General features: G+C 36.0%; 1 protein-coding gene across 1 annotated transcript; it reads right to left on the bottom strand.

The window, feature by feature from the left end:
• Window positions 1-39,218: 39,218 nt before the first annotated feature.
• On the bottom strand, window positions 39,219-67,910 carry LOC124639655 (very-long-chain 3-oxoacyl-CoA reductase). Its single transcript, XM_047177097.1, has 7 exons — window positions 67,617-67,910; window positions 53,704-53,750; window positions 50,907-50,982; window positions 50,210-50,378; window positions 42,502-42,670; window positions 41,206-41,531; window positions 39,219-39,351 (listed from the first exon to the last, which is right to left on the bottom strand). Exons 1-7 carry the CDS (start codon window positions 67,765-67,767, stop codon window positions 39,330-39,332), a joined length of 960 nt encoding a protein of 319 aa, XP_047033053.1. The 5' UTR covers window positions 67,768-67,910; the 3' UTR covers window positions 39,219-39,329.
• Between the last annotated feature and the right edge of the window lie 4,179 nt (window positions 67,911-72,089).

Raw genomic sequence — 72,089 nt, 5'->3', positions numbered from 1 at the left:
CCTTCCTAAAACTTTATTGAATTTAATAGAATTAATTAATATTTTATATTTTACCATATAGGTATAAAATTATTATTATTTACAAATTTTTGTACACACACATAATAAAGAAAGATGACAGGAAAGAAAGAATTTACAATTAAATAATCTCTCGTACTCAATTTCCCAAAAACATTTTAAAAAAACGACAAATAAATGCCAGGGACATCTCCAAAAAATATAGAAGTAAGACCATATAACCGGGAAAGGTATTGCCATAAGCAAATATAAAACCGCTGTCCCTGCACTCAGAAATATTGAAACTCGCATACATGACATATACATACTTTTATTCAAATATTATTTGTATAAGATGCGTTTAGACTGAAACAAATAAAGAAATAGAGCTAGAATACGAGCATTCTTTCGTAGCAGTCACCATTTTATTTTTAACAATAAAAGTCTTTATTGTATCTCAAATTGTTACAAAATTATTAACACTAAGGCAACACCTTTAAAATAGAAAATAGGGAAATGGTTCATGTATTGGGTCCCATTTTAGCCTTATGTAATTATATCAATTTTGAGACAGTAAAACCCTAATTAAATTATTTAAATTTAATTAGGTATATATTCACGTATAATGTAACTAGGTACAGAGCATTATTTTTAGTTCTTTCTAAAATAATTTGATAGGTGGGAATAGATTGGGCATTCGTACATTCTTTTGGTAGGCTCAGTAGACTGAGGGAACTAGTATTATGTGTCTTCTGGTCCACATATTTAGAGAACTATTTCCCACACATGTATAAAATATGCTTACGTCCTTTCTCAGGCTCTAGACTATCTATACTTTTATTTACCTGTACGATTTCGTTGCAGATAGTCAGATAGAGCTACTTTTGCATTATTAGGTACAAGAATATAGGTAACTATGGCTTGAGCTCTAGCTCTGGGTAGAGGAAGTCAGATCGGCAGTCACTCCTTGTAAAGCACTGGTACTCAGCTGAATCCGGCTAGACTGGAAGCCTACCACAGCATAGTTGGGAAAAGGCTCGGGAGATGATGATGAGGTAGCTATGGCTCGTAGGTACAAATATTATATTTAGAAAATGTGTTTAAAAGCATTAATATTTATGCCAAACGCATGATGATATGATAGCAAAACGATTTGCACCACAGCAACTGACAAAATTGCACTAATTTGATTTACTGTTTAAACATAGACTAAGTTTATTGCAATAGAGGTTCAGATAGGCATAAAATTATAACCTGCAGTAGCTATTGCCATTAAAAAAAATGATAAAACAATATTTTTATTAAAAAAAACGTATCAAGGTTTTTCACTGAAGAAGGCCTGTGTCTGCGTAAATGTGTGTGCACTATAAAATGTCCTGTGCAGCTAGCTGATCTCTTTATATGAGAACAGCCGCCGTAGTTGATGATCGGCTAGGAGGACATGATTATAATTATCATTGCTTATTATTAAACAAAAAATACTTTATGAAAAGCTTGTCACTTTTAAATATCTTCACATATAATACATAGTAAGAGCAAAGTTGCTTTCTCTATCCGCTTAAATCTTTACAACTACGCAACAGATTTTGATGCGGTTTTTTTTAAATATAATAGATAATAATATGTAGAGTGATTGAAGAGGGAGATTTATATGAATTTCGTATCGTGCGAAGCCGGGGCAGGTCGCTAGTATTTAATAATAAATAAATCACTACAAGACACCATCACACTACCATTATCTTTACGATACACACACTGAACCTTCCAAAACACGGCCACAATTTGCTATCATGGCCGCTAAAATGTAGCTAAGTGTCCAAGCACACTACATCACTAATTGATAATAAACATGGAGAACAAAATGACTAGCGGAGATGTCATAACGCAAAATCTCCTAAGAAAGTAGCGCGACAAAATGCGAGTGTTCGGGGGACGACAAACGTTACTAGCTCCGCTCTTACTCGCCTTTTATTATTTTCAAATAAAATCACCAACCAATCGAGACCAATCTTTGACTGTTAGATTTTGTTTTGACAGAATCCCGAACGTCTTGTTCTTTGCTCGTTGCTTGATCTACAAGAAGGCGCCTGACCTACCTTCCTCATAGCATCTCCGCTATCGTTCCTTCCTCGGTTGAACTAAAACTTACATGGCAAGATAGTAACGACATTTTAGCGCTGCTAATGCACTTGGTGAGCAAATAGCTTGGACCTGTAATGGGATGTTCCGAGCCAAAAATAAAGGGGTATTGCTTTGTGCACTCTGCTTTGGCTGATGAATATTGTAAAGCGTTCCTTAGTTGATAATTGAAGTTGTGAAGGCTTTGGTTTAACCCTAGTCGTAGGTTTTTGAAATCTTGCTATATTTTCACTAGCTGTCTTATACGACATGATTTTTTTGTATGCCTTTATTATTCTGTATCCAAATATCTATCAATCAGTCCAGCCGTTTACCGTGAAACTGAAACAAGGATACAAAAACTTAAATACCGTTAAAAAGTAAGTATTTAGGTGGCAATGTCCAAAACTTCGTAACAGACAAACTAATTTGGTTTCGGAAACACCAAGTGCGCAATAAAATTTATAGGTTTTTATAGGTACCCACTATGTTTGTAAAGATATCACACAGTTTTTTTGTTAATTTATCCTCTCAACAATCTTTATACTTGATGATGATACATAATCTGTAATGAATAATTTTCAGTAAATCAAAATTTATTCCAAACATATCAACAAAATTAATAGACCTGTCAAAATGTACTCGATATTTAACGTTAAATTGATATTAAATATTAACAGTCAATTTATAACTTCATATTTAAAATATCAATTTACTTATTTATCGTATGAGTTAAAGACACTTTTGACAAGCAATTAAAATTGTATTTAAATGGATTTTACAACGAAACTGTTAATAATTACGGGAGAAAACTTTAATGAAGTTTTTCGGTTTGTATAAAGGACAATGGGCACTTTGTATGGGATTTGGTACCCGCTCCAACAGTAACATATGATATATCATTAGAAAGGTATTTACGCGAACAATAATAAAAACTATGGGGCTTGCCTCAATTAGCTGTCCGATCCGAGTGACGATAAAAATTGAATCGACATAGCAACAAGTATGTCATCCATATAGGCAAAATCATTAAGAGGCATATGTCGTCAGTGTAATAATTTTAAACTAAGTTAATATACATCTTACATTGTTTGAGATACACTCTATTATAATCTAAAGATTGTAATAGTCTATGGAGTCTTACTACGGAAACACAATCGCCATCTGATTTGACAAAAGTTCAAAACATTTCTATTCATCTTTTTTTAAGAAGAAATTCTACATTTTCTCAGCACCTCTTGAGGAGCAAGATTGAGTCGTAATATGTACTATGTAAACATCGTCTTCTGACTTTTCAACTTTAATTGATTGTAGATACTTAAAGACTTTCATCAAATACATAAGCTAGTTCTGCGTGAACTGCAAAGGTTTTGCACAGTCTTTATTTAAAGCAGTGGGCAGGCAAACATTCTAAGAAGGCCAAATTCCTGTTTTTTTATTACTTTACCAGTTTTTATTCAATACAGTTGGATTCAAGAACTACATCTACATTGATGATTTTTGAACATTATACATTCTATTAGTCGATGTCACGTGAAATGGACAAGGATTTGGGACTAGTCGTCATAGTAAACATTTTTTGCCTTGCCAAGACCTACGCAATGGTACTAAAATCAACACTGTTGGACAGGGTACCAAAACGCCCATCGTGATTTAAATTTGATAACTAGTTCACTTTAATTTTAAAATTATAATGAACTTTGATTTGGTTTCAATAGAATATTGGGGAAAAATATGATTAAACCTTTTGGGCAGTAAACATCTACTAAGGCGAACGTAGAATATCTATAGAAATAAACATCCCACCAAAAACATTAAATGTAAAAAAAGCCAATCCTCTACGCAATTCCTCCGCCGTAAAAAGTTTTGAGATCGCATAGAAGCCAAGTCCTGTTCTACTTTATTTGTAATAATAAATCAATATTTTGTGACTATATCAATAGTTTCGTTCACTTTACAATAATATTGACTTGGCCATGAGCACAAGTTAAAACTCGCGAGTCGCTCCTTGTAATAATGTGTAAATACCATTGAACTGATAAATTCTATATGGACATGATTTTACGATTGGACTGATTATGGACTGATATGACTTCTCTTCGAAATTGTCGAACTTTTTAATCGAATATCTTTTAGAATAAAAGAGATTTATTTCAGAGGTAGATGACGCTATCACATGAAATTATTTGATTTTTTTTAAGTAGGTACTACTTATATTAAGCTATGTAACGAAACCATAGCGCGATTTAGACCAGGACAACGCCATCTATCGAGCGAGCATGCAGTGTTTATCGCACTGCATTAATATGAAAGATTTTATCATTATTCATTTAAACCTAGCTTTTTTATTCATATGTTGTATATTTAATACATAATAACAATATACCACTACGTAACAATAAAACAAATAGTAACAATTTGTACATAAATAAATAACAAAGTTATCAATGCAGTCAAAATTCATACACAATGTTCTTGAAAAACCGCAAATATAAATTTGTTTCCTATTTTTTTATTAAGTTTTAAGGTTTTTATAATTTTCCCTTTATATGTAGCTAATAACCTATCTTGGTGCCAAATTTGAAGGTTCTAAGTTTGCCAGAAGTACCTTAGACTTTTGATGATCGGTCAGTGAGTGAGTCAGTGACAAAATGGTGTAACTTTGATCGCTCATAACGCGTAAACTATTTATTCAAATGTCTTGTAATTTTGAGACTGAGCTTGTTCTAATACTTACTCTTGGTCATCGAAAACCTAAACTCCTAGCTTTGTTCACATGGAAGATACAGGGAAACGCTTCGAGAAAAGATGGTACGGCCGTGCCCGCTTTGCTCGAGTCTTGGCTGGGGCACTGCCGTGCCCTCAGATAATCATCGGCACGAATCTTGAGCGCTGACCTTCACCTGCGCAGAAGTGATTTATTGGGCCCCTTTTGTGGTATGAAGTGAGGCGTGGGGGAGGGGTAAAGCGGTGATTGGTCCGCAGCGCACCGCGTCATAGCCGTCACTCGGGATTGGTTCTTTGCTAATAAATCACTTCTGCGCAGGTGAAGGTCAGCGCTCAAGATTCGTGCCGATGATTATACAAAAACTTGAATGAAATAATATTGCATACCTATTTATTTACCTGTTTGTTGTTTAGTTTGAAATGACACTTTTATATGTCCTAATTTATGCTATGTCAATGTAGTATGTACTGGTGTCTACTCAAAATTTGCATACCGATTGAGCGGTGAGATATGCATGTACTTTATGTAACTTTACCAAAACACCTGTACCTAATACCGTGTCATCCTCCGAGCCTTTTTTCCCAATCATGTTGGGGTGGGTTTCCAGTCTAACCGGATTCAGCTGAGTAACAGTGCTTTACAAGAAGCGATTGCCTATCTGACAATCCAACCCAGTTACCGTGTCTCTGCAAATAAAGATTCTTATTTTTCTTCTACTGTTTACAGCTAATATAATATTCCATTCACAAATGATAACTATCGGTGTAGGCAAAAACCATGACACTAAATTCACGTCCAATCTACGTCAAATGAACTAATCTATGAGCCATTACAGTTCATTGGCAATTTGTGCGTATAAATCAAATTTAGCTGAACTGCCTGCTTGATGCGGTGTAATGCATCGATAGAATTATCGATAATAATGCTGTATCATTGCTTGTACGTAGCTGTTTAGTGATGTTTAGGAATAGGGATGTAGTTGGTTTATCGATATTGAAGTTATCGGAGAGATTTTTGTATTTTCTTGCTGGTTGTACCTACCTATACTAAAACTATTATGGTAAATCTATAAAAATAAATAAAACTGCAGTTTGTACACTAATCTCATGCACTGTTGATTCGCTTTGAGAAACAAAAAAACAGAAAAACAGTGTTGTATAGCCTATCATGGAAGGCTTTACCTAATATTTTTTACAACATACAGATGAAACAACTGGCATAAGCTAGTATATGTCGACAGCAAAGTATTCCTGATTATATCACTTGCTTTTCTGATTACAAATGTAGACATTAATCCAAACTACAATTTCTCAATGCCTCAACAAACAACTTTGTTAATATCAAAAAACGCAACTCGCCATTCATCACGATATTTATTTAAAACTGCATATCTGCGGATAGTACGAAAATACTCAGTAACAACAGTAAAAACTTAGACCAGACAATCAACCGGAATCGCCATGACTAAAAATATTTTTGGCGAAAAAGTCTGCTAAACAACGCGAGGAGTATAAAGCAGCTGAAAAAAAAATAGTTTAACATACATTGCAAATTAAATAAAGAAGGGAATTGCGAAATATCAATTAGGTATGCATTATATAATGTACAATGGTGTGCGTTTGAAAGTACAAGATTGAGTATAGTTTGTACCTTGGTAGAAGGGAAAGGCACGCTCATGGTGTATCCTGTTGGTTACATCTTCTTCTTCTCCTTCCAAGCCTTTTCCCAACTATGTTAGGGACGGCTTCCAGTCTAACCGGATGCAGCTGCGTACCAGTGCTTTACAAGGAGTGACTGTCCTATCTGACCTCCTCAACCCAATTACCCGGGCAACACAATACCCCTTAGCAAGACTGGTTGTCAGACTTACTGGCTTCTGATGCCCGTAACGACTGCCAAAGATGTTCGATGACAGCAGCCAATGGCGTGTCCGGTTAGTTAAATGTACTAAGAATAAAAAGTACCATTATTTGTGAAACAAATGCACTGTGGGTCGTGATTTATCGCTGGAGCCAACTTTAATATTGTTTGTAACAATAAAAATTATACAGTGCACTATTTGATGGGAAGCCATTTTAAAATATTGCAACGGTTTATGAGGAGGGATTATGTTTTTGCTCAGTTTTGTTGTAGTGGAAAAATAAATTGAGGGCGAGAGAAAATTATTGTTTTTGTTATACTAGCCGTTTTCAGTTCACTTACATTTTTATGGGATGTATGTTTCTCTGAAAATGATAGGCTAGTAACGTCCTTTTGTCTACATAGTTCCAAAATTTCTTAATATGAAAATCAATGTAATCACCTACACAAATGTCAATGTTTTAACTTAGATATTAAAACACACATAGGAAGATCTAATATAATAATATAATGGTTTACAATTGTCTCAAAAATAGATGACCGGATTTTCCTTCAGATTTACTGGTTGAAGTTATGAATTGGTAGAATCGTATGATTCATGAAGCCAGGCAACGTCGCCAAAAATTAAAACGCCACCCATCCAAATACTGACTTAAACAAGTTCAACAGACAGCTTAACCCCACACACAGCTTGACCAACACTTTTCACAACTGCCCAATTTATTCCAAGACCCATATGCTTCATCTACAAGTTGCCATAGCACATTGTAAGCGATCAGTCTTGTCGCCATGGTACACCTTGCCAGACGACTAGCCGTTTACCAGACGCGACTATTAGTTGCCAGACAGACCATTTGTTTCCAGACAGTATGCCAGATATTTGTCAGTGACCACCAGACGTTGGGTGTAATATGGAAAGTGTTTTACAAATCTGTACATTGCTGCGGTGTTTTTTGGAAAAAGGAGGGAAAAACTGTGGAAAACAAAATGTCTATTTGAGCATTAACGTTCCTGCAGATACGGTAGGATGATTAATATTAACAATTAACTCTATTTAGCACCACTTTGAAAAAAAAAACCAATGTGATCGATTCTATTGCCTTTGATTAGTTTTTTATTTTTTGCATGAGAAGTTTCATTCTATTTAAATTGGTAAGTAGGTACCTATATAAACATAATTTCTATTAACATTTGTAAATAAAAAAAATTAACTTAAAGTAAAGCGTCAAAAATTTAGAAATTAATATTTAACACCCGTTCCTCTATCTCAGCGACATTTTCCAACGAAAAGAACAGAAAAATACTTTTAAAAGAAAGCTCTCGAATTTTCTAACTGTGAAAACAATAGTAAATAACTCTGGTGGCACCAACTTTAATAAACATAGGTTGGACAGGATCCGTCCTCGACGCCAATTGATTTATATCTGACGAGGCGAGGCACTGATCTTTGTGCCTCGTTCGACAGTATTGACAAATGTCTCGCGATGTTCTAGGGTTGCCTCAGAAAGATACGCTTGTACGTTTTTGTACGCACTCTGTTAATTTAACTGAAAATATTTTATAGCTAGGTACGAAAATAGCGAAGCCGTCACCTAATAGTTAATATTACCTATTTATAGCACACACTATATACAGTATTCGCACTTCACAGTATTGATTGGCCATCCTTAACCCTTTCTTGCAGTTAGTCATACCAAATACATGGTCATTTTTTAATCGTCCCACAAATGGGCACAAGCCTCCTCTCACACAGAGAAGGCTTGAGCGTTAATCATCACATCAGACCAAATTACATACTCCTGAAGGCAGTAGGTAAAAAACCTTATTGACAGCCATTTTAACTCGTCACAAATGTTTCATTAAGATTGCAAGCATAATTCACTTCGTAAGGTCATCTGCGGGATTGTTCGAAAAAGTTATCTTACCGCGGCCCTGGTGCATAAAAAACCTACGACGGAACACGACGGTTTTTAGTCAGTAAGAGTCTGACACTCCCTCACCGGGAGTGCTGTCACTGCTAACCCACAGCGGGATTTGATGATTTTTGACGTCGTTAAAAATGGGTCATTTTAAAATTGGTACACAAAAGTGCCAACCCTGCACCTAGTGCGTGTAAAAGCAGCACGCACAGTTGGCCATTGCTTATCTGTAGCGCGCCAACTTCATGTTTTATAGTCCTGCCTCGTTGGCATACACTGTACTGTACCTTTTTTAGAGTACCGTACCCAAAGGGTAAAAGGGGACCCTATTGTTTTCGCTCCTCTGTCCGTCCTTCTGACTGTCGCCAGGTTGTATCTCATGAACCGTGATAGTTAGGAGCTGAAATTTTCACAGATGATGTATTTTTGTTGCCGCTATAACAACAAATACTGAATAAAATAAATATTTTGAGGGGCTCCCATTCAACAAACGTGTTTTTTTGCTCATTTATGATCGATATCGATAACGGCAACAGGAAGATGCTTGAAATATTCACAGAATATGGAATGTATTATAATTATGGAACCTTTTTAAATATAAAAGTAAGGAACCCTTCGTGTGCGAGTCCGACTCGCACTTGACCGGTTTTTGTCACCAAGCCCGGTTGGTCACGGTACCTACGGCCCATTTCGTCACAACCCAGTCAATAAAGTCTCGCAGTTTTTGTTAAATTATGGTCGGTTTGCATTCAGGAAAAAAGAGGTGAGGGTTGGACGTTTTCTGATATGGTGGGAATGGGAGGCAATTGTTTTGGTACATCAGAATAGTAGCGTTTTTGGTTTGGTGATATTACATATTAGTAGAAAGATGTTCTAATATTATCTATTGTTCTTGTTCAATACTTTTAAATGGAAAAGTCAATAATCGGAATATTTTTCGACGCCCTTTTTAAAAAAAAAAAATATTTATTTAGTTCACATTGAAATAATGACCGGAGTATTTGAAGTTTTACCTATGTTAAACAATATCTTCCAAAAATTCATGTAGAATTGATAAAAAAACTTGACTGCAATTCTTATATTTTTAATCCCACTTCATCTAAGTGAATTTAACCCAGTCTCCATACTAAAACACTAAGTTTTTCTCACTGGAAGAGTTACAAAATACCACGTCCGTATCGGAACAGCTCGCTGACGTGATATAGGAGGCACCACATTACCTCTATCGGTAGGAATTTAAAACCGATTCTTAACGTTTTCTTTGTTAAAACTTACGTTTTTTTGGGGGGGAGAAAATTCATTTAATATTGTAAAAACCAGTAAGATCCGAGTCGTTTTGCAAAGACTTGTACTGTTGTTAATATTGAGAAAGAAAGGTAGAAATCATTATAGTTGCATGGGTCTGCTTTTAGTACTTTTATGTTTTTTTCATTCACATAAGTACTTACCTATCCACAATAAGTATTGACTGAGTGTTACCCCTCGCGACATTAATATCACAACTAAACTAATTTGAAACAATTCTGCATCATGAAATAAATGCATTAATTAACTTAGCTCCTATCTTCAAATTATTCTAAGACCTTAAGTTACAATCAGCCAGTAGAAAACCATTAGAACCAGTTAATTTATTCATAAAGTTTCATCAAAAAACAAAAACATACATTCATTAGAATTCATTTCTCAGCAACATCCATAATTAACGTACATAACTAACAAAACTAGAAAACAAAACATATCTGAAACAACAGCAATACAAAGTATCAGCAATTCTTTTAAAAGAATAGCGGAAATATTTCGCCAAGTTTCAGTACTTAGAAAATATAACCAGCCGGATAAGATATTATAATACTTTACCATCGACAAAATTGTAATAATATTTGAATGCTTTACTAGCAGGAGTGAAGAAATTGTAAAAATGAACCTTTGATCAGAGATTACCTAAACAATTTTGACTTTGACTCCACAAATTGTGACTTAAGCGCAGCTCAAAATTAAAGTCAATTGTTTTTTTTAATAGGCGTTTGACGGCTCTCATGAAATGTCACACTAGATGCATGGTTCAGTAAAGTTAGTCCCAAGATATAATCTGCCAGAAACTCCATGGACTCAACTGTACTAGACTCCATAACTCATTGTTGGTATGTACTATACATGAATGAATCAAGTTTATGCTTGTGTTTGATCTAGTTCATGTAAGTGATAATATGACCCAAAAATGCAATTTTAACCGACGTAAAAAAGGAGATTTTCAGTTTGACTTGAATGTATGTTGTGCGATTATCGCGCGATTGTCTGAAACGATTTTGATGCTTTTTTTATTATTCGTTTGCATGAGTGAGCTATCACTATTTGTAACCTTTCCTGGTCCCCAAACCGAGTGATTTTTACCCCCAGAGAATTATGCTCATACCTTCTCCGGTTGTTAACATGTTCTAAGCTTCACCGGTATAAATATTTATAGACGGTTATGAGTCGTTACGACTATAGTTTATTGGCCAGATAAGGGTGTGTGATTTTACCTGAATCGGGGAGTGAGAATACATTGCTTGGTTAGTGGATTTTTTTTTGGTAATATGTAGGTGCTTTTGTGAGTTATGTGAGCGTCGATTGTTTTTCTGGATTGTGATATTTTGAAGTTCGAATGGAATTTTGTTTTTAGATATTTAGGCCCGGTTCGTAAGCTACGGTAAAGTTAAAGTAAAAATTTGACCGATGTCAATTTTTACGTTCGTAACACTAACTGGTACTTCAACAACGCTTTTTGAATTTAAACCCTGTTCATTTTACTGTAACTAGAATTTAACCCTAACCTTGACGTAACTGAGCTTCGAACAACCGGGCCTTAAATACAAAATTAAGGACAAACGGATGCGTGACAGGAGACGTGGTTTATTTCAACTGTTTTTACATAAGTATTGATTCGTTATATTGTGTCACTTTACTGGTTGAGAAGATACCAGATTATTTAATGGAATCTCTTCAAAAATATGAAATTATAATATTTTCAGTCAGTATTTACAAAATTATGTAAGAAAAGAATAAAAAAAATATTTTCTACAAAAATAAAACAATTAAAAAAAAACGTTTCCATCGAGTATATATAATTCCTAATTACATACAGCAAAATGAGCTTCATTTACCAACCCTATCTTTATGATACCGGAAGTTCCAATCACCATTAACAAGAACGTATGGTAAAAAAAACAACGAGATTGTCAGAACTCTGAATGTACATGGTGTCCCACAGTATGACTTCGAGCATTAGATTATTTGGACCAGTATTTCCGAAAAATAAACATATTATCGTACCTTTATAAATATTGTACCCATCAAAATGTTACGAATTTACAGTTGAATATTTTATAGGAATATAAAAAAAAAACTTTGAAATAGAGCTTTTAGCAGATCGTCATAAAAAGCGCTGTTTTCGGTACCTATTTGTTTATTTTACTTTTGCACAGGGAAATAGTCAGGGAAAGTGCTAAGAACTACAAAATACAAAAACATAACTAAAATACTATAAAAAGATCTGTCAAAGCGACTTGCTGACACTTTAAGTTACCCAAGGGCTGGTTTTTATTTTGGTCAAAAGTTAAGCATTGCCATCCAACGTGGCAATGCGGCCAGCCTCCTGGGTACGCTCCCAGCGGGCAGCAATGAGGAGTTTTTCGATGCATTATGATCATTTTGTTTAGTTTTAGAAAGTAAATAATACTAAAATACTCTAGTACTTTTATATATGTAATTTTTAGTCCGCTGCAAAATGTCGTTCTATTTACCTCACACCCTGTATGAGGCTCGCCACATAAAGTGTCGCGGGATCAGAAATTACTATCCACGAGTTATGATCGTATAGCTACATATTCGGCTAACCCGGGGGTATTTTAGTAGTCTAACCTTTTGTTATAAGTAGTAGTAGGTTCTGTTAGTAGAAAAAATGGCTTTGGTATGGAAGCTGGTGATAGTTATCAAAGAAGACTTGGTTTTTGTGATTTTTTAACACATGGACCAAAATTTTTTGTGTAATAAAGAAAAGGGGATTTTTTAAATATTAGATTTTATTTAGACTTAGTGTGCTTAGTTTGAAATTAACTTCCGAGAATTTGTCTCGAAGGATGAAAAGATGAGTCAAATACAAAGTCACTGAAAATCGGGGAATCATTTTTTCATAATTCAAAAACTATAAGAAATCTACATATTTAATTTATCAACTCGATTGCAAAAGTTCATTAGCACACGAAAAAACATAAAATATTTAAACATTTACAAAACTGCCCCTTAAATTTCAACCAATCTTTAAAAAACAACTCGGATTTCCAACAAAAATATGCCACTACTTCAGTGGCTAAGATAGTGGGCTATTCTATATTATCCGAAGGTTCAATTATAAGAATTTACTGGCCCCCAGGGCCCCGGGGCTCCGTCTGACAACCGCTAGCAAGTCATAAATTTTGCATCCTCCGCGCTTAGCTACCTAGGAATATCTATTAAGTTTTCTTTGCTATAATGAAGTGGGAATTTGTGATTTTTACTATATTTTTTAACTGATGATATTAGTTAGATAGTATAGTATATTATTTCCTTTTTTGTAATTTTGAGGTAAAGCTGTGAAATATTTTTAAGAGAATAGAGAATTTCTCGTAAAAAAAATCGACGCTGATTTTGCGAGTGCGCAGTGATGATTTATGCAAAAAATTGTTTTTTTTTTGCAGTCACAACTTCAGGTAGATTTAAACTTAGATACCAGTGATTGAGTAAATGAGAAGGAAAACATTTTGAGGAAACCTAAACTTTGAAGATTGGAATTGCTAATCCGCGTTGAGACGCATGATTTACGTGCATTCCTTTTTTGTATGAGTAGAGCCATGAGGCTTAGCCATGTAGTGGAAAAATAGAAGGCTGTTTATCATATACATATATCTATGTATTATCATGTATGACTTTAATGCTTTCATAACGATAATTCCAGTTCATTTAAAGCTACCCTACAACCAAACCGAATATAAGCATTGTTGCTAAAAGACTGCAATAACTCAACTTATAGATGCCATTACTGCAATAGTTCGGAACGAGGGAATATTTGCTATAATACGAGAAAAAACTAAGTTAGTTCGCCCGACTTTGACTAATGACCACACATTCGGGAGGTCCAACGCATGTTGCGCCGATGCGACTGTGAAAACTGTAGAGAAGTATTTGTTATCTAAAAAAAATCGGCACTTTTACAAGTTAGGTAAAAACATTGGGTAGACCTTTAGAAAAACGAAGAAGATTACACCATTAAACCGATAATAATGCAGTTGTCACATATATAGAACGTGAACAAGAAGAAAAATAAAACTAGGTTTAGAATTACAAAAAAAATATGCAAGTATATTAATAAAAAAATACAAATTTAAGGTTCGGCCTAGGTCGTTGCGCACTTGTCTAGCCTTCCACACTTCCCTGGCGAGTTCCCGTCCTCCAGGCGTAGTCCCGGTCAGCTCGGCCACTCGACACAGGCTTTGTAGACGACAGATCCAATACACGGTTCAGTCAGTTAAACCGTGACGTACTTCCTAAGAACAAAGGCCACATCAGTAAGCTGCCGGTATAAGGTGTGCACGGGAAACGCTAGGTATGCATGGCAAATTAGGGCTTATAAAGGCGGAAAGATTTCTATGCGTGAAGCTAAATTAAAAAATGTACATGTTCGCTAGCAGAGGCGGTTACAATAATTACGCTAAAAAGAAAGAGACACAGAATAGAAATAAGCTACAATATTCAAACTTTGCTCTCCTTTTTCAAGACCACTTTTAGTAAGTTGTCTACCTTTATCCAAAATTGCAGCCATCTAACCATCATAGACAAATTGTTACTGGTTGAATTTTTTAAAAATTTTGTATTTACTTAGGTACCTCCTGTCAAAGTAAAATCACGCTGTGCATTCCTAAATATATCGATTTTACTTGGTATTAGGTACCTACTAATTATATCTGTACGCTTTACGAGCAGGGCATACTGAAACTCAACATTATATTTATACTGACACCTACTAACACCTTGTAATCTACCTATGTTCACAGAATAAAGAGCTTTGACTTTGAGTACTTTTTTCTTATTTTCTTGTACAACCTTTCAACATGGACTGGACCATAGAATTTCAAAACACTTTTCTCACACCATATCCTAAATTAAAAGACCTTTTCAACCCATCAACATATCCTTTACCGATAGATTTCCAAGACTATTCTCAACATCTCACAATAGCTACGTCTACGGTGGTTAAACGCATGTGTACAGCCCATTTGTCTTACTGGCCAGCAATGGACCTTGACGAGAAGCCATGCATCAATGTATCTATCTATACATTTGTAACGGAGGAAGGAATGATACCGGAGATGCGAAAAGAAAGGTAGGTCAAGCAACTTACGGTAGGCGCGATCAGTTTTGCGGAAGAATTTGGATTCCCGCGCCCACGTGCAAGGAGGATACAGGGGAGTTTTAGCGGGTAAGAGTCCGGCACACCCCTCCGCCTCTCCCCAGGAGGAGGAAGTCCATGAGGATTCCCCCCGACCCCCCAAAAAAAAGGCGCGATCCGTTACTAGAAGTAATGAAATTCAAAGTACTACTTTGTCAAAGTAAACCTAATCTGTTAAATATTGGCCTTGATTGTTTGGTGATTTTATTTTGAAAATAATGGGCAGATTCCATAGAAGTCGTGTAAGGGCGGAGCGTGTTAAGTTCCTAATCCCTCTCACGCCCGCATTTTGGCGCGCTACTTTCTTATAAGATTTTGCGCAATGACATCTCCGCTAGTGATTTTGTTCTCCATGGTAGGAATCTATACATTAGTTACTGTATGTATTTCAGCTGAGTCACGGTCTAGTGCTGAAGGATATCCTGTACCAAGTGCTTTGGTTGTAAGGGAGCTTTAAAATCCTTTACAATACTTACAAAGTGGTTGAGTTGGATTCTTCAGATCAATAAAATTAGGTAAGTAGCCAATGATCTTGCTTGTATATTACCTGCGAAATAAAGTCAGACAGAGAAGAATGGAAAAAGACATGCTAGCTCTATTCTAATCAAGAATGAAAGGTGATGATGACTTTTTGCAATTTGTATAGCTTACCAAACTGTACGAAGCTCTATTTTATAGTTTGCAATAAACGTTAAAAGTAACTCTATCCGTATGTCGATCTGCCTCGCTTTCATGCCAACTTACCTAGTACTGAATGGATTTAAACACTTATTTAATTTAGAGCCTGAGAAAGGACATAAATGCTACTTATAGTCCGGGTGCTGGAACTACGGAGAACACCAAGTTTTTAAATATTTTAATCAACCTGAGAATCTATGAAAAATCTACATCTCGGAGTAGTAATAACATCTTTTACCAGGGATGCATTCTAGCGCTTTCACACTTTCTTCAAAACTGCAAACAATTAACTGAGAAAATGGGTATCTATCGCTTTTGCTAACCGCGCAAGAAGCGAGCGGAAAATTTACCAGTGTGAAAGTATTGTAGTTACATTGTAAACTGAAAAAATACACAAAATAAATTAATTTTATTGCCCAACTAGCTGTTGCCCGCAACTTCGTCTGCGTGGGCAATATAGAATCGTCAAAATACTACTTATCCCGTAGGTGCATTCTTTCACGTGACAGTATAATTAGGATTAGCACTTAGCAGTCGCATAGATTCATTGATCAAGGTTGTGTTGTGGATGTGACCATTTATCTAAACAAAAGAAGTAAAGTTTGTGACGTTGTTCAGCCAATTTGGAAAATTATTACGTATGGTGCGTAAATAATTTTCACAGGAAACAGCTATAATCTATGTCTACATGCTTTGAGTCTGACAAAGCTGTCATTTGTACATTTTCTGCAGCTGCTGCGACTAATCAGAAGCCTGAAAGTCTGTCAGTCTTACCATAATATGGATATCGTCTTGTATAGTTGACTGGATTGTAGATAGGTAGTCGCTCCAAGCAAAATATTGGTACTCAAACAGATTCGGTGACTGGAAGCCAACACCAACATAGTTGGGGAATAGCTGGATGGATGATAAAATGAGTCATCATCATCAGCAGGCGCATAGGGTAGGATAGTTTTTTGAGCACGCGGCGCTCGAGTTGCGTTCTTACCTCTTCGCTTGCTATCCCCGCCGCCCGCTAAACGCCTTAGCAGTTAAACGTCAAGGAGAGCGGCGCGTGCGCGCCGCGAGCGCGCTGCAAATGCCGCAGGGCAGCAAAACGCGACGCTCATGCAACGCAACGTGGGGGAGGCCTAAGCCGGGACTCCACCGAAATGTTTGCATTAGTTCACGAATAGGCAAAATGTACGTATCTGTGAGAGTCCACTTCATGTGTTCGTACTTGAAACCTGTAGTTTTGCCAAGATTTTCAGAATGTACGCTCGCAATTTGTCATTTCTTGGTGGAGCCAGCAAATCAAAAGAAACATAAGTGTTGTATACTGTGCGTCACTGCCGCACACCGGGAAAATTTCGCTCTTGCGGAGGACGTTTATATACCATATTTTGTGTCACACATAAACAGGACGACAGTAAGTATCCACCGAAACACTTTCAAAGATCTGATGAACGAACAAATCGGACCTGACTTGGTCACCTGGGGCCAATCAGAGCTCTATGAAGTGATAATACGCTTTGGCTCCTACTGTTATTGTGGTTTCTGAAAATTTATTCACCTCATTCAACGATGAATGTAATTCTGATGGTACTATTAAGAACACTTGCTTAGCGCAGAAGCTGACGTTGGCAGGTCAACTCTTTTGACTTCTCGAATAGGATACCATTGGTTTTTGTGCAATGCACACCTGCAATGCATTCTGGATCAGGATAGGATATAGGTGGATAGGATTTGCAACAGAGAACAATTCTGTCTTTGTGATTAAATGACATCAAACGTAGTTTTATATAAAAGGTGTTTTTTAGGGTTTTTAGACTTGGCTCGGGTCTTACTGAGACTGTTCGTAATCGTGAACAGTGTATTTGCGATCAGAAGTTGAAAGTAAGCATGTCTCTGGTATGCGGCGCGTAATTTGTACGTTTTCAGACGCATAAAGCATTTTACGTGTGTATGGTATTAAATAGAGAGAGCTCCCATTTCTTATCTGCACTTTGTATCTGGGCTTGTTTTTAAAGCTACAGAATCCTACATTACCTTCCTCACGCTTAGCAGCGCTTGCGAGAGATAGATCCTCATTTCTTCTAGGATTAAGTTTACATATTTTGCATCAGAAAAATAATTAAGGTCTACTTAATACTACTCACTCAAAGTAATTTGTTTTAAGGCCACCACATTAGTGGAAGATAAGCTAAACTATGTTTATGAAAAAATCCTGATATGAACTCCATCTGTAACTTTAAATGATAATTAATTGTTCCACTAAAGTCATCATTTTTGACATAATGTTCAAAAAATAATTTAGATGGCACCATTTTAAATTTGGCTGAGAACTATTAATTTTCTTTTCATCAAGGTAATAATTATAGTTGGATTTTGATGTGGCACGGCAAACTGACAAACATTATTGAAAATAATGTCTATCGAAAAATTACACTACGTGTTAAAATATGGTGAATTACGGAAAATACACAACTCCATCTGTTGAAATAATAATCCTCTATAAAGAATGTATGGTAATATTGTAATTTACCACCTCGCTCCTTTGACCACAGATGGAGCTACTTTAACCTTGGCTAAACAAAATTTTCATTTTTTTTTTCTTCCGAAGTTACTTATAAAAGTGTGATTTTCTGTGTAAAGATTAATAATAGGCCGATCAACTAATATAAGTACAACATTCAAATGTAGAGTTTTGACAAATAGATTGCGTGTCGTTATATTTTACATCTTGAATTCACAAAATTAATCATATCTTTTGATAGAGTGAATCGATTTCGATGAAACAAAAACTAAGTAATACCCCAAGTTACGTAGAATTTTTGTATATAAGCATTGTCTGCATTTAATTCGTAGATTTTACGTGAATCCCGAACAAACAAACAGATAAACAGACAAACAGACAAACAGATAAACAGACAAACAGACAAAAATGACAAAAATGATGGAAATGGGTTCTGTTAGTTATCCTTTAACATGCTGGCTATTTTTTTTTGTCAATTTCTTCAATGTACAAAAATTACTTTTCTACAGATTTATTATATGTATAGATTAAATAAATGCACTTGCTGTAACCGGATTGCATACAAAAGCTTAATAGCAAGAAATTATGACTGTTGTATTAATTAAGTTTCAGTTGTTATGGTAATAAAATGCTGTAATTAAGATTCAGGTATTAAAGTATTTCAAACAGCCTTTGTTCTGTACCGTTTACATAATTAGTTCTGGGTATGTATCGTGTAAAAGTTGTTTGTAGTGGAAAAAATAATAAAATGTCATATGTATGTATGTAAAGCAGTCGTTACGGGTAGTCAGAAGCAAGTCAGTCTCACCGGGTAAGGATTGAGGAGGTCAGATAGGCAGTCGCTCCTTGTAAAACACTGCATCTGGTTAGACTGGAATCCGACCCCAACATATTGGAGAAAAGGCTAGGCAGATTATATGTAAAACCGTTTGTGGATTTTTCTCTATCTCTGAAATAATGAGGAGAAGACGATGGCTTATACCAGAAAATTGAAGACTTCAAGAGCAATAATAGTCTATTAAGTAATCGTATCTATGTTTTGTGAGTTAGGAGGAAGTTGGTTGATTTTTCACTGGAAAAGTTTTTAATAAAACAATTTTATTTTCTACAAAGTTAAATTGAGAGGTAAAGTAATAGAAATGTTATTCAATAAGACATTGCGACATTTATTTTTGTTCTAAAATAAATTAGAAATAGTTTTAGAAAAATAAATTGGAAATAGAAATAGAAAAATAAATTAGAAAGAAATTAAAGAATTTTCATTGAAACACTTTTCAGTGAAAATTCAGAACACAAACTGAAACCTCAACAAATATTTTGATCCAGCAACAAACAGCCATAGTTTTACAATATTTATTTGAGTTACAAAGCTGGAAATAACCAACCAATACAAATGATTCGAGAAACATCTCCCCGGCTGCTGTATCAGATTGCTCGCTCTGAAAATTTAATAAGATAGACTCAAAAAGCATACCCGTTCCGTAGTTGGAATATTTACTGTTATTTGTAATAGTGAATAGCTGTTCTTTTGGTAGCTGTTCCGATTGGTATTTAGATAGATATCCGAAAACTCTCTATTATATTTATAGTAAATAGGATTTCAGGTATTTGTTCAAGAAAATTCAGGCTGATACCTTGGTATATGAAAAACCAGTTTATCTTATCGAAAGAGCACAGAGTTGTGATCTATAGCCAAAACAAAAACTGTTAACGAAAAGTTCTATTTTAGCAAAAAAATTATTTTCCCTAATAACTTCTAAAAAAGGCTTTTAATATATTTTTTCATCACATAAAAATGTTCTTTTTGATAAAAGATCTGTCACATAAAAATATATTTTTGACGAAAGTTTTTTTTACCAATCACTGTTATTTTTATTTCCACGTTCCAGTTCCAAGAAATAGCTGTCTATTCCCATCCCTACGTTCTGAAAGCATTATCTATGATACGGATAGTACGCGGTTCTAGGATTTGCTTTGATTTCTATTTTCAAACGTATTGCGGTAATGTCTATGTAATATTCAGTTAGAATTTATATCGGAAACTGCGGTGGATTGAAAATATTGTGTTACATAGGTATATTCTGGGGGTTCTGTTTGTTTGTAAGGCTTTAATGGATAGGTCAACCAATTAGTGTCGAATTCGAAATGGTCATAATATGAATAATGTAAAGTTAGAGATTTGAATGGTTACAACAATTACTTCTTAGCTAAAAACATCATCGTCGTTTTAGAAAAAATACTCTAGTGTTAGATAGCCCATTTATAGACGAGGACTAACTAACTGCCTCGTTGGTCTAGCTGTCGCAAGTGTGGCTGCTGAGCACGAGGTCTCGGGTTCGATTCCCGAGTCGGGCCGAAATCGCTTTGTGGGTTTTAGAAGACTTTCACAAAGCAGCCCGGAGCCTGGAAGCTGGTGATTGATATACCCGTGCATCGGAGAGCACGTAAATGTCGGTCCTGCGCCTGATCTCTCGGTCTTCGGTCGTGTCGGATTGCCGTCCCATCGGGCTATGAGAGTTAAGGAATAGTGAGTGCACCTGTGTCTGCGCAAATGCTCGTGCACTATAATATGTCCTGCGTAGTTGGCTTATCTCCTTACATGAGAACAGCCGCCGTAGCCGATAATCGGCTAGGAGGACATCATTCATCATCATCAGACGAGGACTACCCTCAGCCCCACCACCAAAGAATGCCGGGACTGCGGTATCATTCGAAAGAGTTACCTCGGCCCTGGTACGTCTGGCTTCAAAAGGAACATGGAGGATGTTTGTCAGTAAGAGTCTGACACTCCCTCACGCTGCTAAACCAAGGCGGGAGGGGTTGATAATTTTTCATCAAAAAAGGACCACTTATATGCCATCAACACTGCTGGTGGAAGAAAAAAAAAACAAAACAATTAAACAACAATCGAAACACATTTAATTAGCGCAACAAAAGCATGGTCTATGATAAGTGCCCCAAACACAGTGACCAGTCAGACCAGTCAGACCCTTCAATACAAACATGGTTACCAAACACGACACTTAGAAAATGAAACTCAAATAGCTGTACCCTCATTTGCTGAGGGACACACGGGCTGTAAGTTTGGACAACGTCTGTCTAATATTATTATTTCACTTATATTATCATTTTAATAATTTAAAATGTAATTACTGGGTGTTTCCTACGGTTCCGACCGTATCTTATGGTAACAAATTCCCGTACCCAGATAAAATATCGCTTCCATCACCAAAGGATAGTTCAGCTCTCCAACAGTAGGCATAATAATAATTGTTTAATCGGTTCAGTGATTCCTCATCGATTCAGTGCCTTTAAGAAACAAACAAAAATGTTTCCTTTTTAAAAATATTAGCATAAGACAAGATGATGATATAATTGTCCTTCCTAAAGATTTTCGTCGAGCGTAATACCCTAGCATATTCCAGTAGTTTGGTTTTGCTTACCTTATGAAATTAAGTAGGGATGACGAACGTTGGGTGAAAGAGACATTTTTATTAAGTTGAAGGGTCTCAAAAAGTCATAGATTTAAAAAACTTATGACCTATATTATGCTTTGGCCTAGCAGTGGACTGCAAAATGGACAAAAAAAGAAACTAAATACTAAAACAATTTGTTAGTAGGTATATATTTCTATTACCCATCCTCAACCCCCGTATATCAACACCTTCCACGATATTTGGCCCGCGTATCCCAACAGAGCAAATTAACAATTGAAACTAGAAATTAATTACGCCTAGTGGGCTTATAACTGACCAACCCTTTGAAGCTGCCCTCAGACCTTGTTTGTTTAACCCTTTCAATGCCGATACTGGAAAGTTTCACAGTTTAATAAAAGGTGAAATGTTTTATTGATTTTACTAGCTTTTAGTTTTAAATGGATGTTTTACATAAGAGTTGGGCGTATTATACCTAGATTGTTTTAGAAGTATGTATTTAATAGTAAAAAGACTACTAACCTACTATCAAATTTAATTCAAATATTGACTTAAAAGCTGAAGAGTTTGTTTGTGAGTTCGTTTTCATGAACGCGCTATTAATTATCAGAAACTAAAAGCCCGAATTACTTTTTATACTTACTTATTACATCTTTCTATCAGACTAGTTTTTATCCCGTTGAGTGACGTAGTCACCACGGAAAGTTAGTGAAACTACCGACGATCAAAACGAGAGCATTCTTTCGCAGTATTTTAGCATACATTCCATCTTCAGAATGTATTGAACCAAAATTTCAATTCACGATATAAACCAACAGTCCATTTCAGCTTTGACAAACAAATCGCTATCCATTGCCACTATCACATTGAATATCAAACGACCGCCCGCTATTAAACCAGCAATGTATGTATATCATGGTTCTAAGCAAACACGATACGTTCACCTTAAATTATTGTATTCTAAATGTTTTTCTGATTCAAATGGTTGTATATTGAAAAATAAATGGTCAAGCCCATGTGGGGAATGTCTTGGGTTCAGTATGCTAGAACTCTCTTCCTAGCTTGATCTTCGTCCTGAGGAAAATACCTAGAAACCTAACAATAATGGCTCATGATATTATAAGCTGTTACTGTCGAGTTTTATCAAAATCCAATGAGTAGTTTTGCGTACAAGAGTTACGAACTTGTTTGTAAGATTGGAAAATAGAGCCTTTGTAGACCACCACAGTTATGGCACAAAACTTTTTAGGTCCCAAGACCGTGAGGGCTAGAATAAGTATCAAAATTCTTCCTCCGAGCCTTTTTCCCAAACTATGTTGGGGTCGGCTTCCAGTCTAACTGTACGGATGTAGCTGAGTACCAGTGCTTTACAAGGAGCGACTGCTCTGTCTGACCTCCTCAACTCAGTTACCCGGGCAACCCAAAACCCCTTGGTTAGACTGGTATCAGACTTACTTGCTTCTGACAACCCGTAACGACTGTCAAGGATATTCAATGACAGCCGGGACCTACAGTTTAACGTGCCATCCGAAACACAGTCATTGGTGTCTAAGATATACTTAGAAAGTACATACAAACTTAGAAAAGTTTCATTGGTACTTGCCTGACCTGGAATCGAACCCGCGCCCTCATACTCGAGAGGTTGGTTCTTTGCCCTCTAGGCCACCACGACTTTTAAGTATCAAAATTAGAAAAGTCAAATAAAAATGACATAATAAGTCAAAAAGTTTCAAAAGCCGTAAAACAATCAGATGCGAAATGATAGTTGAGAAGGAATAAAGGTGCTAGCAATTGCCCATAATCTCAGTATAAATGCTAGAACCGCTTCCATATGTTCTGAACAGAACTCTAAACAAAACGTACAGAATTAAATACAGCAAAGAGAAACGCTGACCAAATCAATACAAAAGCAATTGGTTAGCTCTTTTATCTTTTACTGGTTGTTGCAAGCGGTTCCACTCGCGTATGTAAGATACCTACTAAGTATTTGTTGCACCCGAATTAAGTAGCCCTAGTCCTTTCTTAGATTTTTGACTTCTTATTTGTATATCATTTAAATCGATTTAGTAGTTAAGTATGACGTGAAAACTCGATAGACAGAGAGGCAGGAATGAGGCTGGATGGTAGGTAATGTAGGTAAGTTTTCATAGTTTGTAATATGTGCTTTGATACTACTAAACCTACTTTTATTGGAAAGAGTAATTGTTCATTGAAGTGAGCATATTGAGAGTATACACTTGAACCACAATTTTTCAAACAATACAAAGATCAGAATCAACTCAGCGATTTTACAGTGCACCCCAAACTTTCAGGTTTTCAACCCTAAAACCTTACATAGGTTAGTGAATGAAGGTCCCATGGAGACTTCCTACTTCTATCGGAGGAGAGTTGTATCTAAAAACTATTAGGAACCTACATTACATACAACTGTACAATACAAAGGTAGGTAGGTTAGTAATATTGCAGTGTGCAACATATTACTTTACTCGCTCGTGTTTATTTCAAAAACCTTTTACAAAATATTCTATGACTTTCTACTTTAAAACGGAGGACGATTCTTAAAGCACTCGCTTTAGGATGTTAGTCGAAATATTTGCGAGTGACTTTCATTTTTATGTACCTACCTACTACCACTATCAATGATAAATTTTATTAGAGCATATTGACGGCTCTTTCACACGGCAGTCCAGTTTTTTGCAGGATACCGTTTTTTGCAGGATCCCGTTTGATCGCAAAAGATATTATATGCTAGTGTTCACATGAGCAAACCGCATGCAGGATCCTGCAAAATGCTGTTCCCGTCGATTTGTGCGATTCGGTTTTGTCACTTGAAACTTGATCGTTCGTCCAGTAAAAAGCGGGAATCCTGCAAAAACGGACGCTGTGTTCACACGTAGTTCAGTTTTGCAGGATACAGTAAAATGCCGGTCCCGCAAAACTGGACTGCCGTGTGAAAGGGCTGTTACATGACGTAAAAATAAACTTATTTATTTAGAGCCTCGACCAACATCTCAGGAGGCTCTTGTTGGGCGGCTGGATCAAGGGATTGATTCAGAAGGCAGTACTCCTTGATACGGCGCGTATTGTGAGGAGGTTTCTGTCTCTGGGACCCTAACCACCGGTACCTTGGACCCTGTGCCCGATATCGGTGGCCATCTATTTTTTATATTTTTAAATGTTTTTTGTAATCTAATATTTAAAAATATAAATAATATGTTGAAAGACAAATAAATGCACAAAAACTTATTTATACATATATACAACTAAAAACAATTATAAAATGGCATCAAAAAACTCCTCGTCGCTGCCCACCAGGAGTGTACCCAAGAGGCTGGCAGCATTGCCTACCTAATGAAGTAATTTTTTTCCAATATCGAGTAGGGGAAGTATTTTATGATAATTTGTGTCTTACAAATTAAAATGTATTTAAATGACGCTTTGTATGAATAAAATACTAACAATATTATATTATCATCATCATTCTGTTGAGTCAGCAAATACACGACACAAAACCATGTGTGGTTTAATGTAATTTAATTAAAAATATTTAAACGTTGTATTATCAAAAATACCTCTACTTTTCGAATTATTTATGATATTTTCAGTACACACAAAAATAAAATATAAACTCTGCTCTGTACAAAGAATATTTTACAAACAATGTGAAAACTTTAACAGATTTAATAAAACAACAATAAAATTCTTGTTATTTATTTGTTAAAAAATATTCGAAATATTTATTCGTGGTTTACCAGAACTGCACGTTTTTTAGCGTGTGGTTCCAGAATACTCCCCGAAAATGCTTTTATGTTAAATTGTAATGTGAATTTCAAAGCGTCTGCTTATTTTTAAATGGACAATGTGTAATAGAATAAAGTTCCTTTATGTTTTCACAAAGAACTGCATTTCTTTGTACTCAAACACATTAAATTAATTGTTAGAATATTTTGATTATGTTAACTAAAACGAGTGTAACCGTAATGTTATGAACATAAAATCAAAATTGAATTCAAAGGTCAAAATTTAGATTGAATTATGTTAAAACTCGTAATCGATCTCAGTGGCGTGCACTTGGAGAGGCCTATGTCCAGCAGTGGACTGCGATAGGCTGATGATGATGATGATGATGATGATGTTAAAACTTATGAAATCCATATAAATAAATATAATAGAGCTAAAGACTTTGTCAGCTTGACACACTATCTCAGAAAAACCTGTTCTAATTTGAAATAATTTATCAAATCAGACCAGGTTTCAGTATTAATAGTTAATTTTGTCCCTTGTTTTATTTGCTTGTTGTTTCTTGCGTCATTTTCTTTGTTTCATTCTATTCGATAGCCCGTGGGCAGACATAGGCTAGCCGCTATATCAAGATGCGTAAATAAGTTACCAACGAGTCTCAGGTGAAACCGTTTTAAACATAGGCATACCTACATGAAAAATATCGATCGATCACCCAAGCTACTAAATCAACAAAATAATTTTAATTACTCTGCAAACAATAACTCCCTGAAAATTCTCCCTTGCTGGTATGTTTGTAAAAATACTCACACATATAATATAAAATATAATATATTGCAGGTATGTACGTGAAAGTCTTCCGAGCTTCAACGTCATCAATCTTCACTACGCTAAAGGATTTAATTAAATTTGCCACTGACTCAGTTACGTGGGCATTGATTTAGTGTGCTAGATGTGGCTTGTGGTACAGAGTTTGTAAGGTGTTTTGGGGTGTATGAAATATGCTTTTAATTACTGGTCCACTAAAATATAAGTGTTGTTGTTGTTGTATTGTCACTGACTCACCAAGAATAAGAAGAAGACCTTTTAGTTAAAATACTCTCGTCGAAGGTCGAAGGAAGTCGCTGGATGCAGGTCGCTTCCAACAGGTATCTGTGGAGATCTAAGGGGGAGGCCTATGTTCAGCAGTGGACGTCCTATGGCTGAGAATGATGATGATGACTCTCGTTAAAGAAATGAAGAAAGAAAATGCATAGGCAGACACGAATTGCTGATTATTGTAAATTATTGTTTATGAAACTGCCGTGGGAACCTTTAGTAAAGTACTCTGCTTACCTAAAAATTGTATTGTCTACGATTTCCCTCACGAACACAAACCATAAAATAGCATTGTTTGAATTTTGTGTTCAAAAGACGTTTTAAATTGTGTATTTTATATTAAAGTGTACCTAACTGGGAAATTTTACTTATAATTTACCTGAATCACGACGTGTTATCATCACAACAAATAAAATGTACTTGCAGATATTTTTTGGTTTACATAAATCCAATTTGCAGTAACCTACGTTTTGGCAGTTATTGCCATGTCTCATCCAGTAAATCTTATTCCACACACAAAGGGCTTACGAAGTACCCACCTTAGTAACGCTATAATTAATTTTAAAATAAATTAAAGTAGATTAGATGCGAAGGTGACAGTCTGGTCCCAGTAAATTGTCTAAAACAATCCGAACTTAAGGCTTCGAATGATTTGCGGTGGGAATTTTAAGTCTGTAATATAACTAGTTTGGGATTTTTTAATAGTTCTTTTTAATCAGTTATATAAAGTTTACCTAATTTGTTGAACAAGCTTTAATTAGTATGGAAAATAAAGACCAAACTGTTTTAAAATGAGGGTGCTTTTTTCCAAAATTTTCTGTACATGGTTGCGATATTAAGCTCCAAACACTGATCAAAAACACGATTGGTAGGTTCTTAGGTAAGACAAAAAAAAAATCAATTTTTGCTCTCATCTTTTGAAAAATGTGGTACTTACTTATTACTCAGAAACCATTTTTTTGAAAGTAAAGAAAGGAACCTTCCTTCTATTTAGGCAAAACTCCGCCATAAAAATAATCTAAGTGTCTTTCCAAAATTACCTATATAAAAACACTTTTTCTTTTATCCGTAAGTAAAAGTTTTTAAAAGCTTAAGTAGCTTTCTCTTCAATTTCACACAAAATGATCTAAGGATCCCTGCAATACACCATCCCTTAACAAAACAAGAAAGGGTAGGTACCCACAGCAATTAAAATCCCCCGATAGCCTTGAACCACACACACGACACACACATCCCCTGCATAACGCGCTCATTAGTCACAAGTATAATGTACTTAGAGCAAACATACGAGGTATCTCTAAATATGAGCATACTAGGCTTTTACCGCGGAGGAACTTGTGTCGGGCTGTGCTGTGTTCTAAAGAGTTATCGCTGCCCTGGTGCGCGAAAGGTTCAGAACAAGAGTGGGTTTTAGCCAGCTTTGATATTATCCAAAGTAAAAATGGTTTTCTCAAGATTTCCCACCTTAAATCAAAGTTCATAGGTGCACCGTTTTCGAAAAATTTTGCTTTCTGAAACACGCTTGTCACATACGCAGCAGCTCATATTCTCTATTCCGTCTATTGTGAAGTTTCTAGCAGCTAATTTCGGAGACGCAATAATGTTTGACGAGATCATATCAAACCATGGGTTTTGGCTGTCATTACATGTAGTTAGAAGATATCATCTTGCCCAGCTTACGTCTAGGGTCCAAAATATTCCCCTACAATACCTATATATGTCATTTCTATCACAATACAACCATTTACACAAACAAACTTATGATTTTACTGAGTTAGTAGGGATCTGGCAGATATATTAATTACTCGAGGAAGGTAGAGAAACGTGCTCCGTATCATAATCTTGCAAAGACACGGTCTTGTTTCAAAAATATATTATTTAATTCTGAGTTTTAGAGAAGAGACAATACAAAATAAGGCAACCAGCCTCGTCAATAGAAATGAGAGGGTTCGATTCCAGGTTAGGCAAGTACCAATGTAACTTTTCTGTGTTATATGATACTAGCTTCCGCCAGCGGCTTCGCCCGCGTGGTGTGTTGATAAAAAGTAGCCTATGTGTTAATCCAGGGTATCACCTATCTACATACCAAATTTCAATCAAATCGGTCCAGCCGTTTTTGCGTGATTGAATAACAAACATACATCCATACATTCTCACAAACTTTCACATTTATAATATAAGTAGGATATCTTAGACTCTAATGGCTGTGTGTGAAGAAAAACATTTCGAGCAAACCTGAATATTGAAGGTTTGAAATTGCCTTGAGCAAGCGTGGTGATTAACGCTCATTCCTTCTATGTAGGAGAAAAGGCCTACACCCCGTAGTGGGACAATGAAAGGGCTAATGATGATAACATTAATTTAATTGGAAGTTTTATTATTTAAATGAACATGGATAAATACATACTACAAGGAGTTTTATTGGTTGGGTTCCAGATTGAATCATCATATTTTCTACGGTTTCATTCTTGAATTGATTGGCGATGTTTGTCCATTTTGTAACATTTCATGGTCGCCGGTGAAAGACTGTAAACAGAAGAATATAATTTGTCATTATTATGAATACAGACTTGCTTAGCCTATAGTATTCTGTAGGTAGGCTGTTATGTTCTCGTCCTTGGAACATACACAGAATCAGCAACCAACCTGCTTCTGTCTCATTATTTATTTACAATTATCTAAGATGATGAACAACAAATCGTTTTTAATATTCTGTCTGTTTGACGACCTCGATGGCGCAATGGTCGCCATGCCGGACTGCCGATCTTGAGGTCCCGGGTTCGATTCCCGGTTGGGTCGACAATTGTGTGATGAGCATGCTTGTTGGCCGTGGTCTGGGTGTTACAATATGTATTTATTTAAAAAAAAATGTATGTATGTAGCTATATGTAGTTTATCAGTTGTGTTAGGACCCATAACACAAGTTAATTAATAACTTACCATGGGGCTAACCGACCGTGTGTGAAAAAGGTGTCCCGACATTATATATGTTATATGCCTGGCTAAGGGAAGGCACATGAATTAATATGATTTGTTAAATCCAGGTAGGAATGTAAAGCGATTGAATCATTTAGGATGTGTTGTTTTTTTTTTTCATACACATATGTAGATTTTTATTTATATTTACGTAATGTAATAGTTGTGTTGTTCAGAATCTTTGCAAAAATTACAAATACAAGAGTAAAAATAATATCCAAATAACTTCTTTAGGTGAAAAACGCCTACTAATTTATACAATTGAAAGTTGCTTACCTGTATTTTTTCAAAAACTTCTAGTTGTCATCCCTGTCACCCAAAAATGTACGTGTCGTATTTCTAACGATTTCTCCTACAGTATTTTCAATATCTATTATAAGGCTAAATGGTTCGCTATCATTTTGTCCCAAAGCCAAAGTTAAAAAGGCACAAATTAAAAATATCACTTTTAAATTGAAATTCATTTTGTATGAATATAAAGACTTTTGAATAAATAAAAATAGTAACTGCCGAAACTATGTTTGGTAACTAGAGTGTTTTAAGTTAATGACTATGTTTTTTTATCATTTTAATTTATACTTTTTATGGTGTTATAGAATATTATCTACAGAATTTTAAATGCGTATTTATCCAACATAAATGCCTGCCTGCAACGCATATATAATTTCCAATGTCTTAGGTGGAGGTAAATGCTAAGCTATACGAAGCGATAGTAGTAAAGGTAGCCTACAAAATCTGCAATGCCTGCCTCAAGTTGACCAAGTTCTTCGGGCTGGAAGAATGCACTTATGTCATAAACTACTCGTTTAAAGATATTCTAATAAAATATCTCACTTATCAAGGAAGGCTATAGAATATATCTACAAGCTGTTGATTTGCATCCGTGCCATATTCAAGGAGGTAATTATGCTAATGATTCTCGACCCAAATCAATAAAAAAATTGGTACATCATTTTTTTTCTTTAATTTTTTTCGGAATTCCGTAAATGTCATCTAGCCTTATTTTTAAACTTGGCGCGTATGTTACTGGCCTTAAAACAATGCTGCACCCTCACACAAACGCAAACACAAAGCATATGCAACGATCGCTCATAAATTTCATTCATAAAATTGGATTACTTCTGAAATACCACGACATTACAATGACAAAAAAGCCATGCATATTAGTTATTTCCCATCTACTGTAATTCTAATCGATTATTTACGTATTGTATGTCCTCCTCCTGAAGTATGGCACAAATGCAAATCAACACCTTGTATAGAAGTTAAACGAGAAGCTGCGAAAGTAGTTTTATGATAAAATAATGCTAGTATCTTTTAGAACTATAAGTAGGTTTGAAGAAACTATAGTATTGATTAAGATATCGCATCCAAAACGCATGTAGGACTTTTTAATTAATATCCAAAAATTAAGTTCGAATAATTATTTTTACACCACTTTTATACACACTTTAAATAATAATTCTTTTCACTATTGAAATTACTTGTTCATTCAGCTGTTTCAGTATTTTTACTTCATATTGTTTTCAACATAAAAAATATAATCAAGCGCGGAATGATGACGCAATCAATGAAAAGTCATTCTCCTCCGAGCCTTATCCCAATCATGTTAGGGTCGGCTTCCAGTCTAACCGGATTCAGCTGCGTACCAGTGCTTTACAAGAAGCGACTGCCTATCTGACCTCCTCAACCCAGTTGCCCGGGCAACCCGATACCCCTTGGTTAGACTGGTGTCAAACTTTCTGGCTTCTGACTACCCGTAACGACTGCCAAGGATGTTCAATGACAGCCGGGACCTACAGTTTAACGTGCCATCCGAAACACAGCCAACGGTGTCTAAGATATACTTAGAAAGTACATACAAACTTAGAAAAGTTGCATTGGTACTTACCTGACCTGGAATCGAACCCGCGCCCTCATACTTGAGAGGTTGGTCCTTTACCCACTAGGCCACCACGACTTTTCAATCAATGAAAAGTGTTTAATTTTACCTAATCTTATCCCTGAGGTATTTCAAAATTAGGTCCCCGAACAAAAACGTCTTTGGTGTTACATTTTTTTTCGTTTCAAACGTGACCCACGTATCTAAAAAATACCCATTTCAGCTATCTAATTTACGCCTAGTTTAAAATAATTGATAGCAGTTCCGGCAAAATGTTGTATCTTTAATTTAAATTAGAAAAAGTTAATCTAAGCAAAAGCGACCTACGTTGAATTGTGTAGAATTATACAGGGATGGACTTTGAAATGTATTTTACGGCACTTGAATACCTACCTATTATGATATTCATATCATGTATGTAAAATGATACTGCCTGTTCCCCATGGTTGCACATGTATTCCGGGGTACTAACTCCAGCACTAGAATAAAAAATAGACTTTCTGAGTACCGATATATCTAATGTTGACTTGGCTAGAACTCCTTTTTAATACATTAAATTCACTACATTACATTAAAGTAACTAACAGTGATTTCATACTATTGGACTTTCAGCTCGACTTTAACGTGCATATCAAAGCCTAAAAATTTGTTGCGCTATTTTCATCATTTTTGTATTAAGAGTTTTTAAATGTAGGTATGCTATCACGGGTATATTATGTGCGACAACCCATACGAATGTATCATTATCACTTCGAAATACCGAGCAGAAAAACCACCAATGTCATAGCGCTCTTCATGACAAAAACCGTTAAGAAATTCTACAATCCATTTTTTCTGACTACCTAACTCCCTCCCTGTTCCCACACGGAGACAGGCGAGCAACATTTTGCATATTAATGTATGTAAATAATTGGTGAATTCAATCAGCCATATTGGAGGCCAGCTAGCCTGACAATGTGTTCAATTAGAATCAGCTGGCATTGTGTTCGAGTCTATTGTGTTTAGAAAGAAAGATAGGATAGTTTCTTTTGATAGAAATGGCTGATTTTCTGTATTTTAGATCTGGGTTTTGTTTTGGTTGTATTTTTGGATGGTACAATTATGGAGTATGAATGAATAGTAGGTTTTTAAAAAAAATCTTTCTTAATTTAGATATTAAGATATTAATTTCCACGTCCCGGGAGAAAGACTTCTAGCAGTTGGATAAAGAGTAGGCTATAGATGCCCTTTCTCAGGGCTTAGATTATCTGTATACCGTATTTCTTTTGAATCAATTAAGTAGTTTAGGCATGATAGAGCAACAGATAGACAGAGTAACTTTCGCATTTGCAATATTAGGGAGCTGTGAAGATGTTTCTAATAATTACCTACTGCAGAGAATTTGCCGGAGATGATTTGATGAACATTTATTTGTACATCAATAAATACACTTTCTGGTGTAGGTACCATTTATACCCTCATACTTTACCTGGTGCAGCTATATACCGTCATACCTACATATACAATGAAGTGTAGAACCAATATGTGTTAGAATCATAACGAGCTGTTTTGTATTTTCTCCAAAAAATCCACTACCTTTAACCGACCAACACAAAAGCAGTTCCCAACCCCCTTTTACACCTAGTTTACCTTTTCAACCGAAACAAAGGAAGGAAAAAACTGCAATTTCCTCGCATCCTTTCCAAGCGATTGTTAGTGATCAGACGAATGCATCTCGCTTGATTACTTGCTGTAGTCTTAGAACATTTAACTAACTGGAACGGGCATACGCACGAATCTTTTCACGAAGAAGGCTGCTACGGTAAAAAACAGTTATGCTCACATGCATTTTCGATCACATCATTATGCACATGACAAAATCGTCGTCGTCGTCGACAAAATCAGTCGTCGTCATCACAACCGAAAGATGTTCAATAATGGACAACAGCCTTCCCAAGTTGTATATGCCCACAGAACAAAATTACCAACACTCACCACGATCGCCATGCGTGTTGGTGAGCAAAGCGTGAGATATTTTAAGCTTGACTTGACGCAGACACGAAGGTCATTACCGGTGATCTCTTACCTATGGCAGAGGAAAGCACGACAATGGCGTCTCCTGTTGGTTTGATGCTCTAAGCTCAAAGTAGAGTAAGAATGGAAAACGCATGCATCTGGGACATCGTTGAATATAGTGAATATTAACATTTTGTTGTTTTTTCAAGAGGATGCTTTTTTGAGGTCGACTCTATAGGATTGTAGGCCTTTTGGACAGTGTTATTGAATTACATCGAAGGAACACTTTCATTCATAAAAGTATTATTTTGAAGAACGCACGTGGCGTCCCATGACGCCTTATAATTAGAATAGCAATATAGCATGCATTTGTTGCTATTGTAAAGGCGTTAGGCGCCTTAATGTTATACTATCTCTTGAATGAATCCTTGATTTCAAAATACCTGTGAACTTGCGGTAGGAAGCGGCACCATTTTCAGTAGTCAAATTACCTATTTGACCAATTGCAATTGGCAAGTGCATGGCTAATTTTGGTTTGGTTATCACTAAGTATAGTTAAATGGTGCAACTTAGATAGATCGGTACTTAACCCGAATTATTTCAATCAATAATTCCAAGATTATTCCATACAATTCTGTTCACCCGTATTCTATCTCTACATTGTATTAGGTACCTACCTATATGTATATGGCAGGAGGAACTACATAGATATGATGATTTCTAAAGGAATACGTGAACTGTGCGATAAATACATGCATCTGGGACGTGCATTACGCCTGAATGAGTCTAGTGAACGTGACTCCGGGATGTTTGTCGTTCAGAAATACCTACCTATTGGAAGGTATTCGATTTTCAGGTTTCAGGATTTTGAAGGATGATGGTTGATTTCTGAGTCTTAAGAAACAATTTATCAGATGCGTTTTTTTCTTTTTAATATACTCACTTGATTGATAGATTTTGCCCACATATCTTTGTTCCTTCTGAGTCCTTGTGCACCAGAGCCACGGTAACTGGATTCCACAGGATCAGAGGTTGCCTATCTCAATACATTCACAAGTTAATCCGTTTTAATTATCTACTGAACACGCCAAAACTGCTGAATTGAAAATGAAATTTGGCGTCGAGCCTGGTGAACCATCATCATCATCCTCCTGCCATTATCCCATTTTTTATGTTTAGGGTCGGCGCAGCATGTATTCTTCTTCCATACTCTTCTGTCTGCCGTCAACTCAAAGGTAACGTTCTTACTAGCCATCTCGACTTTCACACAATCCATCCATCGTTTCTTAGGACTTCCCCTTCTACTATATCCATCCATCACTAGCACATACACAGTATTATTTAGCAATTAGTATTAACCTTTGTATGCTATCTACCAACTATTGAAGCGAATACCGTTGTTGACTAGAGAACCGTCGACACGAGTTTCGAGATAAATTTCATCGTCATTCTAGTCCGGATGCATAAATTTTAGTAATTCCATGCATAGGTTCTGACATTGCATCAATAATGTAGTTGTCTATGATCTTAATAAAAGTTTTGAGTTAGAAACATAGCGTAAATTAAGACTTACCATTTACTTACTTTTTCGTTAAGAAAGCTGTTGATTTTGCAACGCCGGGGGGAAACCCCGTTGCCGCGGCAAGTTGTCGCGCAGCGGGCGGAGCTCCGGCGCGATCTCATGGTGGCCTGGAGGGAGCGACTGTCGCAACCCAGTGCAGGGCACGCCACCATCGTGGCGGTAAGTCCCCTCTTTGAGGAGTGGCTCGGGAGGAGTCACGGCGCCCTCACGTACCGCATGACGCAGGTCCTCACCGGACACGGTTGTTTCGGGAGGTACCGCATCGGTCGTGAGGAGGCGCCCGGGTGTCACCATTGTGCGGACAGCCCCGAGGACACGGTGGACCACACAGTCCAGGTGTGCCCCGCATGGGAGGGGCACCGCCGGGTCCTCGTCGAGGCTTTGGGCGGCGGCGACCTCTCGCGTCTGGCCCTGGTTCAGGCCATGGTCCGGGGCGAGAGGGAGTGGGATGCCGTAGCCTCCTTCTGCGAAGCGGTCATGCTCGAGAAGGAGGAGGCGGAACGCCAGAGAGTTCGCACCTCTCATCCCAGCCGCCGCGCTGGACCAGGTAGACACCATGGGCGCCGGGTGTCGCGAGATGACTCCCGGCCACCGTAGGCGTGGGTCTGTGGGCGGTGAGTTCGGGTGGCTCATCGTCCCTCTGTCTGCTTAGACGACAGACCCGTGTCGACAGCGCGCGTTGTTCCACGTGCTCCTCAAAGAGATGTCAGCAACCCCAGCGGGGCCCAGCAGGGCCAAGGCTTGCCGGGGCTGCGGGTTGTTCGAAAGAGATACCGCGGCCCTGGTACATAAAAGGCCTATGACGGAACACGACGGCTTTTAGTCAGTAAGAGTCTGACACTCCCTCACCGCTGCTAACCCACAGCGGGAGGGGTCATTTGATGATTTTTAACGTCGGAAAAAAAAAGAAAAAAAAAAGGCAATCTGTGAAAGATCCCTGCTTGAAATGTATTAGCAATGCACACCAAAGGCTTCGCTCGCGAGTAAAATAAGTCTATCACTGAAAATACATAACAAAATATTCAAATGATTAGACTCAGCAGTGTTACTTCACCATGATTTCATCTTTGAAGATCTATATACTTACACTTTTGCTCCCATGCGAGGAATTAATCCACCGCGACTGCCCAAGAATGGATATTAGGTAGCTGATAAAATTTGATTGTTCCAATGGCTATTTTCAGGAGCCACTGGTCCGGCGTGAAAAAAATTATGGTACTGTTATATATTAAATAACATTAACAAGTATATAAACCGCTAACGCTGCAACACATAGGGCCTTACTACAAAAACTTTAAACCCTGTTTTATACTTGTCTAATAAAATTTTGGCTGCAAAATGAACCATATGTCAACGTCATAATTTGACATTTTTTTAGACAAGGCATAAACTGACGTTTAAAAGTTTTTGTGGTAAGACGGTTAATGTTTCCTATGATTTTCTACTGACTCAGCATATTGCAATAACTTAAACCGTGTATTGTCAGTGTGGTATTGAACGTCGTGTCGTCGCGGACATAGGTTTTTCTTTGTAGACCCTTTTTATTAATTCAAAGTCTTTCGAGTTCAATTTCAAGGTTAAAAAAAGCCTATTCAGACCCACCCCGTAACAGTACGCTATACGTGGGTAAGCCCGTGGTCGGAGGCTAGCTCTTAATGTACACTCAGATAACATTACATTTTGATAACACAAAAATAGACCCATTATTCAAAAACTACGCGCCAGCAAGTCAAACCGAATCTTGAATGTTTAAAAACTTCATTACAAAATGGTCTCGAAACGGTTTTCACATAAACCAGCTAGCTACATGAAACTTCGCACGGAATTGGAATTTAATATTAATTAGAAAGTGCAGCTAGTGGTAGTTTTTGACATTGTTTTACTGTGACAAACTCACGTACATTCTTTATTGGCCGGTTTGGGTAACAAATTGGACCTATGCGATGTTTTTTTCATCAATAGAGTGGATGTGAAAAAATTGAAAACTTCGTGTTTTCAATCATCCTTCTGAAGCTTGAACATATCAATTTTATTTGGTGTATGTATACCTACCTATGTACAACGTCACAAAAATATAATTTTGTATTACTTTTCTCGAGTTTCAACAAGCCTTGAAAGGGTTCATGGACTTTCTTACGGCTCTGATCCATTGCAAGAAACCGTGCAAAGAATTAAATTTCGTTCTAATTACCATAATTACCTATCAATATACTACATGACATTGAATTATCAATTTTGTCTATAATTATCTTTTTGGACACCATTCATCTATTACAATGATGACTTAAAACTTTGCCTAAGCTTCGTCGAGTTTGACCCAAACACTTATCTTCTATTAAAAGTAATTACCTACTACTTCCAGTGACGTCAACAAATAGATACTTATAAAACAAGAATGTATTGAAATGATTTAAAATGTATGTCGTATTAATACGTCTCAAATATTGACGTTAAACGTTCTTTGTACCTTCTTCGAATAAATTAACATCGATAAGTATATTGATTTTAGTTAGTGTTTGTATATAATTAACTACGTATGAAAACTTATTGATATGTAGTACATACAGTAGAAGATTATAATCTACTGATAACACGAACTTTAGCTTGATTTTCCCTTGGGAGGTAAACAACCTATGGTAGAGGTATATAAGAGGTCTCGAAGGGATTATACAGAATACATGCTGTTTGAATTCGCTTGCATACAACTGGCTATTAATCCATCATCAGCTCGGTGCCTGGATGGTGGTGATTGATACACCCGTGCATTGGAGAGCACGTAAATGTCGGTCCTGCGCCTGATCTCTCTCCGGTCGTCCGGTCGGATTACCGCCCCATCGGGCTATGAGAGTGAAGGAATAGTGAGTGCACCTGTGCCTGAGCAAATGCTTGTGCACTATAATATGTCCTGTGCAGCTGGCTGATCTCCTATCACTAATCCATCAGAACGAAATACATAATTGTTTGAGTAATGTGTTTATTAGAAATATAGTATATATAATAAATAGTACCTTATTGTTTTGATTGTATACAATGCTTGAATATAGGGTCCAAAATTGGTGCCGTTCAATGACTTTTTCCGGTTTTCATTTATGTTTGTTCAAGATACAAAATTTACGGACTTTTGTTACACACCACAGGCATTTTTTTAGCGGACTTTAAAGTTTTATTTTTTATGAAAAGTGATCATCGTTACGCCCATTTTCACAGTAAACGATGTTCTTGTTTACAGTTGTATTTTTGTTTGTAGCATTTTCTTGTTTGCACGATTAGCTACTGGTCAATTCTATGCTGAAGCTGAGTCTTGCTTGCATTGACTAACGTCACTCGATGGGATATTGTCACAATTTGTTCACATTGTTTACATTTAATTCCTGACAATACTTTTGTTAATAGCTTAAATTCTTGCTTGAAAACGAGTCTTGCTTGGTGACGTCAAAATTTACGGTGGTAGACTCTCCAAATACTTGCACATCCATCTCATAACAATGAGCCACATAACAAACGCAAAGGCTACAATTATAATTTGCTCCAAATCAAGATTTTGATAATATTTACACGTGTCCTTCATGATTAACACGAGCACTTATTGCTAAAGATGCTGCATATGAAAATGAATAAAAATACTAAAACAACGAGTGACCCCACCACTGTGAGCAAGTTGTTCAAGTTAACTTGTGGGCCGCAAGCCATGTTGAAGATTTGCACACTCCACTTCTGCACTAAGAACTAGGTGCCTTGAAAATATTTGCACATCCAACTCATGACAATCAGTAGTGTAACGAATGCGAAAGCAATTAAGAGCACTTGCAGTACATCGACAGTGTAGCAGCCTTTATTTTTCCCCATTTCTTCACCTTCCACTTGTTATGTGACAGACGACCAAGAAAAGTAGCGCTAGGATCACAACAGAACCGATTACCATCAGAAGCTGATTAAGGTTAAAACTTAGTCCGCAGTCACTATGTTTTCTACCCATAGTTTAGCCCCTGGCGCAAAACATAGTACCGTAGTACCCTAACATTTTCATAGCATTTTAATTTTGTTTGTATTGTTTTTGTAAACATAAAGATTTCTTTGGTTTGACTATTTTATGAACGACACAACGGATTTCGACATTGTTGCGGGCTTAAAACGTGTTAAAACGAAGAAATAGTTTGACAGTTGATCTCTCTCTACTCTCTGGTTTAGTAGTGCAAACTATTTACTGAAGGCTGTCAAAATGAAGTACGTGATTTGGTAACAAACGTTTATTAAAATAAATAAGTTGAAATCAAAAATAAAATTAATCTTTGTACTTATCGAAATTGAACAAAAAATGTGTTTCACTAACACTTGAAAAATTATCACGCTTCCATTTTTCCTTTCCTGTAAAAAAAAAAACAAGAATATTTTTATCGATGAAAATCTATATATTTTTAAATATATAATCTGCGAACGATAAAATAAAATTGAGGAAGTCCTTCAACCAGAAAATACATAAAAGCGCACTACAAATTACTATCAAAATTAATATAATTTTTAATGGCAACATTCACATTTTATTTTAACGAATCAATGACAGCCTATAAAACTTCGTTAAGTTAAAAAAAAATACTGTGATCCAAATAATTAAAGGTAAGGTCTTTGAGAAACAATATCTGCCAAAAGAGAATTAGCAAACAAAATATTTTTTCAGGCGGTAACAAAAACGTTTTTAATTAGTCAATTAACAGCAATAAATTAATTATCATACCATCACCACTTACCTTTTTCTGTGAGTACGTGCTTCCATCCCCGATTTCACAAAACTTGTAATTTTTACATACATGCTTGTTTGCAATATTATATCTACGAAATTTATTCTACGTAGTACACAGTATACATATATACAAACTTAAACTACTTATCTTTATACAAAACTAAAAATAAAATACTATATACAAAATATATATAAACATAAAACATAATATAAAAGGGCATCGATCAGGCGTCGAAGTATTCCTCCGCATCACTGTCCTCCGGAAACGTGCCCAGAAGACTGGCTGCATTGCCACGTTGAATGGCAATGCTAATTCTTTGTCCAAAGAATAAGCCAGCCCTCTGGTCACGCGAAGCGTCGACAAACCTTTTCGCGATGTCCTTGTAAATCTCTACGAAATTATTTGCAATATTATGTGACATACCAAAACTGACCGATTGATATTGAGTCACAAAACAGGTGATCGCTGTTTATAAAGGTGTTTTATTGTAAAGGAACAAATCCATTTTTTCCATTTTAACTCACCTAGCGATACACAGTTTTTTTTTGTATTGTCCTAGTTGATTGTAGACCAAAATCTTCTGTAGTGTACAAAAATCGTTGTTAAAATTACCATATTTACAAAAAAACTACTGGAATACCATCACCAGGGTTAATCAAACACAATAATTAATGACCAAGTTTATTAAAATCCCAAGATTTATATACAATCCCTGCCTACAGTAACTTACGAAATTGTATCAGTCAGCGAAATAGGAATAAAGCCAACGCCATCTTTTCTATATTTCTTCAAAACTTCTCAATCACAATACTTCTTAAAACCCCCGACAGCAATTATCAAAGGAATACTTCATGTCTCAGAGTATTATGTATTTGGCATTGAAGCTCCTAAATAGATAGATTCTAATAGAACTGATTCGAATGTGATTTACATTGAAAGCTAGTATGTTAAGGATAATTGATAAAAAGCATGGATAGGGAGCAGTTGAAAAAGAATAGCAATATTTTCTTCTTTTGTAATACATAATAATAGTTTTTTTCTATGTCGGGGTTATCAATTTAAATAAATTTACCACATTATCCATATAACTATTAATAAGGCTTAAACTAAAATTAGCCAGAAATATGGTCTGAGCATTCCAAATACTCAACTTTGACCCATTGCTCTTACCAATGTGAGTGACTAAATTTGACTAAATACATCTTTGGTTATTTAGTGCAATTTTACTTACCTAAAAACAAGCAAAATGGTGCAAGAACGTGCATAAGTTAAACTAAAATTAAATCAAATTTGGTGTGAAATTTTTGGACCAGGAAAGATACAACCAAAAGATATAAGATAGACTATAGAAAAATCTCACACCATCAAAATTACATAGAAATTCTTGCACCGCAAAGACTGAAAAAGCATAGAAGGAAGAATAAAAATGTGAATTCTAATATCCCACATCGACCTCTAAAAGTTTAAAAACACTCATTACTGTTTCTTGTACTTCTTAAGGCTCTTCAGACGGCTGTTTTCCATGGACCTTGTGACCAACCAGACGCAGAAACTATAGCACATGCCCTGGATGGACATTAGAACATTCCCGAAAATGACATGGGGGAAGTAGCCAGTAGTCTTCCTGGCTATACCGACGAGATCAATGGCAGAGTTCACGAAGACTTTGGCAGAAGGAGCGAGGAGAGTGCTCTTGCGGATACCAGACATGTTGGAGCAGACGAATCCTGGTAAAACGCATTGTATAATAATGCCCTTTTTGCCATATTCCATTTCGAGGCCTTCGGTGAATTTGTCGACGTACGCCTGTAGGACAAAATTGAATTTTAGTTGTTACTATGATGGTAGATAAATATAGATCTGTGAGGGTCTTCTTATGTTCAAGTCTTATCCAAAACCATTTAATCAGCCTAAGTTGAAAATCAGCACTTTTTAGAGTGAAAAACCAAAGACCAAAACCCTTCAGCCCTATACATCTTTTTCAGTGTATATTTTGCTAAACAAAAGTTCTCCTAACATGTTCTCATGATATTTAAAATAAAAATAGATACCAATTCATATCAACTCCTAGATATACATGTTCTTTCGATACAATACTCTTTAAAACAAACAGAAATAAAACCTATAGCTATCGCAAAATCTCCAAAGACCATCGACAACTTTCCATTGAGGAAACTAGTTTAGAATGACAGAGGACTTTTATCTCCCTAAGCAAAGAATAGTTAGGTCTCTTGAGGAATACAATGAAATATTGCCTGCGGTTGTCGGTCTACCATTCTTTACTAAACTTGATCTTTAAATTTTATTGGGGATCTGGTTGTGGATGCAATTTGTTGCTTACTATCTTGTTTTGATCTTAAAATAATGTTGATATTAAGTTTTTGACATTAAATGAGTTATTGGTGAGTGCTGAATCTTGATGTTAGCTATTTGACTCCTTGCGCCTCTGTTCGTACAGATGTTGTCGAGAAGCAGAATTTATTTAAGTTACTATTGACTTCACAATAATCAAAAAATATGATCAAAACACATCTGCGCATTCGTGAGGCGTCTAATGGCTGTCATGTTCATGCACACAAATATTAAAATTTAACTTATGCGGGAATTGAACCCGCGATCTAAATCTGATTGCTTAGCGACTTTAATAAACTAAGTGTCTGTCTATGGACTTGCTCACCAGAGATTGATTTTCTAAATTATCCATTTACAATTAACATCAATCTCCAATAAACACATCCTCAGATAGTTTATTGAAATCTACCATCAAACTACATACCTTAGTAGCAGCATAAACGCTAAGCATGGGGCAGGGTATATCCGAGGATAGGGATCCAATATTGATGAGAACTCCCTTCTTCCTTTGCACCATTTGTGGGAGTACCAGTCTGGTCATACGAGTCACTGAGACCACGTTGGCTTTTAGCAGGGTTTGGATGAGGTTGTCGCTGTTGGAGAAGAAATATATTGTCATTTATGAAGTAAAAAGGGGCACTTAAAGGATAATAATAATTTATTTGCTTGTGAGCTGTCTCCGTGATTTCACCTGTGTACCGAGGGAACTACTTTCCACATCGGGATAAAAAATAGCCTATGTCCTTTCTCAGGCTCTAGACAATTTTTGAATAATATTTTACTTAGAAATCGTGACAGTAGTTTTGGCGTGAAAGCCGGACAGAAGCTTTCTAAGAAAGGACAAAGGCTACTTTGTACCCGGTTGCGGGAAGTTGTTATCTCAGAAGATCCTAAACCGTGGGAAACAGCCAATTCTAACATAAACTAAACCTATTATGCAAGAATTGGAAAAAAATACCCTAGACGAAATACCTCTAAAACAATAAAATAACGAAACTAATACCACAATTGCATTGCGTTTCATATTTTATACCACATCAGCACATTTTATAACATTTTGAAAGAATTGTAACAAATATATATGGCTGACGATGTGAAAGTTTTATTGGTAAGAAATTATATTGTGTATTGGAGAAATGTATTATTTGGGGTTAGAGCTGATGCAGATGGTCGGTTTTATTTTTAGCCGACTTGCCAAAAAGGTGGAAGTTTTTAATTAAGATCTTTGTGTAATAATAGTTTATTTCCTTAAAAACTTAGTACCTACTAGTTTATCAGAAAATAGTTTGGCAGTATTAATGTCTGAAAAACTAGGTACAGTCACTGCTACTTTAGGCTGGAAACAGTGCTCGACCGACGGTCAGCGCTGACGTCGGTCGACGTAGCTATATCTGTGCAAGTCTATGAACGCGCACACAGCTACGCTGACGGTACGCGCGTGATTCGGTCTGGACGTACGGTTTGTCTGTTTCCATCCTTACTAAAAATTTGTATTTTTGGTTCTAATATGGCATTATAAGAGAAAGAAATAAAATTGTTGATAATGTTACAACCATCTTCCGCCAGCGGTTTCACGCGCCTCCCGTTGGAGCCATTTCGAGTACCCAGATAAAAAAAGTAACCAGTAGTCTTCTTCGTTAAATATGCTATCTAACAATAAAATATTTTTCTTTTACTAATCGGACTAATCGTTTCCTAGAAGAGACAGCAGCTAGTTTTACTTAGATAAATAAGTTATTTATTTACATCGAAGATTTTAGCACATGTGTTCAAGCCCTTAGCCCTTAAAGAATTTGCAAGTGTTGATATTAATATTCAATGTCAAATGATCACTCACACATTTCGATAAGGTCGTTTTGTTTTAAAGGGCAAAAACAAAAGGTCACTTTTAATATTAATAAGAAGAAGGTTTTTGGTGCTGAATTTTCTTTTTTTGGCTCGATAATAAAAGGTATAAGGCGATAAGGGTACCTTTTTGTATTGAAAATTAAGTCTTTTATTAAAATTTTAAATGTAAATTTCAAGGCGCGCGATTTTGGAGGTCAGGTCGATGCCCTATTATAATGAATTTTTACCTGCGTGATATATTAAAAGTAAGGTGTACAGGAAACCAAGCATAAAACCTTTTGAAACCTAATTAAATGCAAGATTTATTTCGTTTACTTTTGCGAATGATATGAGAATACTAGCTGTTTCCCAGTAGTTCTACCCGTGTTCTGAGAGAACTACTTCCTGAACCTGGATAGAAGCCAAAAGCTTTAATCCATACGGACATATTCTGAATCGTTTATGTACTGAATTCGATTTACAAGATAGGCAGTCACTCTATGATGTCGTATACTCATCTCAAAGTTAGGAAAAGGCTAGACAGATTATACGAGAAATAGCCAATATTAGTAGCTACATGATCAGCTTACTACCGCTTTAGTGCAAGTATGTAATGCTGAAGCCATCTGATGCGGTGATTAAGCTCAAACCATTAGCTTTAACATTGTGGCTAGCCATTATGTACTAAGTACAGATACTGAATAAAGTCTTTATATTGATGGGATACTAGAGGTAGGTTGTTACATTGCAAATATCTTTCAGTATACACTATAGTCTGTTTTTTAATCTCGTAGACTAAATTGACACTTGCAAAATGTCAAACTTACAAATAATGTTGCTAGCTTTTTACACGCTTTTTATTAGCTTCACCTGTATGTTTGTATGTTTGTATGTTTGTAGGTTTGTAACCGACTTCTTTGGGCGCGATTTTGACCCACTTTAAACGGCCAGATTTCGTTCAAGCTTTGTAGATTTATTGAGGACCGATGACAATACACTAATTTGATAAAATTATTCCATTTTTAACCGACTTCCCAAAAAGGAGGAGGTTACACATACACATCGATTACTCCGAGGTTTATAGACCGATCTACGTGATTCTTTTTTTGTTCGACTCGGAATAGCTGCCAGTTGGTCCCATAGTCATCAGGTCAGGATCTGATGATGGAAACCCTGAGAAATCGAGGGCAACCTTCGAAAGTTGTAGGCATACATAGGGTAAAAACTTGACACTCAGGTGTACGCCTAAAAGCACTATTCAACTGTGAAGATTTGGAGCTGACCTGATGATGGAGACCAGAGAGGGTCCAGGGAACTCGACAACTGAATATGTAAACTACCTCGTGTTTGGGCTTAAATTATTTGTATTGACAAGACCTTTGCAACAGTGAAGGTTTGGAGCTGACCTGATGATGGAGACCAGAGAAAGTCGAGGGAACTCGACAACTGAATATGTAAACTACCTCGTGTTTGGGCTTAAATTATTTGTATTGACAAGACCTATGCAACAGTGAAGGTTGGGAGCTGACCTGATGATGGAGACCAGAGAAAGTCGAGGGAACTCGACAACTGAATATGTAAAATACCTCGTTTGGACTTATGTATATTCTTTGTATTGATGAGAACTTCCCACTTGTATGGATAGTGACAACTATTGGTAATATCACCCGTGTCGTCACGTTACGCACCAAATCTTCAACCATCAAGAGACCAACATCCAAAATATGTATTTTACCCGTAGTTGAATAAGTTTTATGTTTTACGCATGTTATTTTAGAAGAAATTTACACTTTACATAATTATGTTTAAAATCAAGTATACAACAAATATTTACTACTTTACTTTTAGATCAAATGTACAAAATCACAATATTGTTAAATTGTCTTTCCATATCTATGTTAATTATTTTAAGATAATATTGTTATTCATATTTAAACTTTGTTAGTATAAGGTCAAATTGTTATATTTATTATGTATATATTCATTGTATATGAGTCATAATGTGTAAATTTTGTTCGAATTTAATGTATACAGTACAAGTGCAAATTATGTAGTTCAAATGTTTTTACACGCTTTTTATTAGCTTCACCTGTATGTTTGTATGTTTGTAGGTTTGTAACCGACTTCTTTGGGCGCGATTTTGACCCACTTTAAACGGCCAGATTTCGTTCAAACTTTGTAGATTTATTGAGGACCGATGACAATACACTAATTTGATAAAATTATTCCATTTTTAACCGACTTCCCAAAAAGGAGGAGGTTACACATACACATCGATTACTCCGAGGTTTATAGACCGATCTACGTGATTCTTTTTTTGTTCGACTCGGAATAGCTGCCAGTTGGTCCCATAGTCATCAGGTCAGGATCTGATGATGGAAACCCTGAGAAATCGAGGGCAACCTTCGAAAGTTGTAGGCATATATAGGGTAAAAACTTGACACTCAGGTGTACGCCTAAAAGCACTATTCAACTGTGAAGATTTGGAGCTGACTTGATGATGGAGACCAGAGAGGGTCCAGGGAACTCGACAACTGAATATGTAAACTACCTCGTGTTTGGGCTTAAATTATTTGTATTGACAAGACCTTTGCAACAGTGAAGGTTTGGAGCTGACCTGATGATGGAGACCAGAGAAAGTCGAGGGAACTCGACAACTGAATATGTAAACCTCGTGTTTGGGCTTAAATTATTTGTATTGACAAAACCTATGCAACAGTGAAGGTTGGGAGCTGACCTGATGATGGAGACCAGAGAAAGTCGAGGGAACTCGACAACTGAGTAAATAAACAAATAAACTGAATATGTAAAATACCTCGTTTGGACTTATATTCTTTGTATTGATGAGAACTTCCCACTTGTATGGATAGTGACAACTATTCGTAATATCACCCGTGTCGTCACGTCACGCACCAAATCCTCAACCATCAAGAGACCAACATCCAAAATATGTTTTTGTAAGACTTTAATATACCAGCTTAGAACAGTGCACAGATGAGGTTTTATTTATCATCACCCCATCTTGTGTACTAGTAGGTCAGCAGATCACCTAGTAGCTTAGCTAGGAAACAACAGTCGATAAGGCAGGACTCGTTGTTAATTTTTATTTCCAATAATTATCTTTAGCCGTTTTCTCTAATATTGTCAAATTTTTGTATACTAAAGAGAATTTTAATTCTACAAAACAAATAATAGTTTAAAAAAAACTAAATCTACTTAAAAAAAAAAAACAAACTAAAAAACAGAAAATGCAAAATATCTTGATTCCTTTAACTAACAAGGCTATAATACTAAAAATAGTTGCCAAAATAAGGCGAAAAATTTTTTTCGATCGTAAAGCACTCTCTGATGCTTCGCATCACGAGTCGTGCAATAGTTTAAAATTAAAAAGCTATTATAAATAATCCAAACTAAAAAGTAGAAAATAAATAATAGTTTAAAAAAAACTAAAAAACACGCTTTTTATAGAAAACCGAACTAAAAATAGCAAATAAATTTTAATGAATTTAAATTAAGAAAATAGTGTTCAAAATTTCAATGAATATAAATTAATAATAGTGTGAATACAAAAAAAATATTTAAAAAAGCGTGGGGTGCATGGTGTCAATAGTTATAAATATTTTATTGACAGATATGAGTAGAGTGATTTTCATTTCGATATGACCTTAAAAAGCACCCCACGCTTTTTTAAATATTTTTTTTTTGTATTCACACTATTATTAATTTATATTCATTGAAATTTTGAACACTATTTTCTTAATTTAAATTCATTAAAATTTATTTGCTATTTTTAGTTCGGTTTTCTATAAAAAGCGTGTTTTTTAGTTTTTTTTAAACTATTATTTATTTGTGCAGTGTTGTACTTACGATACCGGTTTGTTGAATCGTAACTTTTTATCTATAATAGACGAATTTAATATTCATTCAAAGTTTTATATTTACGATTCACGCACGTACATACGGCTGCACGACGTGCTACAAACTGCCAGGGATATCTGACCACGCAACGCCATGCGTAATCATCAAGAATAAGCCCATTATTTCAGAATGACTTATTGTAAAAAAACGATACTTGATTTTATTACCGCTAAGTTTCGGTCGTGCCACATCACTATTTAAGAATTTGCAATAAACTGACCACACTCGTAATGTCAGTTTAGTCTACGAGATTAAAAAACAGACTATAAGTTATAAAGAAGAACAAAGTCGAAGCTAGTGGACCTATTTAAAAAGATCTTTTAACATTAGAATGTTGACCCCGATTGGTATCCCTACTAATATTATAAATGCGAAAGTAACTCTGTCTGTCTGTCTGTCTGTCTGTTACGCTTTCTCGGCTAAACCACTGAAATGATTTTAATAGGTACAGAGATAGAGTTGACCTCGAGAAAGAATATAGGATAGTTTTTATCCCGGACTTTTGAAAAATTCTCTTGGAAACGCGATATAACCGAGCTCTACGCGGGCGGAAGGTAGAATGCTATATTTTATCTGGATATATGCATAGTAAAGTCAGATTCAAATTACAATTGAAACGATCCCCCTTAAAATCACCCTGTTTAAAAAATAGGTCCTCAAAAGCATCTCCATTATTAGAAGTCAATCTCGCAATACGTCATCAAATGCTCCCGCCAATCTTTATCAAATAAACCTGCATCTACTGCATCTTCCGAATATTCTCCACAAACCAAACCTGACAGGACCAGACCATGCAATATGAAATCCGTCGCGACACATGGAGGAAGAAAAGATAACGGAGATGCCATTAGGAAGGTAGGTCAGGCGCCTTCTTGTAGGCCACGGTAGGCATGATTAGTTACTAGAACTAACGAGATGATCGGGTTGCTTGTCTAGCCAAAACCAATCTGTCAAAGGTTAGTCTTGATTGATTGTTGATTTAATTTTGAACATAATGTCGGGTTTCATAGTAGGTTCATGCTAGTAACGTTCCTCGTCTCTCGTACACTTTGGCGCGCTACTTTCTTAGGAGGTTTTGCGTTATGATATCTCCGCTAGTCATTTTGTTCTCCGTGTTCGCGTCACACATAATCTAATATCAATGACGTCGAATATTTCAATTCCTATACAGAATCTGGCAAACGGTTTGCATTCACCTCGAAAATGCTCAGGTTTTCCGCGATATTAGGCGAACTAAATTCTACAATTCTCCACTGTTGAAGTCGCAGAGTTTGAAGGCATGTCGATATTATTTTCTGGAAAGTTCGGGTTTTTGGAGTTTTGTTATTGAGGGTGATATTTATAGGGACCTGTTACATAGACCTGTTGATGTTATGGCACCTTATGTATTGTATTAATACCTGGACGGTGATTTATCTATACTTAGGGTTCGATAGTTTGCTCGAACGCGCTAATATCAGAAATTAGTGGTCTGATTTGGAAAATTCTTTCAGTGTATGATAGCCCATTTTTTGATGAATGCTACAGGGTTGGACAACTGAACCAATTGGAAAAACTGTTGCTGTGTATGATAGTCTATTTGTTGATGAATGCTAGAGGTTTTAATCAAGGTTTTAAAGTATTTTTTATTTATTTTCATCAGGGAGCGTTAAGTTATTTCCTTGGGAGAAAACGCTGGCAGCTGGTAAAATTGAATTAAAGTTCTAATTAAATACTTTTACTCGTCGCTTAAAAAAACCTTGCTATAATGTCCTGCCGTTAACGGACATCTTAGTTATACCTATTTCACTGTTTTCATATAGAATAGAGGTTTCCCTGCAATGCCGTTTTTAGAATAGTTTCGACCGTAACCACGAGACGGATTGCATCTGCAGTCGTATATCAATAGTAGCGCAGTTTGCAGCGTTGTCAACACATTCCTTTTCCTAACGTATATCTACAATGTTACTGGGGACAAAAGTGCTTGATAGATTCGAGTATACATGTTGTTTATAACAGATTTTGTTAGATCTCCCTCTACCGTCTCCATTTTTATTGTTGCTAAGCAAGCCGAGAAGAGTTTACATAATACAAAAGCAGTATTTTCGATCATCTCCGAGTATATTATCTAATATTATTAACAGGAAAAGTTTTGTTTGTACTCTAAAGGCTCCGAAAGTACTGACCCGATTAATACCTGCTTTTACAGTACAACAGTAAAATATTTTACTGTTGAAAGCTAGCTAGACTATCCCCGAGTATCATAGGATATATTTTGTCCGAGTACGGAAAAAAGTTACCCCGGGAACGCGAGTGAAAGCGCGCGAAACAGCTAGTCTTATGTGTAATTCAAATTGATAATCTCAACATAAAAGTAAAACAGCTATTTATTCTTCAAAAATACTCACCCATCAGGTATATCCAGGAAGTATTCAGGATAGGAGTACGACACGCCCACATTGTTCACGAGTGTACCGATCTCTAGGCCGGCGATCTCCTTCTCAATAGTCGAGTAGATCTCATCACCTCCACAGAAGTCCACTTGGATGATCTTTGTAGATACGTTGAATTCTTTTTCTGTACAAACAGATAAATATAACTTGATAATATGATGTCCATTTTCAGCTGTCTATGAGGCATATATTTTATAACGTCTAACACGCGTTAGCATGTGTATAGCCTGAATAGTCCTAGTTGTAAGCGCGCGTTATCATCAACATTATCATCTGAACGTAGCCTGATAGACAGCTGATTTTCAAGGTTGTTGGTGATATAAAACCTATAGAAAACATTTTTATTCGGGACTTTATGTAATGAGTGATTGCTATAGAAATTGGACGAGAAGTCAGTATATTTCATGACAATTCAAGCTGTACAGTAAATAAAATTGCAATTTAATCGACTGTCGGTGAAATTGGCTTTAGGTCAAAATGGGCCGGCAATTTTACTACATTGAATACCTACATAACACACAAAAAATGGGGATAAATAGACTATCACCTGCACATACATTATGTTATCGGAGTACTACAAGGGACTTATAAATAAATTACCACAAAGACTAGTAACTTCATAAACAGATATGACAGTAGTCAAGTTACTTACCTATTTCCTGCGCTGTTGCCTTCAGTTTATCAATTGAACGGCTGACTAGAACAATGTCGCATCCACGAGCGGCCAACTGAAACAAACATTTTCTCTTCAGTATAACAATGGTAAGTTATAGAATATTCATAATACATTTATAAAGATTTTATACAGAATTTAATCACGTGCACTGAAAAAAGGGAATCCTACTAATATTATAAACGCGAAAGTTTGTATGGATTCGATGTTTGCCCCTCTTTTACTCTAAAACTACTGGCCGGATTTTGGTGAAACTTGGTAGTAATAGCTTACAGGCAAAGTACTTTTTATTTGGGTGTGAAAAATAGTTATTTCCGTAAGCGGGCCGAAACTGCTGGCGGAAGCTATCTGTATATAGGCTAGGTTTTGAGAACATGAACAGTTTTCATTTATTAAAAACACGTCAAATTGTAATTCTATTGTTCTACAACTGTCACTACAAAACACGAGAATCATCCGAATAAATTACAACAGTAGTAATAATTTGTAGGCAAAATACTCTGCTATTTATAGCTTATTTACTATCGATTAATCTATGACAATGAATGATTGGAACTTCAATGCGATGTTACGGTCTTGTTCATTTGCTTATGGAGCCACTAATCAAATAGATTTAGCAAATTAGTGAGTAAATATTGATTGAATGGTTGAGATCCGAATACCTTCATTGTGATTTTGGTGGTATTTCAGGACCCATGACCATAACCCTAGCCGGCATGCCCCTACCAGTTTGCTCCGACTTCCGGTACCTTGGTTCACTCGTCCAAAGTGACGGTGAGGTGAACAGAGACGTTACGCATCGGATCAATACTGGATGGATGAAGTGGCGACAGGTAACTAGCGCTATCTGTGACCCGCGGATGCCCCTCAAACTGAAGTGCAAAATTTACAAATCCGTCATTAGACTTGTCGTCCTGTATGGATCGGAGTGTTGGGCATTGAAAAAGAGGGATGAGAAGAGAGTGCATGTAGCAGAAATGAGAATGCTGAGATGGACGTGTGGTGTTACAAGAATGGATAAAGTGAGGAATGATTACATTAGAGGAAGTCTTAAAGTAGCGCCAGTTACAGAAAAGATGAGAAGTAGAAGATTGTCGTGGTATGGGCATGTAATGAGGAGGGATGATACGCATGCAACAAAGTGTGTGCTAGGTATGAATGTAGATGGATGGAGAGGAAGAGGAAGACCTAAGAAAAGATGGATGGATTGCCTGAAAGATGATATGAATAGGAAGGGAGTGAGTGTCAGTATGACGAGTGACATGGGAAAATGGAAGAAAATGACATATTGCGCCGACCCCAAGTAAAATTTGGGAACAGGGCAGGAGAAAGAAGAAGAAGGTTGAGATATTCTGGTTACCATGTAGTATGTTCCCAATTCAATAATATCCTGATTGTATTTCCTACGCTCAATTTTACCAAAAGCGAGGTGGATGTAATAATGGATGTGTGTTCCTCTTTCACAAAAAAAATACCGAATGGATTTTGATGAAACCTGATAGACATGCGCTAACAAACAATACTAAAAAGGACACGTCTTTTTGTACCCTAAAGGCTCTGAAACTACTGAACAATTTTTTTAAAAATCTTTCAATGTTCGGAAGTTACACTCTTCCCGAGTTATAAAGGCAATATTTTATCCCGGGAAGGGTAGTAGTCCCCACGGGATGCGGGTGAAACCGCGGGAAAACAGATAGTGTGGTAATCTAGCTTATAACTCGGAATGTCGTGCAAGCTACTTTATATCCAGCTGCGGGAAGTTGTTCCCTCCGGAAAAATTTAATCATTATTTCTATTCTCCAACGCACTTTATATAGCAACTAGCCGTTTTCCCGCGGTTTCACCCGCGTCCCATGGGAGCTACTGCCCGCACCGGGATAAAATATAGCCTATGTTACTCGTAGATAATATAGCTTTATAATGGTGAAAGAATATTTAAAATCGGTCCAGTAGTTTTTGAGTTTATCCATTACAACCAAACAAACAAACAAACAAAGTTTTCCTCTTTATAATATTAGTATAGATTCATATTGACTTATTATGAATGAGTATTAACGAGAAACATAAGTACTTATGTAAGTACCTGCTTACGACAACCCCTAAGGGTATGTATTATTATTAATACTGAAATGGATGAGGGGAGGGGAGGGGTTGTATGGGTAGGTTTAATGGTGTTTTGTTGACTCTGTTCGAATCAGGGTGAGTAAATACTCCGTTGATTAGTGTACATTTTATGGTGACAGGGAAATGAAAATTGTTAGCAGGTTACATTATTATAAACACAAGTTAGGTATAAAGAAACATGTTTAGGTGCCTGCATTGCCTTTTTCCAAACTATGTTGGCGACGGTTTCCTGTCTAACTGGATGTAGCTAAATACTAGAGTATTTTACATAGAGCGAATACCTATCAGACCTTCCCAACCCAGTTAGCAGGGCAATAATTATGATACTGACAAGACTGGCTGTCAGTTTAGTTTCTAACATAACGTCTGCCAAAGATGTTTAAACTACAGCCAGGACTAATTATTAACGTGTCATCTAATTAATGCCAATAATTTAACGTGCCATCCGAAACACGGAGGAACTCGTCATGACAAGATGGTCACCCATTCACAGACTGACCGCGCAAAACGTTGCTTAACCTTATGCTCGATCGATCAGCGATGTCTAAAAGATTATCCCACTATTCTTCTACTTAACATAAGTGTAGCAAATTACTTCACTAATAAATAAATAATTGAACACAATATAACTAAGTAAAGCTTGATGTATCACCTGTCTTGCATACTCCTTGCCGATACCGTCGGTGCATCCAGTCACCACTGCAACAAACAAACAAAACAACATTGATTGATGATCATTATAATGTTGGGATGAGCTGATGGTAATGTTAGAATTAGTGTCTTGGGAAAATTAAAGTCTCTAAGGAAATGTAATGGGTATATTTAAATAATAATATTAAACTTAAACAAAAAAGAGTATGGTGCCGTTTTTTGGTGTCGTTGACACTCCTGTCAGTGAGTACAAAAACTATTATTAAAAGATTTTCCCTGGAAAATACCCCTATATGTAACGATACGTACAGTACATTACGATTCATGTCGTGGTGACACACTTCCATAGTTATCGTGGGTTGGTAGGGGACGTTGTTGTCACTAATGAATTCGTCCAACTACTTTTATACTTTTAATAGGGTTTTGTTTTATATTTTCAGGTTAATCGATGTTGTCAGTCATAAGTATTAATAAAAAAAAACCATTTCATTTTTCAACCTATCTAAAACATACACTAAGAAACTGGAAATCCAACTCAAAACTTGAAGCTCAGCAATGAACATGCCATTGCCAAGACCGCCAGTTATCATGACCTACTTTTAATTTCCAAAAATGCAATACTAACACTTCAAAATAAATATGCATGCTCATACAACCTTAACGAGCATGATATCTATAACAAATTATGCTAATAGCGAAACATCCCGTGTCGAGTCAGCACTATTCCCCAATATATGAGTATTAGTGGGTAAATATTTGCAAGGTTAGTGTAAAGTCCTAGTCTTATAGTAAGCGTAGCGGGTGTCCACATTATTCAAAAAGATTTAAGAAAATATTCATAAGCTTTTTGCAAATTACCTAAAAATCTACTATGAAAAAATATCCCAATAATTTTGTGAATACATAGTGTATTTTATACTTCAACAGCAAGTTACTTGCTGGTTTATATGGTCTAGCAGTTGTAAACTCTTGATTCAGCTTTTGACTTTACAAGGTTATAGCGGATAATCTTCGGATCTGTTGAAACGATTTTGCTACAGGAAGTAGTTACTTGAAGGACGTGGGTGCATTTACACAAAAAAAAGAAAATACCAGAACAAGATGTAAACTGGACAAAAACGGTTCTTTTTAATTCACAACGTAAACTTAGGTATAAGATATCGGAAAGTATATAGCCACTACCTAATTTTATATAAGTCATTCGGCTTTCGCAACTAATACAAGTCTCACCTATTTATAGCATTATGCAAAGTAAGGCTAGTTAAGAAATCTCCACGCTTGCTATGTAGCCTCATCCTAAGGATACCAAAATTATGGAGGGTTCAATAAGATACGTGCGTATATACTATTTAATATTAGTTATTGGCAATATTACTGGATGACTGTTAAAAAAGGCTTACCCTTTCGCCTGCTTTTAGAAATTGCGTAAAATAGTGAAAGAAAGGCATCTAAACACTTCAAATTAAAGTAAAAAATGCCATGTGAAATAGCTACGATTTGTTTTGCTTAGAATCATGTAAAAACGGGTTTTTTGAAAATAAAATTAATTACTAAAAAGTTTGACAGTTTTGCGGTGAATACAAAACATTAAAACTGGTTTGATGCTATCCCATTTTTTTTTTTGTATTTTGGTTATCATAAAATTATTCTCCTTCCTCTGAGGATGAACACATAAGAAAGTATCAGACTTACTAGCTAAAACCATGGGTCATTCGGAACCCTATCTTACAGCCCAGCAAAAAAAAACTATTTATAACCACATCAATTAAAATAACCATAAAATATCTAATAATCACAAAGACACGGAAAATAAACAAAATCGCTTGCATCACACACTTTCTCAGTAAACCCGTTCTTATAATAAGCCGTACATTGCAAATTTAACCTTAAGTTAAGGCTTTAAGTCATAAATTAGTACAAACGATTAAGCGGAGGTGAAAGTTATTGGCTTCGTACGTATAATTCGCTGATTGTCAGAAGTGTGGAGAGATTATGTTTTATAAGATAAATATAAAATGCAAGTAGGCATTTTTTATTAAAATTCAAGTTAGCATTTGAAAGAAAACAGAATTTCCTGAAAGTTTTTTTTTTAGACAAACGTCATAAAAATGATTGTAAAGTTCACAAGTGTAAAGTTACTTATCGTTTTATGCCCGGTTTACACTTTGTTAAGTTAACACTGCAGGTGATTAGTGCAGGTGTTTAGTAATCAAGGTGTGAACGGAAGCGTAAAGTGATTAGTGTTAAGTGATACGTGCGATTAGTACTCATTGATTAGTGCGAGTGAATAGAATCAAGGTCTATTTTTGTTGTTAAGTGACTACCCCCTCTCAACTTTTCTACTACCCTCTCTCGCAATTTGCCTATACTAATCAGTGTGTAAATACGTGTGTGTTAAGTGCGCAGTGTCAAGTTCAAAGCGAAAATGAAGTGGACGGAACAACATACTTTAAAATTCGTACAAGAATACATAAAGTTTGAATGCCTATACAATGTAAAGTGCGCAGAATTTAAAAACAAACAGTTGAGAGATGCGGCCCTATTGAAACTGAGTGAAGCGATGGGAATTCCCGATTTCAAAATTGAGTTCATTTTCTATATCAGATACCACAACAGATACAATCTCCTTAATTATTTGTCTCAATATTAGGCTCTGTTCATCTTCCATTTCTAGAGACACTATGCACAACGGACAGTACCACTATGAGCTTCTTCCTAAACACTGTGTAAACGGAGATGGAAAAGACTACTTAACACTTGAGACTTATCGCGTAAAGTTAACGCTTAACACTTATCACTTCACACTTCGCAAAGTGTAAACCGGCCTTTACTCGAAGTCATGAATAAAATTATCTTTTAGGAATGAGTAGAAATGCTTACCATAGCATTCCAAAATCAAAGTGATTTTGAAAATTGTCTAGACCCAGGCTCACCGACCACATAAACGTCCGTTTTTCTTAAAACAACTGTTAACTTTGAAAACTGAACGTAAAAAATAATGGTAACTTGGAAATGAATTCTCTATATATTATTTCATGATACTTATGTTTAAAATTACCGTTGGAAACCTAACATATTCAAACTTCAAACTTCAAATATTTATTGCAATCATGAGTGTTACAAGGTGTTATATAATGTAGAGGTACATACATGATACCCTGTTAGGGCGCAGCAATTTTAAAATACAATTACACTTACAAACTATTTAGTTAATCTTAGGTACAACTTATATATTTACTTTTATTTATTCATAGAGGTCTTCGTATGACATAGACATACAGGAATGAATTTTAAGCAGTGCACAAAAAAAAACTGGTGGTCCAGAATCATTAACAGAACATATCTGCATCATCAGTTAAAATTTTTTTTTCATTCTTTTGTCCGCCCTAAAATCGGCAAAATATGGATACCAACTATTCTTACGCGCTTGGAGCAGCGCTCGCGTCAGTAAACCGGTTTCGCGTTGCCGCCGTGCCTACTATGACGACTGTGACCGTACAATCGGTTACAAAATAAACATCTATAGATATCAATAACTTTTCTTTTTTGTACTAAAACACTACAAAATTAAAATATACGTATCTATAAAACTTATTTAACTATAACTTGTCAAAGTTTGCGCACTGGATAAAATTCATTCCTGTATTATTAAATTGAAAAAAAAAAAAACATATTTAACCGTTGTTCCATTAATCTGTGTGGCTATTAATGGATGGCTATCTCTTAAAATAATATTTGAATAAGGTCTACTATTTTATTAATCGCAAACAATCAATTAGTCTGTATCGATATAGTAATATATTACTTAAAAATCAGTGTTGGACTTCTAAATAACTCTATTTGTTAACTGTTGGTTAGCCTAAACATTAGTTAAATCTGGCCGTTGCGGTTTGTAGTACAAAATTACTGAACAACCCTTTTTTAGGGGTTTGAGACATTCTTGTGGTGTTTTGGTAGAATACATGGTGTTCTTATTAGGTTTGTAACGTTTTATTACCTAGTTTATTTTTAACCCTCAATGCAAAAATGGTGTTGTGAGATTGACCGCTATGTGTTTTTTTGTGGCACCATAACTCTAATGTATGAACTGATTTCTATGCGTTTTTTACGATACGATATCGGTGCTAAATAGCGGTATGTATGCAGCATTTAGGGATGATCGCAAGAAACAGATACCATCGGATGCGGTTGAAAAAAAATATCTCTAAAGAAGACGTGGTCTACAAGCATATATTATACTAAACAGCATACAAATTGATCGAATATGAATATAAAATGCCATACCATCTCACTCTTACACAAAGTGACACATGTCACTGTCAATCTGACAGAAACCCATGTCAGCTAAGTGTAACTAATCAATTAAAATTAACGAAGGTTTCATTTGCTGGTGAGACACAAGTATTTCGTATTATTTAGTAATTTAGGCGATTATCCCACTGCCCCGCATGATGCAGCGTAGTGCGTGGATGCGTTTTTTTCCGTTGTATGGAAATATCTCCGTTTGTATGGAAAACACGCATAGTCCAACACACTGAAAATGCATCCACGCGCGTTCATGCGGATCACGCACATACATGCGGAGAAACACGCACCGCCGCGCGTAGGTGCGGGGCGAGACGCAAGGTATGGCACACTGAATCCCGCAATGCCGCGCGTGATTTTGAATGGGCGTGACGTGTATATTTGAAAATGGAACTCGCTGTGCGTGAATTTACAAAACGACACGCAAGATGCAGCGTGATGCGGGGCAGTGTGAAGATCACCTAAGATATTGGTGTTTGTAACTGCCATTGAATATCTTTGGCAGGCGTAGTCTGACAGCAAGTCTTACTAAGGGGTTTGCCCGACTTGAGAAGGTCAGATAGGGCAGTCGCTCCATGTAAAACACTGGTATTCAGCTGCAACTGGTTAGAGCGGAAGACGACCTCAACATAGCTCAAAAAATACATATCTTTATGTAATTAACTAAAAAGCCCAGCATATTATGATAACAGTTACAGCCTTTTTTATCATCCCACTGCTGGACACAGGCTTCCTCTCACACGGAGAAGGTTTGAGCATTAATCACCACGCTTGCTCAATGCGGGTTGGTGATTTCAGACTATATAGTCCAGGTTTCCTCAAGATGTTTTCCTTCACCTTTTTATCCATTGGTGTCCAAGATACCTATACTTAGAAAGTACATTCAAACTTAGAAAAGTTGCATTGGTACTTGCCTGAACTGGAATCGCACCCACACCCTCATACTCGAGAGGTACCCAGCATATAAACTAAATTAAAATATCAACGTAAAGCAAAACTTGTGTCTTTCACACAAAGAACCAGTGTATAGCTCGAGGGTAGTTTGACATTTGCAGTAGGAAAAGCCTCGCTGTTAGGAAGTGTTAAAAGTTTAAAATACCCTCGATGTGTAAATAAACTGAAAGTTGTAATGTTGGGGCCACGAAGTGAGCGAGTTCAGACAGATTAGCTTAAACAAACGTTTTCAAGCGGAAATTGTTCTGAAATAGTTTTGGGGATATAAATAGGGGTTTATTTTAAAGGATGATACTAGTTGGCTAGTTGATTTAGTAACTACAAGACTCGTACATCATTGTAGAGTCCGTTCTCAGACAGACCGGCTCGGAGAGAAGAGCAAATTCTTAACACGTTAAAAATCGAGTATGTGAACTAAGGTTTATTTTTGGATGTGCACTCCTTTTGTCATTAAGAATGCTCGAAGGCGCTCGGTGTGAAACAATAAGAGGAGCCGACCGGCTCCGATCGCATAATTTTTCTTGACGATTGGCTCCGAATGCATGCTTTTTAATGCTCGCGCAGCCGATCGGCTCCGGTCTGTCTGAAAAGAAAAATGCTCTCCGAGCCGGTCTGTTTGAACGGACCCATAGTCCTTTCTTTTTATCAGAAATTATCACAACGGCATAATAATTTAAATTATTTATTGTAAATGTTGACGTATGATACACAAATGCAACGTTGTGCTTGGTAGGTATAAAATTAAAGAAGTAGGTTACTATGCGAGGTGCCACTAAAATTATTGCTAAACAATACAAAATCAAATCACTTGCTACTGTAATGAAAATCACACTATGCAATATATTGTTTCTAAACGTGCCAATTCCCTCGTTTACAAACAGCATCATTACCTAAAGGTGCATCTACTTAAAACGACTAATGTCGGAATATAATCGTTTACCATTTTTTTTTAAGTCTGACACCAGTCTAACCTAGAGGTATTGGGTTGCCCGGGTAACTGGGTTGAGGAGGTCAGTCAGGGCAGTTGCTTCTTGTAAAGCACTGGTACTCAGCTACATCCGGTTAGACTGGAAGCCGACCCCAACATGTTGGGAAAAAGGCTCGGAGGATGATGAACAGTTTTTTTCTTAACCCGCTAATTTCCTAGCCCACTAATAGGTACAGTAAGTCGCATACAACTTCAACAGTAAATGTAACATTTCTCAGTCTTAGAGCAACGAGCAAGTTTTACTTAACTCCAACAAAGAGGATTTTAAATATATTTCACTTATTCCTTGAGTTTCATACTGTAATTTCTTGACATAACTTGTTTACACACCTTCGTTCTGTGGAAACTACTCAGAGCTCCTGGATAGAAAAGAACCTATAGCCTCCCTCGATAAATAGACTATGAAACACTTGAATATTTTTTCAAAACGGTGGAGTAATTTCTGAGATAAGCTTCTCCAAACAAACAAATTCTTCATCTCTATGCATAACAAACATACGAAAACTCTCCAGCTTTACAATAGTTATAGAGCTACAACTTATAGACTCCCTCACAAAATATGTGAAACATTTTAATGTATGTATTGGTATAATGAATAGACTACTAATGATAATGAGCTAATTAATTAAACTAGTTCAGTAGAACATTCTACAAATACGTGAAACAGGCTAATAGGTACAAATCGTTCATTTGGTCAACTTTTGAGTACATTATTTCAGTTTATTAGGAATATGCTAAAACATGATAGGTATTACGTAGTTCTAAAAATATTCAGCTAGTAATATTTACATCGCCGCAATTGGCAATAATTATTATCTAACTATATTATAAAATGCACATCTTCACATTTTTGGGTAGTCCCACTATTTAATTGGATGCATACTAGACAAATGACGGAAATAAACTAAAATATACACAGACAATTTAATTCAAATTCACAGCAATCATTTGGTTGATAAGTTGGCTATATATACTAGTATGATAATCAGTCATAAAACTGTAATACGGATTGCTTATCAAAAATACCAACTCGCATAATACAGTGATTATACACTACATTTTTTTCAATTTTGTCATAGCTGTATTTCGTAGATTTTTCTATTAAGTATCATGATGTAAAAACATAGTTATTAATATTGATAGGTACTTCTACGGAGTGAGTTACAATTCAGTTCTATTTTACTTACTGTCCCACGGCTGGGCAAAGGCCTCTGCATTTTGTCTCCTTAGCTCTCAATCTTTGATTGTCTCACCACCAATCAGGGTTGTAGAGTTATAGGCACCCTTCAGTCTTTCAGTGTTGCCACCAATCAGGGTAGTAATTAAAGTTATGCAAGGTATGCAAGAAAATGTATCTAGGTTTAATTATGTCCCTTAACAGTTAACCAGCCATAAACACTAGAATTTAAGTTTACAAAAACCCACACAGCAGAAGAAGTATTAAAAAGTTCCAATTTAAAAAAAGTAGCGAAGAAAATTGAACAATAAAAAGTTTGTCCCAAACGCAAAAGTAAAGTAGAAACTCTTCACAATTTACAAGGAATTTAAGAACACCTTTGTGACCAAAGAACAAGCATTTACATACTTAAATAACAACTTAAGTAGCGAAGTGGCGGTTTTACAGGACCCTTTTCGTGAAAAATAAAAACAATGTGCAATTTCTGAAGTTCCACTATTTGTTTAGGAAAACGTATTATTTTTATACTTACAATATAAGTATTAAAGGAACTCTATCTTTATGTTGATCGTGCTTTCTCGTCATAACGACTGAATTTTACAGAAGCGAATTACAATGTCTCGTACAAAAAAGAGCATAGGGCTTTTCATCACGGTGCAGGCAGTTGACTACGGGAAACCTTTAATACAGACATTAAGGCTCTAGACAGACGGACTGCATTTCGACTGCAATCCAACTGCAATTTGCAGTTTAAGGGCAGTTTGAATGCAGTCGGCGTGCAGTCGTGTTCTGAAGTTGATTTGCAGTTCTATTGCAGCCGTGTCAACTACACTTAAACTGCCCTTGAACTGCAAATTGCAGTTGGATTGCAGTCGAAATGCAGTCCGTCTGTCTAGAACCTTACTTGAAGATCAAAAATACCGTTTTTTTATTTTTATTAAGTGCGTATATTTCTTTTAATTCCCATAATATTAAAACTCATTAAGTTATAATCTAGTCTGCATTTTGATGTGCACATTTTTACCTCTAATTCTGAAATATTTTGAAGCTAAAAAACAAGTATTTTAAGTTTTATTTTTACCCAAAACCCTTTAAAAAAACTTGAGCAACAACATAAGTAACTATAACCAAGCAAACTAACTAACTCACTAACAAGACAAGCCGATATGATACAACGTAAACTCTTGCGCACGATAAGCCATGCGTTCACAATGCTTATCTGCTAAGCACGTGGTTGCGTCTGCGTGGATACAGCTGTTGATATGTTTAACCGACTTTGTACGAAGAGGTTATAAAAATGTTTTTATTGATTTCAGTTTGTATGCATGTTTTCTGAGGTACGTCACGAATCTCACAGTTGGAGATCGTTCAAAGAAAAAAGGAAAATTAAAAGAACCAGTCAAGTGCCAGTCCGACTGGCCTACGTAGGGTTCCGTACCAAAATGAGCTAAAAATGATTGCTGTATGAGAGTTTGTTGGAGGAAAAATTACTTTATGATCGATTATTGAATTATAGGGCTTATCATCCGCCTAGCCAAGTAGGTATATTCTAATCGGTTGCCACTGAGCACCGGGGTTTCAAGTACACGGAGCGACAGCCTATCTTATCTCCTCAACCCAGTTACCCAGAAAAACCGATACCACTTGGTAAAACTGGTTACCAGACATTACCGTCATGAAAGTAGGAAGACTACTCTTAACTTAACATTAAGGTATTTTTCAAAAACCTTAAAAAACAACATGAACCATTATATAAAAACCAGTAAAACCAGTAGGTCAGTTCCAGCCAAATATAGCTTAATGTTAAAAAAACGTGAAAGTCATTCACCCACTTTCTTCAACATGAGAATGCAAAAAACGTTTTCAAGCCACATTGCGAATTTTACCGAGTGATTCCGAACTTTACCGAATAATGCCGAACTTTACCGAAGGTGACTGTACTTTGGCACTTTTAACCAATTATATAACAAAGAGGTGATAAAGAAAACTAAAAGTGGCCTTGAAATGTCCCGTTATCATTGTGTAAATAGGCGTTAGAATTAACAGGTTTTGAAATAGTAGGTGTAATAATAAACATATATAATAGGGTTGTTTCCTAGTATTCATTTAGTTAAAATTAAATAAATGCACCGAAAGTTCACAAAACTAGAAACACGATAAGCTATATTATATTAGTTATAACTGACCATATATTTTTTAATTAATTTATGAAATTTTAATTTTGAGCCTGTGACGTCACGCCATTAAAAACGACGAGAAGAGACCGATGACGTCATCCTTTCTATATTTGACAATGACAAGTATTTGACAGTGACAGATATATCGAAATAACCTCAGAATTAATGTTTTGTTTATTTGCTTCTGTGAAGTTCTGTGTTAATTGCATTTAAGTGATACAACTGCTAAAGAATTATGGAGAAAAGATTTATGAAAGCTGATAGTTCCAATCTGCCAAGAGTAGACTCTTTTATGGTCGCTCAATTCTTTGCCAATAACCAAGATTTTTATTCAGCGGTACTTGGATGAACACTTTATTTAGAGCACTAATGGTCGTATTTCCACAGTCTCGCACAACACAAACCTTGTTGACATTCATTTAATTTAAGTTTTTTGAAAAAGCATCAAATCTTTTCGAACGCGGACACAAACATAACCTCAATATAAATACACACAAACTTTACGTTTCTTTGCACCATTTCATCTTTCCGCGTACACAACTCAAAACATTTGAGGTATTTTATTTTTGTGCAAATGTATAAAAATAATCTATATGTATAAAATATTATAGTTTTTGTAGCTATTTTATAAAAATACATTATTAAAATTAAGAAATCCATTAGTTGGTATGTTAGTTTTTTCTCGTTAGATGTGCTTTAAAATGTAAAGGAATGAACAGAGAACGTTGACGTCACAGTCACGTGATCTAGCGTTTTCTGAGCAATATTTTAAGACAAATAGAAAAACATGTAATACATAAAAAATAAAAAGATTTGAGACGAAAAATGAAAGAGAGGGTGGTCTTAAAATTATTTAGAAGCTATCTAAATAGATTTCCGAAAATTGGAAACAACCCTATTTTTAAATGTTTTTTTATTTTTTTTTTTATAATCTAATATTTAAAAATATAAATTATATGTTGAAAGATAAATAAATGCAAAAAAACATCCTACTAATATTATAAACGCGAAAGTTTGTATGTATGGATGTATGGATGTTTGTTACTCTTTCACGCAAAAACTACTGAATGGATTTTCGAAGTCGATATATAGTCGTTACCAATATTCAATCTATCTGTTCTTTTAATAACTATAGATAGATACGAATTTGTCATTACCTGTTTGGTGCTAAGTAAAAAATCGATGTCTAGTAACTAAATGAAGATAACAATATTGGAACGGCAGTTAGCCATCATAAACGATGTTAGTAAATGAGATGAAAAACTTATTACAATAGAAGCCTACAAATATGAAAAGGTATTCAATGTTTATGTATTTTAAATATGTGCTTTTATAATATTTACCCACGTCTCCGGCTTGCTTAATATTGTGGATATAAGCAAGACTGACATCATTATTTATTATCGCTAGAACTACATACCTATATTTTATTTACCTATAGTAATACCTATATTATGTTTGTTCTCTTCCTCATCGATCGGTTCTCAAAATAGATTTTAATTAATTAACCTGGAATTCCAGAATTGTTTTCTGCCACAAAAACTCCAATTGAAATAATCATTAACGAAAGTTTACATACATACCTACTGTGTGTATAGCATGTAGATTTTTAGGGTTCCGTATTAATAGGGGTAAACCCTGTTATTAAGACTTTGCTGTCCGCTTGTCCGATCATCTGCCATGTGGCTGTATTTAATGAACCCTGATAACGGCCGGTTCACACATGTCTCCGTTTTACTGTTCCGTTTTATCGTGTACGTTTTTTTTTCGTCGATGGCGTATGTAGTGGTATGAGTGACTTCACACATGGCACAGTATTCTGTATACAACTACATACGCCATCGACGAAAAAAAAACGTACACGATAAAACGGAACAGTAAAACGGAGACATGTGTGAACCGGCCGTAATTGGACAGTTACAATTTACGTAGTCTATGTATATTTCTGTTTTAACAACAAATAAGTACTGAAAAGTAGAATAAAAGCTAAAGGTCAGGGAGAACGGACACAAAACGTGATTTTTTATTTGTTTCATAGACGTGGTAGTGGTAGTGGTCCGGAACTCTACGTACGCGAATCCGACTCGCACTTGACCGATTTGTAACTGTTTAAACTGCCTACGTTAACGGAAGATACCGTTACTTACAAGACCTGAATTTAAGGTTTTTACATTGAAATATAAAAGTTGTTGTTATTGAAACTTCAGGAATTAATACGGAAATGAGTACAATGGTTTACTTTATTTCAATGTTAACGAAGTGGGTGATGGTAGTGGTATGTTTTTTTATGACTTTTGGTACAGAGGCCAGCAGGTCCGAATCTGTATCAATCGAACATTAACCTTCTACTATTGTGATAAGGTTGAAAATCGCATGAAAAAACTTGATAGATTGAGGTAGGTTGATGTTCCCGATGTACACCACATGTTATTTTTTATATCTACAGAAAAAAACTTGACGTTGTCCTACGAATATAATCAAGAAAAAACATTATTTTGTACGTTTGTAAAAGCTCCGAAACTACAGAAACGATTAGGAGAATTCTTTGACTGTTGGGAAGCAACCCTATCCTAGTATGACCTGGGCTATATTTTATCCTTCACGGGATACGGGTAAAACCGTGGAGACATAGTTAATACACATTTTAATCGTTGATGCAACTGCGCAGACTGAAATAAAGTGTCCTATATTATGTATACTTTCAAATTAGTCTAACACGACAGTAGGTACGTAATTTTGTCTTGACTTACCTACTAAAGTAAATGTTGGTCATTTTGTATGTAGGTAGGTATGTCACCAATTTCAAAATGTCTAGTCATGTTCGATTTTAAAATCAATTGTTCACAGTCCAAGGTTTGCATAACTAATTACCTACTAACGAAATGCTGATTTAACAATGAAAGTAACAAGCTATCAATAGTTTTTATACGACTATTTGAACGTAATCCATAATGGGTAAACGTTTAGGTAGCTGTTTTCCCGAGGTTTCACCCGTATCCCCGCGTGAGAACTACTGGCCGTACCGGGATAAAATACCTATAGCATAATATGATACTCTGAAAGAGTGTAGCTTCCCATTCCCAATAGTGAAAGAATATTTCAGATCGGTTCAGTAGTTTCTGAAAATTTAAAGTACAAAGAAACAAACTAAAGACATAGGTATTTCCTCTTTATCATACATATTAATTAGCATAGGTTAGGTAAAAGTTGTTGCCAAATGACTCCACCGCTCCGAAGTTCGCTAGAAGCGACTTCACTATAGTCAAAATGTACCAACAAAACATTACAGCGCATACGCAAGCCATATGATGACTGACGTCATAGAGGACACTGTTATTTGACGAGAAGACGTGTGACGAGAGAAGAATCATATCAGCTGTTGGCCTGCGTGTCGCATGTTCCGTTCCCAGACGAGATACTTGAATAAATTATTCCGGCTGCAAGTATCTAACATGTTTGAAAGAATATTTATGTGAATAGTATCGCGAATTTTAAAGGGGAAGGGCAACTAGGGCATCAAGGTTTCTCCCGAAACTCGGAAAACTGGTTGTGACAACGTGGTCACCCATTATCGGACCGACCGCGCCAAGCGTTGCTTAACCTTACGATCGTTCGACCCACGAGCACAAAAAATCATAGCATAGCAAAAAGTCTATAAGCATTGAAGTACAGAACCTTCAATTTTGAATGAAGACTCGCACTTGACCGGTCAATGTCGTTTACTGGTTTAATTGGCATTCAAGGCAATTTTTTATTACAACCAACTTTAAAAGTGCCTAAAAAACTAATAAGCAGTGTATCGGCACAACATATCGCAAGTTCGAATCTCATACGGATAAAAAAATGTACCTAGCTTACATTTTTTTTTAACCAGCACTTATAGCTTGCCGTTAAAAATCCATGGATAAAGGCACCAAATCACCGTAATGGGCCTGATTTCACACCATAAACTGTTATAACATGCTATTCATTCATTTCACAAAATGATTCATTCAAAAAAAGAAAGTTATTGCATACGAACGAAATTAAGGGTATTTTTTGTAACTTTCTTTCCTTAATCCGACCTAATAAATACCTTTTTTTGGTTTTATTATTAATTATGTTTATAGGTCATGTAATTGGTAAACCACTTCCTAAAATTTCTCCTTGCAATGTCAATTGATGTATCGCCATTGAACTTTTGATTTCAAAGGTCAGCGACCTCCCGAAATTAGGAAGTAAAATTACACACAACTAGGTATTGTTTAATGTGCTCTAGTTTTCTCAAGTAGAAAGTTAAACAATAGTAAAAATAGTAGGTAAAGAATACTCACAAGCCCATTTCCCTTTCGATTTGAAATCCAATTTAAACAACGCAGGTCCGATAGCGTAAGTATACAATGTTTTCAAAACACTTCTCACTATTTTCAACACTAAATACGCAATACACGCTAAACCAGCTAATTGTAACACGGACACGGCCATTTTTGTGTATAATTAAAATATTTTTTCGATAAATAAAAAGTAAGGTTATGCCGGAGAGAGCGTCACCGCTTGACACAAGTAACGCATGCGCACTAGCGGTCAAAGAAAGTTGCCATGCGCATTGAATGAACGACACTGACGAGCCGAGTGAATTGAAGTCGCCCGAAAATAGACGGACATTGTTCGGATTTTAGAAAGAGATGGGTGTAAAATAATGTGGCTATCTCGCTCTCACTGATAAGTGCGGCATTACGGGAGTATGTAGGTCATCCCGATTATTAGTTTGGAGTAGTTTGAAATTGATACAATATATGCCATGAAAGTCTCTGTAAATATATTTTGTTGAAAAAGTGATACTATGGGGACATAATTGGAAAGTAATTTTGCACCAAATAACAAATGAATGTCAATTAGAGTGATATTAAAAAAAAACACGAGACAGAACGCGAACATTTCTACATACTATACGTAGGTACGTATTCCGAATTTTATTTGGGAGGTAGCATCAGATAGGAAGGTATGGAAGAAAAATATTATGTTGTGCCGAATGAAAACAAGAAATAGGTATTAGGGCATTGCCAGTACCATATACCCAGTGAGCCAGAAATGTTTTCAAACTAAAACGAAGAAAATCGTAGATAAATTCAAAACATCACAAAGATATTTTCCCTAAATCCATGTAGTTACTTAAACAAAACTTTGTGCAAAAAAACATACAGCTAAACCAACAAGGCAAAAAAAAATCCAATCAGAAATTAAACAAAAATGCAGCACTCAAAATCCTATCTTCCCAATACTTAGAAATCATTCCGTAATCGTAAGTCGTCCAATTCTATTCCGATTACTTGTACCGTCGTGTACCCGTCTGCTAATCACTAGCCGTTAATGATTAATGTTCTAGTTATGAATGATGACGTGGCATCGGCCATCGAGGTTTCAGCGATGCATGGAGTAGGTCTGATTTGGATGGGTGGGTGAATTGTGATAGTGGTAGTAGGAGCTTGGGTGAGAGGAACAAAAGGAACCGTTAAAATACGATTGCTGTAGGTAAATTGGTTGGTCAGTCGGTAGAAATGTCTGAGAACCTGTCTTACTAAGGGTTGTCGTGATGAACGAACAAGGTTCGATTGGCAGTCGCTTCTTATACTAACACACTGGTACTAAGCGAAGACTCGAAGCTGACCCTGACTACGGGAAAAGGCTAGGCAGATAAAGTTATTGTGTCGATTGATCACGATTAACCTGTACCAGTATCAGTCCGGTTTTGGATGAGTGATCGTTTTTTTATTAATCGGTTTTATTTAGCTCACCCCGTTTATTTTATTATTTATTCTTGGGTCAAATTTAGTAATTCCAATTTCAACCTCTTCCTGTCAACCGATTAATCTGAAATTTTGTATACACCTTTAATTCCGATGACAATACAATATAGTAATATCAATAACATTGTAAATCCAATATGGCCGCCGGCACAAAATGGCGGATTACATATTTTTTTTTCCACAACCCCCTCAATATGGGTATCAAATGAAAGGGCTACACAAGTAGAATACTGTCAACAACCCCAGCGGGGCCCAACAGGGCCAAGGCCTGCCTGGGCTGCGGGATTGTTCGAAAGAGTTACCGTGGCCCTGGTACATAAAAGATAAAAGGCTTACGACGAAACATAACTATTTTTAGTCAGTAAGAGTCTGGCACTCCCTTACTGCTGCTGACCCAGGGAGGGGTCACTTGATGATTTTTGGCGTCGTTAAAAAAAAAGACTTTTTTAAAATTAGATTGTAATAAATTATCAGGTAAGAGACCATGTAATAATGATTAACCAAATGAATAAGATAGAATGAGGAATATTCGGTAGGCATTTTCATTAAATACTAAAAACTAGAAAATAAAAAATCGGTAAAAAAACCTTTTAAGTTAAACGGTTTTATCTTGTGCACTGAAAACTAGAAAATAAAAAAATAGTTACTTACCTGTCAACCTACGTAGGTGGTCCCGGTCATATTAGACTAAAGCATATTTTTATACTTTGGTAGATCATGAGCTCGGCGTTCGCTGGTGAAGCCGCTACGGCTGATTTATTGATTGTCAAAATCTCCAGTTACGATTATAGTAAGTCGATGCAATCCACACCTATTATACCTCTAGAAGAAAGTACTACAGCAATAGTTAATGGGCCCCACGTTTTTATTTTAGTCTAATATGACCGGGACCACCTACGTAGGTTGACAGGTAAGTAACTATTTTTTTATTTTCTAGTTTTCAGTGCACATAAGATAAAACCGTTTAACTTAAAAGGTTTTTTTACCGATTTTTTACATAATGAAATCGTGCCTTAGAGAGGCATTCAACTATGTCCACCGAAATAAATAACACAATCGATTATTACATTTATGTCTTTAGCCAGGCCGAAAAGAAATAAAGGAAGGTCCTTCATCGTCAGGAACATAGCCCAAATATTAGAGTTAAAGTCTTGTTTTTCGAATTAGATTTAGGCCAAATCATTTGGCCTTAGCTTCATTTTGGATCTAGAACGTATTGCTTCACAACCAGGCCTCTGAACTATCTACCTACCACAACATAGAATTGTATTTCAATAAACAATTCTCCTTACCTATCTGATATTCTCCCCAACTTCTGAAACAAGGAACAAAACAAGCCACAAGTATAGAATAATGCCACTAAATAGAAATGTCAATACAATTCACTCGAACACTACAGAGTTTCTTAGTCAGTATTTCAGACTTCCCCACAAACTACTTGGTTGGGTAAAGTTTAGGTCCCACAACGAGCGGAAAGCAGGTCGAAAAAAAAAACCATTCTAATAAGCAGCAGCTGGACATTTTACTTATAACGTACAACCATTTGCGAATATACAGGTGCGCTCACTAACTATTCCTTCGTTCTCAAAGCCCAACGGGATGACAATTTGACAAGACCGGAGAAATATCAGACAGAAGTTAGATTTGTCACGCTGATCTGAGATCGTGGCGATATTTACGTGTCTTGCCGGGGCTGCGGTCAAGATTCTTCTAAAGAGAAACCGAGGCCTTGGTACATGAATGAATGGTTTCAGGAGCAGCGTGGCCCACCCATGTTGCTTTTTTAGTCAAAAGTGTAACACTCCTAAAGTTCCTTTCACTGTCTCTTCAGTGGCAGGGGTAATTTGAAGTCCCCAAACAGTTGAAAGGAATTTAGTCAACATTTTTCATACATTATTTTACTAACTAAGCATTGATAGGTAAATATGTTTCTAGGTAGTTTTGTTACCAATTCCATGTACATAGCTTCCGCCAGCCTTTTACATCACTTAATCTTCTTTCTATCTCTATAAATGATTAATGTGGTTAGCAAACAAACGACTACCCGCTACCTCCTACAATGGGACCACGTCCTTACTTGAATAGAAACTTAAACGCTTTTCAAGTTATTAAGTTACCAAGTTGCCGACGATATTGAGCTGCTTATACGGAAATTTTAATTAGCTTTTAAACTTGCCTCTGGTACAAACAAATCAATCAACCGATGTGTTTATTGGGAACCTACCAGTATAAGTATGGTTTAGTTTTCGACTTTAGATCAATTGAATAGAATACAATATTCTTTACAGCAAACCGTACCTAATTTATGTACATTAGTATGTATTCGGAGACTCTTCTATGTCTCAAAAAAGTACGTCAAACCTTGAATGCCAGGATTCTCTTGGTTACATATATTTTTAGGTCTTCGAAAATATGAGCATCTACTCAGTCAGATGAAAGTAGGTAATCATTCATTACGTAATGACTATGACATAAACGACAGTTTTCTCAAAACAATTATTTACAATGAATTTTCACGTCTAATTTTCAATGAAAACGGTAGTTTTGAGAAAAACAGACGTTTATATTGTCGGTGTAATTGGGCCTAAATCTGTTAGTTTAAATATTAGTGGTCAGTGAGTATTGGTCAAGTGTTTTCAAAATCCGACTGACTATAGTATCTGCGTACAATTTAACCTTGATTGGTTGATAAACATATTTACCTTAACAAATAAAGATTAAAAAAGAACAGAAATCACGTCAAACATTTTTAAAAGTTCAAACCAACATTATATTGAGTCAAAATAACCATGTTAATTTATGACGGGTGTAGAAAACACAGTTTTTTTTTTTCACTTTGTGTATTCTTGATTACAAAATAAACCGGCCAAGTGCGAGTCGGACTCGCGCACCGAGGGTTCCGTACAAATGCTGTATAGATAAAAAGTGTGTTTCGCGCCAACCGTTCAGTTTAGAACAATCATAGTTATGGTAATTTCGTGAGAGTCAAAATAGTTAATA

Source organism: Helicoverpa zea, chromosome 19, assembly GCF_022581195.2.
Source record: "Helicoverpa zea isolate HzStark_Cry1AcR chromosome 19, ilHelZeax1.1, whole genome shotgun sequence".
Classification (NCBI taxonomy): Eukaryota; Metazoa; Arthropoda; class Insecta; order Lepidoptera; family Noctuidae; genus Helicoverpa; species Helicoverpa zea.
Note: the sequence above shows the minus strand (reverse complement) of the source record. Positions and strands in the feature narration are given on the sequence as shown.

Excerpts from the sequence above, each read along its gene's own strand:
- LOC124639655 (XM_047177097.1), bottom strand. The coding sequence starts at position 67,767 with ATGGCCGTGTCCGTGTTACAATTAGCTGGTTTAGCGTGTATTGCGTAT. Across the intron at positions 41,532-42,501 it reads GCGTTTATGCTGCTACTAAG|GCGTACGTCGACAAATTCAC; the intron begins GTATGTAGTTTG and ends TTTGTCCTACAG. Across the intron at positions 39,352-41,205 it reads CTTAAGAAGTACAAGAAACA|GAAAGGAAAAATGGAAGCGT; the intron begins GTAATGAGTGTT and ends TTTTTTTTACAG.